The sequence below is a fragment of the Cryptomeria japonica genome, chromosome 8 (assembly GCF_030272615.1).
Source record: "Cryptomeria japonica chromosome 8, Sugi_1.0, whole genome shotgun sequence".
NCBI lineage: Eukaryota > Viridiplantae > Streptophyta > Pinopsida > Cupressales > Cupressaceae > Cryptomeria > Cryptomeria japonica.
Genome location: NC_081412.1, coordinates 291,711,375 through 291,783,463, shown reverse-complemented (window position 1 = coordinate 291,783,463; position 72,089 = coordinate 291,711,375). Strand labels below are relative to the sequence as shown.

Below are 72,089 nucleotides of genomic sequence, written 5' to 3'. Positions count from 1 at the left end.
TTACATATAATCAAAAGAAGTGTGAAGCAATGGTTAAAAATACAAAAGTACTCCTCGACCCTAAATTCATTGTTCTTTTATAATGGCACTTGTATTGTTTAAATATACCACTAATAAATATAGGATAAACACAACCAACAAGTTTTAAAACTAAGCGTATCATATGAATGGTAATGCAATACATATGTACAAGTTTTGTCGCCACTTATAATAGCATGTGATATTACACAAATATTAAAGAGGTGTTGAAAACATGCAAGGGAGAGGAATTATAAGAAGAATACTAAGGAAGCATAAATTGCATACATCTTTAAGCAACATATCATATGTTGTTGTAGAAAGACTCATAAACAATAAGGTACCAACATGATGATGCCAATGGAAAAGACATATTCATAATGATCACATCACCAAACTACTAGATGGGAAGAGAGAAGCATAAACTACACCTTCCCAAATGTTAACCAATATAATTGCACTAACCTAATCAAACATATACAAAAATAACTATTTCTTAAACTAGCATACTAAACATGATAAAAAAAATTAATGCTTAAATAGATTCAATGAGAAGGAAGTGTCTTCTTGATTTCATTTCTAAAATGCATATATGCTTCCTTTGCTTTTTAAATCAGAATATCTAAGAGGGAGGGATGTAGGGAAGGGGGAAGAGATTTTAACTTTTTTCAAAGACATGTTTTGTCACATATATGTAAACATCACAAAAATTTATACTATGCACAACGAAAAAATTTAGTTGTTCTTACTCCATCCACTTTCTTCGATAAATACACTTAGAAAGTGGGAGAGGCAAAAAAAGATTTCTTTCAATCATTTTGACAAATATGTTCATCAATTAAAGATATAAAATAATGTTACACACTAACAACATGAAGACAACCAATGACTACACAACACATCCATTTATTTCTACATTAATTTGATTCATTTGATAGCATAAGATACAAGAAACCGCACATAATCATATAAATATATATGTTCTATCATAAACCAAGATTTACAAACATTAACAACACTGCAAAATAGAAATTCAATATCAAGCCCTTAACTAGAGTATAAGAGTCTCTACCATAGTACAAAGGATTCTACTTTACAACTAGGAAAATTCTACAAGGGGTAACATATTTACTAGTATTCTCACTAGGACACTATCACAATAGTCAAGATGTCACTATAGTAGTATGATCACAACTACATTGTAAGGTTCTCTATTAAAGTTCAACCAAAAATCAATAAAAAAAAAGTTTGCATAAATCATTCATTTCCAACTTTTTACTACATATAAATACAAAGGAAAGTCCCAAATATTCCTTAAATTTGGACTTAAAAACAAGAATATAAAGGGGAATGACTTCTTTTTATTGCAATCCATAGTTTCCATCTAACTTTGAGGATAAAATGTAATGAGTCATGTCATGAATTGCACTCTCTTTCTTAATCATCCAACAACATATAAACAACATTTACATTTCATAAACAACCTTTCTGAAACACATTTGAACAAATTCCAATAATAAGTTTCCTAGATGTCGATTTCCATATTTTTATACACATTTATGAATTAAGAATCTTAATCCTTTTAACATTTTGAAATTTAATCTCATAGCAACTACTCCTAGTACATTTAAACTTGCAAAATAGATTCATTAAGCAATACAAAGGAATACTATTATAAGTCTACCAAATGGGAACTCTAATGCAAGAGCTTCAATGAACTTGAGAAAAATAAGATTTCCCTACTGGTGAGACCATAAACTGTCTCATATTTAACCCATTAAAATAGTCTATTTCTTCTTAGTGTATTGTTGTAAAAGTGGATTTGAGTAATAATTGGAAGTTCTTTAACTTGTTTAAGGTAGAATATAAAGTAGATATTTGGTTTATTTTAATTGAATTAATGTGATCCAAATTGCTTCTAATATGTCTCCATCAATGTGCAAGATATTACAATGCAGCTAAATGAGTTATTAAATAAATCATGACAATAAGAAGAGTCAAAAATAGTTGCAGCAAAGAGCTCCAGACATTAACTCCAAACAACTCCTGACAAGGCTTTGAAGACATTAAGAGAAGATAGAGAATACTCTGAAGACTGCTAGCACATTCCAACATTCATGCAAAATCATGGGGCATCAATTATTCCTAAATCAATGGGCAAAGTATTTGTTTCATTCAAGTTGCAGTTGCACACTACACTATGTTATCTTTCTCCAACAAAGATAACTCAAGTTATCAAATCACTCCAATGTAATTACATGATTGTAGAATATTTTTCATGATAATCAACAATGATTTGGTCAACCGAATTGATGATTAATTCCTTCATTCACATTGAGAACTTGAAGTCTTCCTAAAAAATTAGGCACCCAAAAATTGTGAAAAATGCATTCTTTAGTAAAACAACGATATCTCCCTCATTTTTCAACTAAATTCAAAACTTAAAAATGATTTGGAAAGTAGACTTCAAGGGATAAAACCCCTTTTGAGGGTTTGGCAAGATTCCCAATAGACAAAGAGAAGTTCGTATCATAAAATGACTAAGACAGATTGGCGGGATGAAGGACAATAAGTTCAGTTTTCTCAAAGTTTTGTAAATGGTCCCTCAAAAATAGGATCTTGGATCCAAATTTTTAGGGGATTTTTTGGGTAGATGTGGAATGATAATTCTATAGAAATCTAGTCATCAATCAAGAAAAGTTAAGGGGGCGGGGGGTGGGCTTGTTTCATCTTGAGGAAATAGGATAGACTAGTTTCATTTCCAGCAATGTATTTTCCAGAATTTCTTAGAATAAATTTGAATTCAATCAAGTATTTTATTTCCATCAAGTGTGAATTAGTTTAGCCTTTTCAATCCATTAAAGTGTGCCTTTGATTAGCCTTTCCTTTCATGCAAGTGTGTCTTAGATTAGCTTTCATTTCCTACAAGTTAAAAGAGGCTATCAAACTAGTTTTCTTCGTTCTCTTTTGTATATAGCCATGGACACCGCCTTGGATTGATAAATTAAATGATGAGGATCACAACGACCCCATCACTACGACATCACCATGGAGAAGCCCAACGTTCTATTCAACCCCATGCTTGGGAGAATTACCAAAGGACCAAGTGTTCAAATAAATACATCTCATGGTAGTTTGAACAACACAAGGCCACTACAAGACCATAGAAGAAAATCACTCTCAAAGAGAAAGGAATTCACATAAAAACTACATAGTCTTGGTTCTCATGAGGGAGAAGAAAATGAATGCAAACCACTCCACCTCACTCTTACACCCAACCATGAAAACACATGGAGGCCACAACACCCAAACACAAGAGTTTTCCCCAAGGCTTGCCATACCATTATATACAAGATCATTAGATAAGATGAGTTCCAATGCCCATTTTCTTCAAAAGAACTCTATAAAACCCTCAATAATTAAGTGTAAGGCAAGAAAATTTACATATGTTGAGAGCTCAATTTTGTTAATAAAGAACATGAATACAACTAATGACTAACTAGATTCATTTGATATCATAAGGTACAAGAAACATCACAAAAGTATATACATATTTATGTTCTATCATAAACCAAGATTTACAAACACCAAAAAATAGAAATATGAGGCAATTTCATCTAACAAACAAACTCTATGAACAAGGGTCGCGACTACACTATATTGTTATGTGCCAAAATACAAAGGACACTACTACAAAGACGACTTTTCTACACTAGGCAATATTTTAACTACTATTCTACAGTAAGTGGTTTTGACAACAGTCGAGTTGCCATTGCACTAGTGCAATCACAATGACGTTTTGAGGTTCTTTCCTATTGTTTGACCAAAATTTAATAAAAATACAACAAATTTATAAAACATTCACTTCCAAATTATTACAACATGCAAATAAATACAAAGAGGAAAATCTCAAATCTTCCTTAAAACTGGACAAAAATAAGATTTTTTAGGGGAAGGACTTGTTTTAGTAAAAAAAATAGTTTTCACTTTTTAACTTTTACAAAATACAATGTAATAAATTGTGTTATGGATGTCACTTCCTTCCTAAACCATCAAACAACATATAAAAGTCATTTAAATTTCATAAATAGCCTTTTTGGAACATATTTGAAAAAAATCAATAATAATAAGTGTCTCAAATGTCCATTTGCATATTTTTATAAAAACATATGTACAATTTGAGGATTTTAATCCTTTTTCCACTTAAAACCTAGTCTCATCACAACAACTATTAGTACATTTGAACTTACATGCAATACAAGAGGAATGCAAATACAAGTTTACCAAAGAAGATCCCCAAACAAGAACTCCAACGAACTTGAGCCCAACAAGAGTGGCTACTTCCTAACCATATGAAATCAAATGCCATGAAAAAGCCCAACATTATAATTAAACCCTAGCTTGGGAGCATTTATCAAAGGACCGAAGTTTTGGAAACATACATCTCACAACAATTAAATTCAAGACCAACACTAGACCATAGAAAAACACCACTCATAGAGGGAGTTCGCACAAATAATTATGTAGTGCCAATTCTCAAAAGGAGAGGAAGATGATTACAAACTATTCCAATTCACTCTTACATCCAACCATGAAACGCAAGGAAAGAGGTTGCAAAAACATCCAAACACAAGAATCTTTTCCAAGCCCTCACATACCACTACCCACAAGATCATCAAATAATACAAATTCCAACACTTGTTTTCTTCAAAAGAAATCTTGAACGCCCCAATTAACACTTTCAACAACCAAGCATGTGGTGAGAACACTTAATACATTAAGAGCTCAAAATTGTTAATAAAGAAAACTCATTTATTTTGAAACTAAACCATTTCAACACATAAGAACACAATTTACAAAGGAAAAAATCTCACCTATTTGAAACTAGATAATTCATCCAATGCATAAAAATGAACTACGTAGATATAATGGCTTACCTCCCTAATACAAGATTGAAAAGAACAAGTGCTTCCATCTCCTCCCAAGCTTCCACAAATTTCAAAAACAAATATTTCTACTATATTCTAATGCTCTCTCATGAAACCCTAAATTTTAAATACAAAAATGAATGAGAAACCCCTTCCAAAGCCAAATAAGAGGGTATAAAAAGGAGTGCAATGTCACTCCTCTCCATTCAATGGGATGGTGCCACATGCCATCACACTAAGTGATATAATCACCTACCAACAATAAATGAAGAGTGTACCACATATGCACCCACATGGGCTCACCATGTCCAAGCATAGTGAGGAGGAGTGTACCCCACATGTGTTGCTCCTTGAAAAATGAGAATGGTTTACTTGATGTAGCACTCAAGCTAGCAGTGCCCAAAATCCATTATACTCTTCTTGAAGTTACCAAATGGTACCCAAAGCCCTCCAAGAACACTCCAACACCTTTTTCCAAGTACTCTACCCATAAGAACTTGGATTGATATCCCAAAAACAATAAATATAATAAAAACCAACTTCTTCCAACCTCCATTAATGCCCCTAAAAGATAAACTTAATTAATATCATAAAAATTGCTCACACTAACAAATATAGCTAAATAATAAAATAAAATAAAGTGTAAATACTAGAAAATACTACATGATTGCAAAAGAATCATCTTGATCACTCTTAACCAAGACGTTTGGTTTTGTTAAGAAAAACATAATCAAACACTATTGCTTCATAATGTAGAGTGGAACAATAATTTTGAATCCCAACAACTTCCACACTCATTGGCACAACTAGTTATGCCCCATATACTCACTCCACATATTAAACCCAATATGAAAATAAAAATTCAAACAAATATGTAGTATGATACAATCTCTTTTTAACTATTCAAATGAATAATGCATATAATTTCTCTCTTAATTAATCAACAATTATATAAGCATACTAGAATAACAAATTAAATAAACAAACATTAGTTTATTAAATAACTCAACTCAAATTGAGATATCTATATGCCAAAATCTCATAAAATAATTAATGTTAGTCATTAAATCACATAATTACAATTCCCAAATTGCTTTCACTAGCATACCTATTTAATTACATTTATTATTCATCATGTTCATATTAAATCATATTTATTATTCACATTTTTACCAAACTCATGTAACTCAAATATTTTGATCTACCAAGTATTATGAATCTTCGAATACAATAATCAACATCTCAATCAATATTTAAAACGATATCTAATCATAACCATTGTAATAACCCACCAAAATTGATCCAACAAAAATTGAGTATATTTTTTTTTTCTCTTTATTACGTTTTATTCAATTGCATACTCTGGGCATCCATCCAAATAGGACTGGGCATTCATCCATTCGGGATGAGCTTCTAACCATACGGGTTAGGCAGTTGTCCATACGGGACGTAAATTTCATCTATCCAATACGGGATAGGCATCTACCCATACAGGGTAGGCATCCATCCAAACGGGATAGGAGATGCTCTGGCCAGAGACTTAGACTCATCGGGACCATTCGGGTCCTGAGCCACTCACTAAGTACTACATTCTTCTAACAAGAATGCACCGAGGTCGCCGTCCTTAGGAGTAATAAGAAAATAAGACAAGCTTGAATTCCGCCTCGGAATTTGGCTTAAAGCCTCGGGAAGTCAAGCGAATCCATACGGGATTCCTTCCGAGTATGCATTGAATTGAGTTTGATTATCTTATCTTTCGATTAGGATTCTTACTCAACCAAGCCTAGACCCCACCCACGAACGCCTGAGTACGAGGGGCAACTCCGTCCCAAGACTGCCTACATACCCGCTTCGGCGCGGGATCAAGGCGTAAAGTATGTAGTTCTGTTTTCTAAACTATGGTTTGATGTAAACTGATTTTTTTGTGGGTACGCAACCCTTTCTAGGGTCAGTGTCCCAGACAGTTTCTCTGCGGTTGCTACCCACGAAGGTAGCACTTAAGCGAAGGCTCAAGATGGCCTATTGCTTGTGGCCTAACAAAATAACTAGATCCTAATACTTAACATGAGCGTCACCCAATTACAAATCACCAATATCCCTTCGAGGTGAATAAATAGATAAATAAAGTCATTTTCACGAGAGCTCTTAACTAGACCATCCCTAAGAGGGGTTTACTATGGTTTATCTCAACGGATGTGAAATTCAATTAAAAGTTATCTTATTAATTATCGATCCAAGAGGGATTACCCGCCCCTTGGATTTTTAACTTCCAAATGACCCTTATTACTCCCCGACGATTTATAGGGACGATGCCACAGACGTCGTTAATGCAGCTTTATTAGGCGTTAAGTGCAGTAGTTCAACACGACGGCATTACCCGTAAGCGTGACCCAGAGGCACCATATATACCGAACGCTGCTAGTTTTGGTTTTCCAACTTCCTTTATTTAATTTTCTAACTACGAATGACAAAATGAAAGCGTAAATAATTGAAGTAACTACTTGAAGTGTAATTTGCATAGCAAATGAAACTTGCATAATAGTAATTGCATGGAAGATATAATTATCCTAAAAAAATTCGCATGCTATGAACCATTAACGAAAGCAATTAATCTATGATGAAAGATGACTTAACGAATCCAAAATAACGATTAAATCTAAGTACTTATAATAAGGTAAGTTAATCTCAATCGAGTGTCTTAACGATCTTTAATTTTTGAAGAATATAGTCTACAATTTTAAAGTTTATTTAGGATAGTTTAATTACAATCTTGCTACACATTAATCCCATTTTCAATTGAAAGTCGATATCCTTAAATTTATACTAAGGAAAAAAAAATCATCATTTCCTAATGTCAATATTATCAACTAAAGAAGAAAAAAAAGACTAAATAAAAATTAACTTTGTTTCCTTTTTTTTAAAAAAAATAACCAAATTACAATTTCAAATTTCGAAACTTAAATAATAAATAAAAAAAAAACTAAATTCTAACTTAATGGCAAAGAGGGCTTGCATCGTTTTATAATAATATAGAGGGTTGCGGGGTGGGGACCACGGGTCCCATCACCCCTGCGGCCCTGCATGCGCAGGTCCGCAGGGATGAGGGGACCCTGCGGGCCCCTCCGTACCCTGCAACGGTTACTATGTAACCGTCCCTGCATGCGGGCTACTATTAAAGCAAAACGCCATGCGTTACGGGCGAGGGTGAAGTTCGAACGTTTTATTTTCGTTTTTTTAATTTTTGTTTTTATTTTTTTGGGTTACTTATATATATATATGTATATATATATATATATATATATATATATATATATATATATATATATATATATATATATATATATATATATTTGTTATAGTATTGACATTATCATTTTTATACAGGAGTATTATAACTAAAAAAAAATAGGTAATTAATAATGTTGCAGGTTTGTCTCAGGGACAAAATGAAACAATAACCAGAGGGATTTTTTTTTTTTCCATTTCTTTGTTTTCTACAGGGAAATTCATTCACAGATAGAGGGAGTTTATTTCTTTTCTTCATTTCTTCTGTTTCCTACACAGGGAAAGCTTATTCACAGAGAAAGGAATTCATTCCTTTACACAGGAAGAAAAAAAAAATTTCATTCACAGAGAGAGTTATCCATTTTTATTTTTATTTTTACACAGGGAAAATTCATTCACAGAGGGAGGAGATTTATTTATACACACAGGGAGATCTAATTTTTATCAAAATAAACTGAAGATAATAATCTAATTTCCATTTACTTTGAAACTAATTTCTTATCAGAATTAGAACAATGAATCTTATTTTCAAGAAAAAAAATGAATTTCATTCTACAAATCTGAGACAAAATAATGAATTTTATTCTCTAAAATCTGAAACTAATGTATCTTATTTTCAAAAGAAATGAATTTCATTCTACAAAATCTAAGATAAAACAATGAATTTTATTCTCTAAAATCTGAAACTAATGTATCTTATTTTCAAAAGAAATGAATTTCATTCTACAAAATTTAAGACAAAAACAATGAATTTTATTCTCTAAAATCTGAAACTAAAAATTTAAACAATGAATCTTATTTTACAATAAATCTCATTCTTTACAAAAATCTAAAAACTAAATTCATATCAAGAATTTTAACAATGAACCTTATTAAAACCAGGATTCTCATTTTCTAAACTAACTCTTTAACAAAATACAATTAAAATTTCATACTCATAATTAATCTAATCAAATCTAATCTACCATAAAAATGAGATGCATGAACTAAGTTGGAGGAACCTGGATGCTTGAAGATGGTGTGGAGTCCTCCTTGATCCTCCAATTTGAAGAAAAATCCTCCAACAAAATCCTTGCTGCCAATGAAGTGGACTACCAAAGAGAATTCAACTTGCAGGAATTTCTTATCAAGATTAGCTAGCTTTTCCTTGAAACTTGTTCCCATTTTATAAAAGAAATTACAATTTCCCACTACCTATTTTTTTTTAATTTAAAAAAAGAGATTCTTCTCCCAATTTGGCCTCCATGCAAATTAATTAGGCTTAGTGGGAGGAGTTACATGCAAGGAGGTGGAGAAGCCTCTAGAAGCTTCTTATTCCTCCTACAACATGTGCCTTAATTTGGGTGAGGGAAATTAAATAACAATTTTAAAATATATATGCATTTTCCATGTGTGTGTGGTTTATTAATTTATTCCCTTACAATATTCATTCCATAATTCATCCAAAGAATATAAATAGAGTTTTGTATTTTAAATCAAAAAAGTGATAAAGGAGGGTTGTGACATCCTCCCCCCCTTAATCGGTGCATCGTCCCGATGCACTTATTAAATGTATTCAAAAGAGTTTATAATTCATGTTCAAAACAAAAAGGGAAATAGCTGCTGCATCTCCTTAGTATCCTCCCAGGTGGCATTCTTCTCGTCGTACTGGTCCCATTGCACTTTGCACTGATCAACCTCTCTGTTGCGCAACTGGCACTGGCGCCTCTCCAAGATTCTGAATGGCTCTATCATTATTCCCCCCATTTCTTGGACCTGCAAGGCATCCCAATTCAAAATGTGTTTCTCATCAGGTACATATTTCTTAAGAAGAGATACATGGAAGACATCATGGATTCGGCTCAATTGGGGAGGCAAGGCCAACCGATAGGCAACTGGATTAATTCTTCCCAATATTTCAAAAGGTCCGACATAACGAGGTGCAAGCTTAGTCTTTTTCCCAAATCTTATGGAACTCTTGTGTGGCCTAACCCTTAGGAAGACTTTCTCTCCTACTTCAAACTCCCTTGGTGTTCTGTTTTTATCTGCATAACTCTTCTGCCTATCCGAGGCTTCCTTCAACCTTTGCCTAATTTCCTTAGTTTTCCTTTCCATTTCTCTCAACATATCTGGCCCAATAATCACTCTATCTTCAAGACTATCCCAACTCAAAGGTGTTCGACATGGTCTACCATACAAAGCTTCAAAAGGTGCCATTCCCAAAGATGTTTGATATGTATTATTGTAGGCAAACTCTACCAAAGGTAGGTACTCTTCCCATTTTCTCTGTTGGTCCATGCAGTACATACGAAGCAGGTCTTCCATAATCTGATTTGTCCTTTCTGTCTGACCGTCGGTTTCCGGGTGGTATGCGGTGCTAAAATTTAGTTGAGTCCCTAGGGCTGATTGAAGTGTGGTCCAAAACCTGGAAGTGAATCTTGCATCTCTGTCTGATATGATTTTCTCTGGTACTCCGTGCAACCTAACTATCTCCTTAATGAAACGTCTAGCCAAGGTGGGTGCATCATCTGTCAGATTTCCTGGTATAAAGTGTGCCACCTTAGTGAGCTTGTCAATTACCACCATTATTGCATCATGCCTAGAAGGTGACATGGGTAGCCCTTGTACAAAATCCATACTAATAACTTGCCACTTATGTTGGGGTACATCGTGCGATTGTAACAATCCAGCTGGGTGCCTATGTTCTGCCTTGACTCTTTGACACTCCAAACATTTGGCTACATACTTGACAATATCGTTCTTCAACCCTTGCCAAAAGTATAACTTCTTTAGATCTGCATAAAGTTTGTTAACTCCTGGGTGGCCTGAATAAGGGGCATTGTGAGCCTCCGATAAAACTACTTCCCTTAAATTCCCTGAATTAGGAACATAGATTCTGTTATTGTATCTGAGTAGCCCATCTTCATCAAATGTGTACCCTTCAACCTTAGGGTCGGTCGGGTTGTGTCTTATAGTTAATTCGACTTGCTCATACCATGGGTCATGTCCTTGTTCATCCATTACTTGCTTTTTGAAAGAGGTTTTGAAGGTTGCTATAGTCATCAAGTGTCTTCTCCTACTTAAGGCATCTGCCACCCTATTTTCTTTCCCCTTAATATATTCGATCTCAAAGTCATATTCGCTTAAGAACTCTAGCCACCTTCTTTGTCTGGCATTTAAGTGAGGTTGGGTAAAGATGTATTTCAGCCCTTGGTTGTCCGACTTAAGCTCAAAGGGCTTCCCTAGTAAGAAATGTCTCCACTTTTGCAGGGCATGCACAATTGCTGCCAACTCTAAGTCATGGGGTGCATAATTGACTTCATGAGTCTTTAGCTTCCTAGATTCATAAGCCACTACCCCTTCATCTTGGACAAGTACCCCTCCTAACCCTTCAATAGAAGCATCTGTTACAACTGTGAAGTGTCCATTTGGGTCTGGTACCTTTAGAATGGGTGCTGAAGTTAGTTTTCCCTTCAAGATTTGAAATGCCTTATCACTTTGCTCGGTCCATACAAACCTTTTGCCCTTCCGTTGCAACGAGGTGATGGGATTTGCTATCTTAGAGAATCCTTCCACAAACCTCCTATAGTAACCTGCTAGCCCCATAAAGCTTCTTACCTCTGAAACATTCTTAGGGATTGGCCATTCTACTATCGCCTTTATTTTATCTGGGTCGACTGCTATTCCTTCCTTTGATATTATATGCCCAAGATAGTGAATCTTTTCCTCAAAGAAGGCGCATTTGGACAATTTTCCATATAACTTATGTCCTCTCAATCTTTGCAAAACAATCTGTAGGTGCGCTAAATGTTCCTCTTCATTTCTAGAATAAATCAAAATGTCATCCAAGAATACCAAAACAAACTTATCCAAGTAGTCATGGAATACACTATTCATCAGGTTCATGAATGCAGCTGGGGCATTAGTTACTCCAAAAGGAACTACTGTGAATTCATAGTGTCCATATCTCGTCCTGAAAGCTGTCTTTGGAATGTCTTCTTCCTTAATTCTGAGTTGATGGTACCCTGACCGAAGATCTATCTTGGAGAAAACTGCCGCTCCTTTCATTTGGTCAAAAAGGTCCTCTATGCGAGGTAAGGGATACCTATTCTTTATGGTAACTTTGTTCAACATCCTATAGTCGATGCATAGCCTTAAGGTTCCATCCTTCTTCTTAACAAATAAAACTGGCGCTCCCCATGGTGATACACTTGGCCTTATTAATCCCTTAGCTAAGAGTTCCTCTAATTGCATTTTGAGCTCTTGTAATTCGGTTGTGTTCATCCGGTAAGGTGCCTTTGATACTGGTTCAGCTCCTGGGAGTACTTCGATAGAAAAGTCAAACTTTCTCTTAGGGGGTAAACCGGGTAGTTCTTCTGGAAAAACATCCCTAAACTCCTTTAAGAAAGGGGTATTTTCAAATGTTGGTGTATTTTCCTCCTTCCCTTCATCAATTTCGACCATAAAGATTTGTCCTCCTCTTCTTCTTTCCTTCTTTAATTGCATTGCTGAGATAGTTTCTACATTAATGGGTTTAAACTTTCCTTGGATTTTGACCCTTTCCCCCCCATCATCCAAACATTCAACAATTTTGCTATAACAATCTACATTAGCTTGATGGTCTGCTAACCAACTCATTCCCATAATTACATCATATAATCCTAAGGGTGCCACATAGAGATCTACCCTTGTTTCGAACTCAGGGAATTGTACCTTTGCCCTTGGTAAACACTTAGTTACTTCTCTAGTTGCCTTATCCCCATATTGAACCGTCCATGATGACTCCATTTGATTAACTTTAAATGCATATTTGTTCACTAATTCAGGTGAGATGAAACATTCAGATGATCCAGTGTCAATTAGAATTGATATTGGTTGTTCAAATAGTGTACCTGTAGTTTCCACGGGAACATTCTGGTATCTTCTTCTTTGGTTCCTAACTGCTGCATGAATTCTCTGTTGGGGCCCTTGTTGGGGTTGATTGGCTCTAATTTGTCCTTGCATCCTGGGGCAGTCTCTAGCAAAATGATTTTCCCCGCACATAAAGCATCCGCCTGGAGGACCTCTCCTACCTTGATTTCTAGGGGGATCATTCCTTGTTTCATTTCCCCTGGGTGGATAAGTTATCCTGTTCTGCTGGTCATTCCTATTATAGTTGCCTCTGTTATCATTGCCCCTGTTATTATTGCCCCTGTTATCATTGCCCCTATTATTGTTGCCCCTGTTATTATCATTTCCATTCCTCTGATATTGATTAGGCGGTGGTCTCCTTTCGGAAGAGTTATTCCTTTGACCCTTGTTGAAATTAGTGTTTCCATTGAATTCTTGCTTCCTTTTGAATGAGTGATTCCCATTATAGTTTCGTCCTGCTAGTGTCTGAATCTTCCTCTCTTGCCTTAGGGACTTTTCAAGTACTTCATTCATATTTCTGGGTCCATGCATGTCAACCTCTGCCCCTATGTTGGTATTCAGCCCCAAAATGAACTTCCTTGCTTGGCCTTCTTCATCCCTTTGGTACATAGGCACATACTTAAGCAACTTGGCGAATTTATCCCAATATTGTTGAACGGATAGGGACCCTTGACGTAGGTTATGGAATTCTGTCACTTTCTCATCAAAGAACAATTGAGGAAGCCACCTATCTCGAAAATGGTGAACAAATTGATCCCATGTGATTGTATCCCTGTTATACCCATTTTGTTCCTTGGTGTTGGTCCACCAACTAGCCGCCTCCCCTGTGAGTTGATAGGAGCCCCATAAAGCCTTAGTTGTTTCGCTGAAATCTCTTAGCTCAAAATATTTCTCCATTTCATTTAGCCAATTCTCAGCCCCTTCACCAATCTGCCTCCCATCGAACTTAGGAGGGGTGATTTTCTTCAAATCCTTGGAGAGTTCTAATATGTTATTTTCCTTTCCATTACCCATCACATTTCCTTGATTGCTACCAGGGTTTCCATTCTCGGTACCACTTCTATTCTCATAGTCATTCTGCCTTTCCCTAAGGTCCTGCAGTGATTGTTCCAGGAAGTTGATTTTATCTCTTTGTTCGGTTAGGAGGTCGATTATAGCTTGGACCCCATCTCCGTTATTACCTAGGTTGTGTCGATCCTCTTCATGATCTTCCTCGTGGTTTCCTTCATGGTTTTCCTCATGGCTTTCCTCATGGTTTTCCTCCCTTTGACTCCTAGTACGTCTCCCATTACCCCTTCCTCTTCCTCTTCCTCTTCCTCTTCCTCTTCCTCTTCCTCTTCCTCTTGCCATTCTAGGTTTTACCTGGAAGTTAAATTATGTAGTTAGTTTCTTTTTGAAGAATAAATTTTAATTTCTATTATTGTAAAACATTCCCTTAGTTGAATAAATTGAAGTGAGCACAAGGCCTAGATTTGAACCTGGCTCTGATACCACATGTAATAACCCACCAAAATTGATCCAACAAAAATTGAGTATTTTTTTTTTTCTCTTTATTACGTTTTATTCAATTGCATACTCTGGGCATCCATCCAAATAGGACTGGGCATTCATCCATTCGGGATGAGCTTCTAACCATACGGGTTAGGCAGTTGTCCATACGGGACGTAAATTTCATCTATCCAATACGGGATAGGCATCTACCCATACAGGGTAGGCATCCATCCAAACGGGATAGGAGATGCTCTGGCCAGAGACTTAGACTCATCGGGACCATTCGGGTCCTGAGCCACTCACTAAGTACTACATTCTTCTAACAAGAATGCACCGAGGTCGCCGTCCTTAGGAGTAATAAGAAAATAAGACAAGCTTGAATTCCGCCTCGGAATTTGGCTTAAAGCCTCGGGAAGTCAAGCGAATCCATACGGGATTCCTTCCGAGTATGCATTGAATTGAGTTTGATTATCTTATCTTTCGATTAGGATTCTTACTCAACCAAGCCTAGACCCCACCCACGAACGCCTGAGTACGAGGGGCAACTCCGTCCCAAGACTGCCTACATACCCGCTTCGGCGCGGGATCAAGGCGTAAAGTATGTAGTTCTGTTTTCTAAACTATGGTTTGATGTAAACTGATTTTTTTGTGGGTACGCAACCCTTTCTAGGGTCAGTGTCCCAGACAGTTTCTCTGCGGTTGCTACCCACGAAGGTAGCACTTAAGCGAAGGCTCAAGATGGCCTATTGCTTGTGGCCTAACAAAATAACTAGATCCTAATACTTAACATGAGCGTCACCCAATTACAAATCACCAATATCCCTTCGAGGTGAATAAATAGATAAATAAAGTCATTTTCACGAGAGCTCTTAACTAGACCATCCCTAAGAGGGGTTTACTATGGTTTATCTCAACGGATGTGAAATTCAATTAAAAGTTATCTTATTAATTATCGATCCAAGAGGGATTACCCGCCCCTTGGATTTTTAACTTCCAAATGACCCTTATTACTCCCCGACGATTTATAGGGACGATGCCACAGACGTCGTTAATGCAGCTTTATTAGGCGTTAAGTGCAGTAGTTCAACACGACGGCATTACCCGTAAGCGTGACCCAGAGGCACCATATATACCGAACGCTGCTAGTTTTGGTTTTCCAACTTCCTTTATTTAATTTTCTAACTACGAATGACAAAATGAAAGCGTAAATAATTGAAGTAACTACTTGAAGTGTAATTTGCATAGCAAATGAAACTTGCATAATAGTAATTGCATGGAAGATATAATTATCCTAAAAAAATTCGCATGCTATGAACCATTAACGAAAGCAATTAATCTATGATGAAAGATGACTTAACGAATCCAAAATAACGATTAAATCTAAGTACTTATAATAAGGTAAGTTAATCTCAATCGAGTGTCTTAACGATCTTTAATTTTTGAAGAATATAGTCTACAATTTTAAAGTTTATTTAGGATAGTTTAATTACAATCTTGCTACACATTAATCCCATTTTCAATTGAAAGTCGATATCCTTAAATTTATACTAAGGAAAAAAAAATCATCATTTCCTAATGTCAATATTATCAACTAAAGAAGAAAAAAAAGACTAAATAAAAATTAACTTTGTTTCCTTTTTTTTAAAAAAAATAACCAAATTACAATTTCAAATTTCGAAACTTAAATAATAAATAAAAAAAAAACTAAATTCTAACTTAATGGCAAAGAGGGCTTGCATCGTTTTATAATAATATAGAGGGTTGCGGGGTGGGGACCACGGGTCCCATCACCCCTGCGGCCCTGCATGCGCAGGTCCGCAGGGATGAGGGGACCCTGCGGGCCCCTCCGTACCCTGCAACGGTTACTATGTAACCGTCCCTGCATGCGGGCTACTATTAAAGCAAAACGCCATGCGTTACGGGCGAGGGTGAAGTTCGAACGTTTTATTTTCGTTTTTTTAATTTTTGTTTTTATTTTTTTGGGTTACTTATATATATATATGTATATATATATGTATATATATATATATATATGTATATATATATATATATGTATATATATATATATATGTATATATGTATATATATATATATATGTATATATATATATATATATATATATATATATATATATTTGTTATAGTATTGACATTATCATTTTTATACAGGAGTATTATAACTAAAAAAAAATAGGTAATTAATAATGTTGCAGGTTTGTCTCAGGGACAAAATGAAACAATAACCAGAGGGATTTTTTTTTTTTCCATTTCTTTGTTTTCTACAGGGAAATTCATTCACAGATAGAGGGAGTTTATTTCTTTTCTTCATTTCTTCTGTTTCCTACACAGGGAAAGCTTATTCACAGAGAAAGGAATTCATTCCTTTACACAGGAAGAAAAAAAAAATTTCATTCACAGAGAGAGTTATCCATTTTTATTTTTATTTTTACACAGGGAAAATTCATTCACAGAGGGAGGAGATTTATTTATACACACAGGGAGATCTAATTTTTATCAAAATAAACTGAAGATAATAATCTAATTTCCATTTACTTTGAAACTAATTTCTTATCAGAATTAAAACAATGAATCTTATTTTCAAGAAAAAAAATGAATTTCATTCTACAAATCTGAGACAAAATAATGAATTTTATTCTCTAAAATCTGAAACTAATGTATCTTATTTTCAAAAGAAATGAATTTCATTCTACAAAATCTAAGATAAAACAATGAATTTTATTCTCTAAAATCTGAAACTAATGTATCTTATTTTCAAAAGAAATGAATTTCATTCTACAAAATTTAAGACAAAAACAATGAATTTTATTCTCTAAAATCTGAAACTAAAAATTTAAACAATGAATCTTATTTTACAATAAATCTCATTCTTTACAAAAATCTAAAAACTAAATTCATATCAAGAATTTTAACAATGAACCTTATTAAAACCAGGATTCTCATTTTCTAAACTAACTCTTTAACAAAATACAATTAAAATTTCATACTCATAATTAATCTAATCAAATCTAATCTACCATAAAAATGAGATGCATGAACTAAGTTGGAGGAACCTGGATGCTTGAAGATGGTGTGGAGTCCTCCTTGATCCTCCAATTTGAAGAAAAATCCTCCAACAAAATCCTTGCTGCCAATGAAGTGGACTACCAAAGAGAATTCAACTTGCAGAAATTTCTTATCAAGATTAGCTAGCTTTTCCTTGAAACTTGTTCCCATTTTATAAAAGAAATTACAATTTCCCACTACCTATTTTTTTTTAATTTAAAAAAAGAGATTCTTCTCCCAATTTGGCCTCCATGCAAATTAATTAGGCTTAGTGGGAGGAGTTACATGCAAGGAGGTGGAGAAGCCTCTAGAAGCTTCTTATTCCTCCTACAACATGTGCCTTAATTTGGGTGAGGGAAATTAAATAACAATTTTAAAATATATATGCATTTTCCATGTGTGTGTGGTTTATTAATTTATTCCCTTACAATATTCATTCCATAATTCATCCAAAGAATATAAATAGAGTTTTGTATTTTAAATCAAAAAAGTGATAAAGGAGGGTTGTGACAACCATGTTAGTTTACCACCTAAAATTTTAATCAATTTCCTAGCTGACACATAAAACCATAATACTAATACAAGTATTATGAATCTTCGAATACAATAATCAACATCTCAATCAATATTTTACCACCTAAAATATTAATCAATTTCCTAGCTGACGCATAAAACCATAATACATTTGCATTTCTAGCATTACATGGAAATAATCAACATCAATCTTCCACATTGCTTCTAGTCAACTAAACTAACATTGAGATATACATTCTAACATATTTGACAAGTGCCACGAGGGTTGCTAAGCAAGAGGGTTCACAATGTCAATCAAATAGAAGACAAGTAACACTAGGCAACAATCAATGATTATTCTAAGATACAATTCACATGGCACAAAAATGAAATAATTATTTGAAGTGTTCGGATTCATGCATACATATTAGCATACGCAACATTCCATGCTCATGTAGCTATAAGACAATCACCAATACAACTAAGAATAGGGTCAGCAACATCCAAATAATTTTGAGTGTGGGAGTTCTCCCCAAATAGTAGCCTTTACGTGCAGGGTCTCCATAGCTCTTGCATCTGACTTTCCTCCATTCCCTATTTGTTATGATTTGAGCAACAAGTCTATTTTGTCTGATTCTGGTGGTGGGTTGGCTCCCAAGGCCAGTAACGATACGAAGACACTACAATTTTTTAGCCTATGTTTATGGATTCTCCTTATCATCGTGTTGCAACTCGATAAAAGTTTACTGCTTTGGGATTAGATCGCCAACAGACCTTTGCGACCATCGTAGGCTCTAAGGTTCTTATTCGCTCTTTGCAACAAGATAAAATATTGTCCATCTCATATGCACAATCCTCCCTATGGTGGTTTGTGGAAAATGAAGATTTTAATCTTCAATGGGAAATAATTTGTAGATTCAACAATTTGTGGGTCTATCTTCCCAACTTACACAACTAGGCTTTGGATTCATGGAAGCCTCTCATTGATGGTAAGATCAAGCTAGTTCCTTGTGTCAGTGGCTTCTTCATTGTAACTTATGTCTCTTCAAATGATAGCTTGAGGGTAGGTTAGGGCTGTAGTGAGGGCACTATGCCTCGGTTAAGCCTTGGGCTATCCCCTTCAACCCCCTGCTATATCTGTTTGGGTTCTGCTCCTAAATCTTCCTCTGTAGTTCTCAAAAGATTCTTGCTATGAGGCCATTAGCAATGCAATTGGTAGTTTCTTGAAGGTTGACTCTACTTCTTCCTGTATGGGTCATTTTATGTTTGCTGATATTTTGGTGGACAATAATATCTCTAAGGCTCTTCACAAGGATATGTTTTGATGGTAGGGATAGACCTTGGACTCACCTACTTGACTATGAGGATCTCCCTTTAAAGGTAGATGATGTTTTGCTATCAGCCACCTGGCTTGTAATTGTTCACTCTCTCACATAAGGGCTCATCAACATGGTGGAGAAATACCCACACAGATCACTTGACTATTAATGTTTTCAACTACCTAGTTGATGATTCCTCTAAGGATGCGATGTCTTCTCAGGATGTTGACTCTTCTATTCTCATTTCCCCTATGGCAAGTCATGTTCTCAAGAATATTTCTCATGCAGTTGGCGAGTCTTTGGAGAGCCCCACTCTTTTAGTTCTATCAGCTCCTACTGTTGAGTCTCACCCACGTTCTGTTTCAATTTCTCAATGCCCGACTTCCTCTACTCCTGCTATACCATTGGTTTCAGCACTTCTTTCACCTTCTCTAGAGATGGTTATTCAACAATTGGCAACATTGCCTAGACGTTTGTTTGCTTCATCGGTACTTCATGCAAACTAAGTATGAAGTCACAATTTCTCAATCTGTTAAATAGGCAAAACAAAAGTAGTTTTCTTGTGCTATGAAACTACATTCATTAACATTATCGAGTTTCCTGAATTTTCAGTTTGCACGTTTTTAATACTTAAATCTTTAGTGAGCATAATAATAGTGCTTATACATCAGTTTCTTGCATTCAAGGTGCAAAAACTAGTTTGTACCAACTTTTTATTATCAAATTGCAATCTAAGAACTTGAACCATTCAATTTCATGTCTTAAGTAAACTTAGCAGTGTCATGTCCTCTTTGGGATGGTGATCTTTCCACCTGCATCATTAACAATTGCTTGCAGTTGGCTCAAAGCTGCAGCTTCTTTCTGTCTGGATGCTTGGAGCTTCTCTTGAAAGACTGCAGATCTTTCCATCACTTTTTTTTGCCTTCTTGCACGCTCTCTATCAAGTCTACACAAAGTTTAAACCCATCAGCAAAGGGTTCCCAAATCTACGGGCCATAGAAAAGCATAACTTCAATACAAACTAAATAGAAAGTTCTTTGAGAACTCATCCTATGGATTCATAGAAAACCAACATCCAACAATTTCTACTAACCTCGCGTGAAAGTCATCACCACCACCCAAAAGATCCTTCTCTTTAATCGGTTCTGGGCTATCTTCTCGTGCTCTTGCTTTTTCCCTATTCAAAGATTTTTTTTCAAGAAGCCTCTCACGTCCGGTAGCCTTTGGAAGCAATTCATCCAAGGCAACTTCTTGCATTTTCTGAAATTTCTTTCTCTCTGACTTCTCAATTTTTTTAGCTATTTCCCTTTCTTCAACGGGGTCAATACTATCTGTTGCAACCAATATAGGATTAAAACATACATCAAGGAGATTTGCAAAATTCTACGAGTGAACGCATTAAAAGAGGTAGCGCACCTTCAGTTAATGTTTTTTTTACTCCTTTCAGACCCCAATTATGATCAGTGCGAGGAGCAGTGCTCATACCTTCATAATAATCACTATGTAACTCTCCAGAATTCCAAGCAATTACAAATTCAAGAAATAACATGTGTGAACTCTCTGAAGAGAGACTGGAGAAAAATATTCCCCGTTCCTTTTTAAGCCATGTCGAAAATTCAATGTTCTTTAAAAAGTAATCCTCCGCTGACAATACCTTTACCTTCAGAGTCAGATGTATCAGAAAAACGAGTCTTGCAAAAAGAAAGTGCGAGCATTTAATTTGTTGGAAACAAGATTATGATACGTATAGAAGCCAAGAGACACTACCAAAATCTACAGCATTGTAAATTTGTGTAAATTGTAAAACATAATCAAAAATTGAAAAATGCAAGAAATGGGGCATTAAAGTTCTAAGATTTATTTGCACTAAAACAAGATCTTACGTGTAGGAACACAAAATTGAAGTTCACCACATAAATGCATCCTTATTTGCCAAGACATTAAATTGTATCACTAAAATAACATATTATATGCTTATTTAAAACATTAAAAAGTTATGTACCTAAACTTTTGATGACTATTATCTCATAAAAAAGAGTGCGATACCCACCTCCTCTATGCCCCGCTTCAAACCTTTCTTCTGATCATGACTGTGATCTGATTTTCTCCCTGAAAAAAGATAAAGGCCCATTTCAGGAATAAGTCACCTGCTTTGGAATGGTAACTCCAAAATTCTCAAGATTTAGTTATAATCTGAAATCCAAAGATCTAAAAATTTTCACAATCTCGGAAGAGGGTAACAATCAAATTCCAAGACTCAAGTGCGTAGAATGCAGATAAAATATGAAATAGATAAGATGCTCATATAACACATACTCTTGACATGGTAGTTTGAACAAGTATATCTTCCCATCTAATCAGATTCCATAATAAAAGAAAATAAGTAAAAATCAATATTTTACAATAGGGTTTATATAAAAATGGAGAAAAAAATATTTAGTTTTACCCACAAATCCCTTAAACATTAGCGGAAGCATTGATAATATTGATAAACGGATAGCTTTGTGGTGTGCTTATGCTTGGCTAACCTCTCACTTATCACAGTACTAGATATTAGTGTAATTCTCCAATAGCATTACATAGCAGCCAGATTAGAATATAAAACATGTGTTGCATAGTCTACTCAATTTAAGTTATGCTGCTTGCATATTGTTTGGCCCCAAGGTGTTTTTGAATGGGTCTATCAGCCTGTTTTGCCATGCAGTTCATGTGAGTTGGCTCTTAGTTTTACAATCAAAATTTACTTTTTGTGTTTGGTGGGATGCCCTAGTTTAGAGTTGATATTCTTATAATATGATTTTTTTTTGGCTTTGAGCTTGCCTTTGTTTCAAAGGCCATCAATGATTTCAGGTTGTTCACATCTATCAATGTTGTATCCGATCTTCATAGATGTCCCACAAGTCCATTTGAAACATGTGCTAATTGATAGGGCCATTAGTTAACCAGAATTTATCTCCTGAGAACTGGTAACATGAGATCTTGAAATGTCAAACTGCCAGCTTGCCCTTCTCCGCCGAAAACACGTGGCATCATTTCGTGATGCCGCGGTCTTTATCTTCCCTGCACTTTCGACCACGAGGAAGCGTGGACCATCGGATTTTAAACTACCTTTATCCACCGGCCAAAATACTCAGAATTTTTAGACGTGGAAAATGTAATGGGCCCGCTGAAAATGACTTAATGCTTAGGAAGTCTAATGGCCCCGCCAACGGTAACCGACCCTTGGCTTAAGTGGAAAAAGGTAATGACAAAATATAACACGGTTAGGGTTTTTTATTCACAAGACTTATTCGGATATTCACAAACCCTAAACCCTAGACCTTGAATTTTGACAAAGGACAAAATAAAACCAGAATGATCAATATTTAGGCTCAAAAATGAAAATTCTTGTGCAGTTATTTTTAGGACTATCATCTTCTAAGTAATGAAGTTCACCCTTGTAGAAAATCGCTCCAAATCCTCAACTCTTGAAGTTTGCTCCAAACTTTGAGTTCATGAAGTTTGCTCCAAACTTGCAACTCATGAAGTAGAAAATTTTGCTCCAAATTCTCAACTCTTGAAGTTTGCTTGAATGAAATTCACTTCATCTCTTCAAAACATGAAATTCGCTCTAGATCCTTCAAACATGAAGTTCACCTTCATAGAGAATTCACTCCATTTTCTCAAATCATGAAATTCGCCCTCAACCTTTAACTCATGAAGTGCATTTTGTGTAAAATTTGCTCCATTTTGTCAACTTATGAGGTTTTCTCTGGACTCTTAATGCATGAAGTGCACTCATGCTTCTCAATAAATTTCGTTCCAGGGTGTGAACTCATGAAGTATAAATTTCGCTCCAAGGTGTGAACTCGTGAAGTTGGAAAATTTCGCTCCAAGGTGTGAACTCATGAAGTATAAATTTCACTCCAAAAGCTCAACTCATGAAGTTCACTTGGAATTGAATCTATTCAAGGCGATTACTATCAAACATCCTTCATCTCTCTTTCAACTTTACTCATGTAGGCTCGCTCATGTATGCTAATTGATGAAATTCGCTCCAAGGTGGCAAGTCATGAAGTTCGCTCCAAGAAGGCAACTCGTGAAGTATAAAATTTTGCTCCAAAAGCTCAAGTCATGAAGTAAGAAATTTCGCTCCAATTGCTCAACTAATGAAGTAGGAATTTCACTCTAAGTTGTGTGTACTTGAAGCCTTATTTCAATTGCCTTGCTTGCTAGGTTCACTTGTCTTTTCCAAAGATGAAATTCGCTCCAAAACTCTCAAACCTGAAGTTTGCTCCAAAACTCTCAAACCTGAAGTTCGCTCCAATACTTCAACTCATGAAGTTGCTCCACATGTGAAATTCGCTCCAAACTATGAGATCATGAAGTAAGAATTTCGCTTGGGTTGCTCAACTCATGAAATATGTTTTTTTTTCGCTCCACTTGTTAAGTCCATGAAGTAGAGAATTCGCTCCAACCTAGCAACTCATGAAGTTCATGTTCTTTAATTCCTTTATTCCCAACTCCACTTACGAAGGCTTGAAGATGTAAACTGCTCCAACTTGTGAGATCATGAAGTTAAAACCTAAAGAAGACTTAGAGATGAGGCGGATTACAAATGAGCTTATCAATCATTACATTGCACAAAAATTCAATCCTTGGAATAATTCATTCAAACGCTCAAACTCATACTTACACCTATTCTCAAACAATGCACTCAAGGGAAAAATTCGCTCATCTATCACTCAACATGAAGTGTGATTTTGAAGCTTGGAGACTAAGGTGAGTTGACATCTAAAATTGCTCATTTACATATTGCCTTGGACGTCTTTTCTCCCTTACAAGATGAGACCTTTTGGAAACAACTTCGGCCAAGGGCAATTAAAGCAATTGGAGTTTACCTTCAACCTTGAACTCTTGGATTGTCGCTACTAGCAACCACTTAGACTCTTCAGCTGAGCTCCTGATTGGCTGTCATGACCTCTAAACCTTATAAACTTACTCACTTCATATTTCACACAAGGCTATTCACCTAACTCCTGGCCTCCTAACCTTATATTCCCCTTCAAATGCAAAGGCTAATAGCAAAAGACTCAAACACTACCTAGAAAGCAAAAAAAAAGTGGGGGCGGGGGGGGGGGTTCCCCATTTGCAATGGGGCGATGTGTGAATACCTCACAACAGGTTCCTTGCTCAAATTTGAACTTTGCTCATCCCTTTGTTGCCTTAGCCCTTCTGGCCCATCATTTGAGTCTAATTTAAGAGTTCCTTCAAGGGGCCCCCCTTGGTCAATTTGTACCTAGCATTGTACTTTGCCTCCCCTTATATTTTTGCCATGACCTTATATGTCAAATGTTCTAAGTGTGAGGGTTTTTACTCAATTTCTGAGCTTGGGCAGACTTTTGGACTTTCTCTTACACATACACTTACTTGCAAGAAGTTCCCCAAGTTCCCATTACAAACTTTCCAACTTTTCCTTGCACATGCACTTACTTGCAATAAGTTTATTCAGTTCCCATTTCCTCAAGTTCCCCACCCTTTGCTTCTTTGCCAATTCATTTCTCTAGTGTAACTTTTAAACCTTTTTTTGCAACTTCTACATCTTTCAAGCAGCTCCATCCACAAAATTCTGCCATTCAAACGTAAAGCCTCACCTACCTCCCTACATGACCCAAGAAGCCATTAGTGCTCCCAAATTGATGTGATAAGACAAGGGATGGCTTTTAAATGCCTCTCAATATGTGTGGGCCCCTCAAGGACGCGATTTCAATGCAAATGGACATAATTATTGATGCAAGGGACATGGTTTCAAGCTAAGTCACAGAATAGGGCGATTTTCATGGATGAGGTTCGAATTTAATCGAATTTCAAACTTTTATAAAAAAATCATTCAAATTCGGCCATAAAAAAATTCTGCTAAAAAGTGGCCAGACGGCAGAATAACTTTTACAAAAACTACAAATGTGAAATAAAGTAATCCAATACAATGACACTTTTGTATATAAAAGAAATGGCAAGTTCCTAGAATAAGAGGGTGGTTTCCTGCATGCTAAGATTCAATTCAACATGGTCCCCAGCTGTGGCTATATTAAGGCCAGACAGAAAATGATAACTTGCAAACCCACATTGAACTATCACCTAGTAAAATATTTCTTAGAGAAATGCAGGTGTCAAGTGCACTTTCTTCTGCAGGTTCAAAAGGGATTCCACTGTACATTGTATTAGGCATATCATACATGATCACTAGCATTACTGAAATTCCTATGTTTCTTATGGTTTATATTTTATAAATGTGCCCTCTTTATATAATGACTTCAAATCTATTTAGCAATGTTAAGCTATTTTGATAATTTATTAGAAGTATACATATATTTAAAAATAAACAAAATTATATAAGGTGAATTTTATCCGAAATTTTTTTTTCGAATTTTTCCCTTGTCAAATTCGAATTCGAATTTGAACCTTGTGACTTAGGTTTCAAGTACCATGTCATATGAAGATGATGCAATAGACATGTGCAACACGCAAACTTGTTGAACACTCTTGCTTTCTCACCCAAGCAATGTAAGGATTCAAATGAGGAAGGGTATCAAATGTCACTAAGACAATTTAATGTCACTAAGCCAATTTTTTTCTCCAAGTGTCTTGTGCAGGTTTAGGGTATCAAATGAGGAAGGTCCAGCCCTATAAATGATGAAACATGTTTGTAAATCAAAGGAAGGGGTAATCTAGTAAGGTTGACTACAAGATAATGTCTCCATGATAGGCTGTAGTATTTTAGAGGAGCTTTTGAACCTAGTTATTGTCTCTCACTTGCAACACTTGTTGGCCTGATTGTAACAAGATTAAATGAATGTGAAACAGTGTTCTGATACACTTGTCCCCTCCTTGATCGTTAGATATATCCTAAATGAAGTAATTATTATTATTAATTAATATAATAATGAGTTACTATTTGAATTTTATTTATTTATTGAATGTATTATTTAATTAATATCCATTAATATTTATTACTAATAATATTCCTGAAATATTCAAATAAAAATAAATTAATAATATAATCATAGAAACTAAATATAAATATATAAATATATACTTAAAGCAAGATATGGTATCACAATATCATGTTGAATACGATTCTTGGACTAAGGAATGAGGAAAAAAGGTGCGATTAAAGATTATGGAGGCAATCCGATCATTAGTAATTAGTTAAGGCTAAGATTGCTTGGTTAATTATTTGCAAAAGATGTGATGATAAAGGCATAACTCTTCGTATCACACCCCCATCGATGGGTATGTAAGGGAATGGGGATTAATATATTTGATACACAGCGGGGTGCTAAGACAGGGAACGAAGGTGGTGTATCGACCATTCTCCAAGGCCTTTTAAGAACGATTGAGCAAGCATGAATAACATCCACCCATATCGCATGGGCACAAAGATCAAGATCAGACACGTAAGCATATTGAGGCATATCTTCTCCTTCAATCTTCGTATGGTTATATGGCGATAAGACTGGGAGAATGATCAGACATTATAATCAAATACATGACTGCTCAAATGCATGGTCATAAGCACAGTATTCCAGAAAAGCGATTAGACACGAGTACTAGGAGCAGAACCGTGTGCAAATACATTTATATAGGAATTCAATCGATTTCATAAGTATCCACAGCATTTACAATGATATATTGGCTCAGTCCACCTGTATGCACAACAACACTCCAGTCATCACAGATGAGAGTGAAAAGTAATTCGGATTCTGAAATAGAACGCCCAGGTAAGTCGGATTCTGAAATAGAACGCCCAGGTAAGTTATGCTAAACTCTAACCAAATGAAATATTAATGGCACGGAAGGAGGGGAAACGGAAGGAAGAAAAAGCTGCGCCAACAGACTGCAGAAAGGTAAGCGGTCAGTTTGTAAGCTACAGTTGATATGTGTGTGGACGTGTGTGCCACACACACATATATGTTGATAACAGATCTGTCATATATGATTGACCACGAATATCTTTGATAGGGTTGTAGCCTTTTAATAATATTGTCTCATGTATAAGTACCAGTATATATATATGCATAAGGGTTGTAGCCTTTTAATAATATTGTCTCATGTATACGTACCAGTATATATATATGTATGTATGCAGGATATATGTGTGTATGTAGGATCAATAATAGTAATTAAAAAATATGTAGGGGCAGGCATAAATTATAGATTAAAAATGATAATGAAATATAAAATGTTATATGAATAATAATGATTTGGCTATGTGATGGAGGCTATTGGGAGAAAATCCCCTTAGCCTAATTCGGGATTTTGATAATCCCTGGTAGGCAGTATATACTGAGTACTCATATGCATATATGTTAAAGACTTGGGTGTCAGAAGCTCACCCAAGAAGAGACGGATCTTGCCGGTCCTCTCTAGTAGACTTGGATGATAAGATATATCATCCAAGGCAAGGAATTGATCATATATGATGATCTTCCTTGGTAGGCTTGGATGTAAGATGCTACATCCAAGACGGGAATCGAATTATCCATCGATTTCCCTGGTAAGGCTTGGAACCATGATGGGTTCCAAGAAGGCGGGCATTACAACCGCCTAAGGACATATCCCAATACTTCATTCGTATCCTTTTTATTACCTAAGAATTGAGATTAGTTTTAATTAAGTAATCGAAGTTTAATTGCAATTTAGATTAGTAATATATATTTTGTTGCATTCTAACAGTCTGTTTTGCAGGAAAGTGAACTCTAACTAGCAGGGACATTACAGGTTGCCTACAAGATAATGTCTCCATGATAGGTTGTAGTATTTTAGAGGAGCTTTTGAACCTAGTTATTGTCTCTCACTTGCCACACTTGTTGGCATGATTGTAACAAGATTAAATGAATGTGAAACAAGCTTTTGTAATGGTCTTCTTTTGTTGCATGTATTATCTTTCATTGTAATATCTAGACAGTTTTGGTAGTGAACCGTCTGGAATCTACAATAACTCTAATAAAATATTATCTTTATAGATCATAGATGGTTCACTGTTAGAACACCAATAAAAGGTATTGCAAGTAAACAAATGGATGGACTATAATGTAATATCTTTTAATGGTGTTGTAGTAGTGAACCATCTAGGACCTATAAAGATAATTAAGCATTTGAGTTACCAGCACTGTCCAACCATATGTTTACTTCCAAGTTATCTTATTCTTTGAGGTTGTGTATACATGATCTTTTGTTTCATTGCTGATTTGTGTAGATTTTCTTATCCTTCTAAGTTATGATTCTATTGCCCGATGGAGTAGGCATTGCTTTGAATGGTGAAAGTAAATTTTCATTTTGAATGTCTCTCTTGTTAGTTGTAGAAGTAGTTGAGGTTTCATCATGCTTGTATGATCCGGTATTGCAAACTATGCTACATCTTGTGCTATCCTAAACCTAATAGATAGTTAGCGGATCATGTTAGTGCATTGTCCCTCTTATCCATGTGCATGCAACGTTAAATGGATTCATTTGTTGGGGAACAATATTGTCATGCCAAGCCGGAGATTAGGACTTTATACCACAAATCACAGCCCCAAAAGGGGGGCAGACTCAAAATAAAGAAAAATAAAATCATTTAAGATAAATTGATCAAGGGCCCACTAGGGCAAAATACACAGAAATAGAATACACTTGATAAATTGCCAATCCTAGTTGGCCATCCTCACATGCTACTGGTAATTAATAAACCATGACCGGGCCAACTTGAGAACGACCTTATTATTGGTGGCCAAGATAATATATTCAGGAGCAGCGGATTGGTATAAGAAAAACAGCGCTTAGGTTAGAACAAGGATGATGTCCATTATGAATGAACAAAGGCATATAATATCTGATTTAATAATAAGCATTTATAAGGCAGTGATGATATACAGGAGTATGTTTTATTAAGGTATGCATTATGAATGAGGGTGCAATTACCCAAGCAGATGCAGATCAGAGAAAGGATTTCATTAAGTTAACAAGCAGCGGTTTAGTCAACCAAAGGCAATCGACACCATAAAGGAGACACCACTTTTTTAGGAGGGGATGTTGTTGGAACATCTGTCATTGATGTCATTGATGTCAAAGGCTTGATTGAGTTTGTTGAGTTGCTAATTATGAATTTTGGTTGAGCTGTCTACTTATCTATCTGGTTGAGCAGCTTGAGCTGCTTGGTTACCTGCTTGAGGTGCTTGTATGCCTGCTTGAGCTGCTTAGTTGCTTGGTTGAGCAGTGTGTGTGTCTGCATCAGCTGTTTGTGTGCCTATTTGTCTGACTCAGTTGCTTACTTGCCTTCTAATTGTAACAAACCAGACTTTACCCCATGTCATGAGTTGAATATTCTTTGGGGTCCACTTTATATTTTGGTCAGACCGTGTATTCTAGTTTGGGTCAGAGGAGTCGTATTTGAACTCAAACGAACGCTTGTCAAATTAAATATTTCTCCTTCTTCACCAACAGTTTGTGGACTGTGTAGTGTCTTAATTGGCATGACTGGAGGAAGACGTGCTTTAGTGGTTCGATATTTTTTTAGAGAATACTCATTTTCTGGTCTAGAAATTAATCATATTTGATCCCTTGGTGATATTGTGCTTATTGAAGTGCATCGGGGTCAGATTCTTAACGTATGAAGCCTTTAATAAAAAAATTGGTTGTGTGAAATCGTTTTCTTCCAAGTCAACGATATTGTGGTGTTGCAGTAGCGATTCCTAAGAGTTTAAAAACGGAAAATCATCATTGACAATTAAGGTGTGCCGTTGTGAATTTTGGAATGGAGTTGAAGTCGTTTTTTTCAAAAACACGAACTTGGAAGAGTTTTGAGTATGTTTCGGCATGTTGGGGTGAAAAATGCACAAAGGCGGGTGCGCGTTGAACTTTCTTTGGACTGGGCGTTTTTTTCTTTGATCATGCTGATATTCTGTGCGGGAAGTTTATTGCAGACGTATGGGAGTGTTATTACGCAATGCAGGTGTTGATTATTTTCTGAAGCATTCATCTGAGCATGGTTTATTTTTTGCTTATTACCAATCGCAAGAAAAGAGACTATTGTGAGCTGAGAGGCGGGAGTATTAGAGCAGAGTTGGGAGCAGTGAATCCTTGTGGAGGCGTAATAGTTTTCTACAGGCAAGTGCGATCATTGTCTAGAATCTGCGGGAGTATTTTGTCGAGCTGATTTTCTAAAGCGTCTCCAATGCTGAATCAAATACACATATCGTAAGTCCCAAAGAATCATACAGAAGGGGAAGTTGTGTATCGGATGTGTAAGTGATATAGCGTCAGTTGGTCTCCTTCTAGCTGACTCTGCAAAATCAAAATGTGTGAATGGCCTACCGGCCTTGCACATTTTGTATTTTGATTATTTAATTTAATCATAACTATACCCTAACCGATTGATCATTAGTGTTATTTATTATATAACAAACTAATGATTATAAACTCGTCACTCTATTGGAAGTGTGCGATCCTCTAACTACAGTCACATCTCCCTGAGGAGAGTCGACTCCTATCGGGTAATACATAAGATCAGTGCTCTCCTTCATTGTGGTAGAGTGAGATACGAATGGTGTATGACAGACTATCTATCGATATCAGCAAACCTTATATATTACATCAGATCGACATTACATATAGTCTGAGTTCATTCCATAGTGTTGGTGTCTGTTTAATCATCTCCCAAACATTAGAATAAGATACCCAAAGGTACTCTATCCTCTCCTGAAAAATCACTGCTGATTCCAAGGTCTATATGTGCAAACAAGCGACTTTAGTGGGATAGCTACTTGGGTAGTGTATGCTGGAAATCTCAAGGGGGACTTACATTACAAATGTCTTTTAAACTTCTGGACTTAGATAAATTTATCAATTTTAGGCTCTTTCTCTTTCTTTGGATTTTCCGGGATTTAGACTTTCAAAAAGGGAAAAAGGGATAGGGTTTAAGAAAGCTGATCTAACCCTACGAGTTCTGGAGACGGGATTAACTAGGTGTTCTCGGGAAACCGCACTTTGCTTCACCACACTGAGGACAACTACACAAAGCGGGTGCAATCTTCAACGGGTTGTGCTTATGATCGAAATGTTGGCATACACAGGGGATAGGCTCAGACTAACTTTGCACAGTGAAATGGAAATCATCCATTCACCAAAAGTATGAGCAGAGATACACCGTTAATTAATACTTATCAAATCCTTCATTCAATTTTAGCAACATGAAAGCAATTCTAAATTAACTTTGACTAATGTGTTGAGGAAATTGAAACCATGCTAATCACTCAAACAACAAAGATTACAAAGCCTTAAGAGAAAGCGCACATGCAATATATTATTTGAAAAAATGACCTTCACACAACAATATATCAAAAACCTCACACTCTCCACATGAGAGGAGGTAGCCTTATATAGTTTTCAGAAAACAATGAACAGCCGAGATCAAACAATGATCAAGGCCCCAGATTGAAGTTATAAACCCTAATTAGAGTTTCTCAAAACTCTATCAATCAAAACAGACAAAAGGGTGACATGTGGCATAGCTGCTATTGTCACTAAGGTGAGTGTCTAGTTTCCCTTTTTGCAGATTCAATGTATCTGGACACGATGAGTTGAACCTCTTCCATAGTGACACTTGGCAGGTTACTAATCTGGAAGTCGACAATGTCCACATCATCAATACACGTGGTGAGGATGCCTTCCCACTTAACTGCCTGGACAAGAAAGTTCTCGTCAATGAGGAGAAAATTTGCAATCCTTGAGAGATCACCCTTATCAATCATCCCCGAGTCTTTGAAAAAGCTCAATTGAATTCTGGCTCTCAAGTTCTCTTTCTGCCAAATTTTTGATGCCACACAAAACACCTTACTTAAAATCTCTCTGACACTTTCCTCCATCTCAAAACACTTAGTTTCAGATTTCTTCAGGACTTCAATCTTGGTGACCAAAGCATAATACTAAGTGTTAAAATCATACCTATCCCCAGCCTGGATGACACCTGCATCTATCAAGCTTCGCTTTGACAGACCTCAGATAACCCTCAATTGTGGAAGTATTTCATCTTGGATTTCTTCAACATCTTCCCAATTTGCAGCTAAGTCTTGAATTCTGCTGACCAATGAAGAAGCCGACTCATGTATTGATACCAAATTTTCCACAAGTATGTCAACACGTGTCGAAGCATCTGAGATCCATTCCTTAGCTTGCATGAGTGTGCCCTTCATGTCCTCGTAATCTTTCATCGACTATTGTTGAAGAGGCTGCGGAGGGGGGACTAGTATCTCATGGTTAAGTGGCTTGGTTAGAAGGAGAACATATTTCCTCCACTGCTGATTCTCTTCCTCAACTTTCTTTATTTTTTCCTTCTCCTTGGCTAGCCTTGCCTTGAGGGCGTTGCAAGAGTCGTCAAAGTATTGGACTTCTTGGTCCTGAGTAGGCTTAACCAACTCTACAGTAGTAATCTTATAATCTTCCGAAGCAATATTGTCTGGAGTTTTACCTTCTTTCGGCACAGCTATCTAAACCGTTCTAAACCCTGCACTATCCCTTTGAATCAAAGAGAATTTTCTAGCTAGCTTAGGTGGTTTAATCACGACTGGTTCGTTCACCTTTGCCAAAAATGTTGTTGTATTCTCTTCAGAATGGGTTTCATTAGGAACCTTAGCCCTTATCCTTTCTTTCAACCAATCAGGAATGGTTGACTGCTCCACAGTATTTTGATCAAATCCACCATCTGTCCCTCCTGGTCCAGTAACTATACCATCAAGGAAAACTACTGGGGGCTCAGGCTCTTCTGTGGCTTTATTAAAAACTTGTTCCTTGTCCGAGTTTTGGACAATCTCTCTCATTATTTCTTCAATCGAAGGAGAAGGCACTCTTACTTCATTAATCCCCATATTTGTGTCCATCTCCTGTTCTTCAACTGCATTCTGGTCAGACACAGCAGATGCGGCACTCAGAATGGAATGACCTTCGTTGGATTCACGTCTCTCCCCAACAACTTTCTTTTTCCTTGGTCTTTCCAGAGCTTCCAACCAGTTCCTTTCTTTTCCGAGACCCAACACTTTCTGGATTCCAAGCATTCCCTGTAGAGATACAAGGGTTGGAAGACATAGAGTCATCCATTCCCATTAAATCATAAGTCAGGGCAACACCTTTGGACTTCAATTGCTTTGTCTTCTCAGATGTCCACCACTTGGAGTATTCGACCACTGATCTCATAAGGTCTGCCAAATCTGACTTTTCTCCTTTTGACCAATCAACCAAGGCTAGTGGCTCATTTCTCATCTTCTCAAAGCCCGGCTGCTGAAGCTCGGGACTATCTTCTATTTAACCAGCAACTCTGAATACTTTTGTTGCTCTCACCATACTCAGGGGAATCCTTGACCAAAATCTTCTTCTGATTTCGAAACTATCGGCTGCATTAGCCCAATAATCTTTCTAATCAGTTTTGTGCTCGAATACCATTCCTTCTACTTTTTTCATCTTATGGAATGCATCAAAGTTCCATCTTGCCTTGTATTGGTAGATAGGGTACCAAGCCAGCTCTTTCTCTGCAGTGGCAGCGACTTGTGATGATGGGCATGTCTCTAGTCCATTTCCAATCATGAGAGAGGATGTTCCTGCCTTCTTTTGCTTATCTCTCTGAACTATCATATAGCCCTCTAGTTGCCTCACAACTTCCAGTAGCACAACTCGGTTGGTAGGGTAGACTGGGAGCTTATAGGGAGATCCAAAAAATCCCTGAATTTTGATATAGGTGAATTTCGGGTATTGAATATACCAATACCCGAATTTGCTTATGAAGTCCATGGACTCTTGAGAGAGTCTCTGATGCAATCCACCTTGCAGTGTTCGTGTGATATGCATAAAAAATGTATCATTTATTCATTTACCCTCTTGAAATGTAACTTTTCTTCCATGTGCAACTGAAGGTAACAATCGTAGACAGGAAATTGATTCTCTTTATTTCCCACTTCCCCTCTACAGGTGAGGCCTTTGTATCTATAGGTTCTAGCAAGGGAATAGAACAAGTATGAGCTCATGTAAAAGGTCCTTTTTGCCTCCAGATTTCTCAGCTGGCTGTCCAAGTTATTGCTCATCATCTGAGCCCAGTCAATCATCTTGACTACACTCATTATCTCGTTTATGAAATAATACATCCAAGGCTCAAATGGAGCGCCTTGGGGATTACCCATTATTATGTTCAACAGGACAATCATATCTCCAATATGTTCTTTAAAATACGCCCTCACCAAGCTCTTCCTTGACAGCTTGGAGGCACCCTTTCTTGGTTTGTCTAGCCATGAATGATTGATGGTGGCGTTGTACTCCTCCATATGGTCTTGATACATTTGATCAGCCTCATCCTTGGTCACATATATAGCATTATGATATTCCAGAATCCCAAAAGCTTCCCTTATGGCCTCATCACTGATATTGGCCAACACTCTTCCATCTGGTGCCACAATATCTCTACTGACAGGGTTATAGTGCCTAGCACACTCAACTACCAACTTTGTGCACTGCATGGTAGGGCGAAAGCTAGCAGCATGCATGATACCACTCTTCATCATTTTTCGTGCGGTCACGGTAGGCACTGTTGGTATTATGGATGACTTTGTCATGTGTTGCATTGGTTTTGTCATTGATATAAACACTTATCTTCTTGGAGGTTTACATTATATTCACCAGTATGGTTAGTGGCTTATGCACAGTCACCGGTATGTGTTCACCAGCAGGTTATATTGTTCACCGGCAGCGATGATGATTTGTTATCATCTGGAGATCATTTGGTTGTGTCGAATTCTTAGATTGGAAGTTTGGATTTGGTGTTTTGCTTATTGGTCTAATCGGGTTGACAGATTTGCCTTTACCAGCAGATAGGTCTAGGTTATGGACCGGTACTCTAGATCAGCACGGAACGTTATGGAGATTGTTTATTGATTGGATATTGAGGTAAATGTATTGAGCTGACATGTTGTATCGCATCAAGACTTATTTGTAATTGATTTAATTGTAATATCTTTAGTGAGCCAACCTATACATTTGGTCTTAGGTTTTGTATAAATGATTGTAAGATCTTATTGAAGAGCGAAAATAAGTAGATCCTTGTGCGAATCATGTAGACATTATTTGAAGGTTGAAGGAAGGTTATGAAGGTGTTTTGACACTCATGTTCAGAGCTTAACCGGTACTAAATCCAACATTGGAGATGCTATTTTGAGCAATACATTATCATTGGATTTAACCATCCAATTGTGTAGTTAGTGTGACTCCTATTTTGTGATTGAGCAGTGAGCTCTAGGTAGTTGGCCTTTCTGCATGTGCAGACCCCATTTGTATACACATACTATCTGCAGTAGTATCATCTGATTGTGGGTAAAGTTTTCCACCATGGTTTTTCCCTTACCAGGTTTCCCACCATGGTTTTTCCCTTGCCGGGTTTTCATGTCAAAATCTGTGTGTTATGTATTGTGGATGTTGTTTCTCTTTATGTTTTATGCATTAAGTTAAACCGGTACTACTATATCTGTTAATCTGTTTTACCAGCACTTAAGTTTGGTTTACCGGCATTTAAGTTTAAGTTGGAATAATTTGCATTTGGATTACAATTTATTGACAATTGGTTCACAACTGATTCACCCCCCCCCCCTCTCAGTTGTCCTTCCTGGGACCTAACAATTGGTATCAAAGCAAAGTCCTCTTTTTGCAGAAGCCTAACAGCTTGAGGAGATCCTATGGCAACAAATATTTTCAAGAAGGACAGTCTGAAGCTTGATGGAACTAACTATGGTATATGAAAGATCAGAATGGAAACACATCTCAACTGCATTGGAAGAGATATATGGGATGTTACTAAGAATGGCTATGTTGCTCCTATTCCGAATCAACCTCATCCACCAACATTGGCTAAGGACATGGACAATGATTGCAAAGCAAGAGAAGCACTTCTGAGCGCATTATCATATCAGCAAATCATGGGATTATCAGACTGATCTACTGCTAAAGCTATTTGGGATAAACTGGAAACACTGAATGAAGTAGATACCACTATCAAGATTGCAAAATTAGAATGTTGCCAGGTCAGGTATGAAAATTTAAAAATAGAAGAAGATGAAAGAATTTCTGCATTTATGGAAAGAGTTAATGAAATTGTTTTAGGAATACAATGTTGTGGAGGATCCATAAGTGAAGATGAAATTGTGTCTAAATTTTTAAGAGCATTGCCACCATCTTACAAAATGAAAGTGACTACTATTAATGAAATGAGAACAATGCCTAATACTTCAGTTTCTAGAGATACCTTGGTTGGAAAACTTTCAGCATTTAAACTTGAGGAATTTGGTCTTGTTGCTACTATAAAGACTGATTTAGCTTTTAAAGCATCATCATCAACAGAAGCATCATCATCATCTGACAAAACTAATTGGAAAGCACTTTATGCAAAAGAACTTCAAGATATGAGGAGAGAATGAAGAACTTGAAAAACTTGAAGCACTATTTACAAAGAAAATGCCTAAAGGTCCAGCAGGAAGTAAGTATGAAGGTAAAGTACCTTTCAAATGTTTTAATTGCAATAAAGTTGGTCATATGGCTTCTAGATGTCCTGATAGACATGCAAGACTAAGGGAGGAAGCAAAAAGATCATATAAACCTAACCCTGAATATCAGAGATATAGATTTAAGAAAAATAGAAATAAGTCATGTTACTATGCAAAAGAAGGTGTTACAGATGATTCAGATGAAGATCCAACAGATAACGGATGGGCTTTTGTTGCAATAAAAGAAGATCAACCGGCACCTATTGTCAAACCGGTAGAGCAGGCACTGGCAGCAAAAATTGAAGAAAACGATGAATGGATTATAGATTCTGGATGCTCACATCATATGACTGGTGATAAAAGCAAATTCTTATCTTTTCAAGAAATTCATGGAGGTCTAGTAAGGTTTGGAGATGATAAAGTTTGTTTAATCAAAGGAAAAGGCACTATATCTTTGGATGGTAAGCACAATACTGACAATGTTTATTGGGCTTTTGTTGCAATAAAAGAAGATCAACCGGCACCTATTGTCAAACCGGTAGAGCAGGCACTGGCAGCAAAAATTGAAGAAAACGATGAATGGATTATAGATTCTGGATGCTCACATCATATGACTGGTGATAAAAGCAAATTCTTATCTTTTCAAGAAATTCATGGAGGTCTAGTAAGGTTTGGAGATGATAAAGTTTGTTTAATCAAAGGAAAAGGCACTATATCTTTGGATGGTAAGCACAATACTGACAATGTTTATTATGTAGAAGGTTTAAAGCATAATCTTTTGAGTGTTGGTCAATTAGTGGAAAAAGGATTTCAATTACAATTCAAGAATGGAAAATGCAAAATCATAAACAGAACTGGATTAGAGATTGCAACCGGTAATCAGACTAAAGGTAATATCTTTCACTTGAATACCAGTGATAAGACATGCTTGATTGCACACATTGATGAAAGTTGGTTATGGCATAAAAGACTCTGTCATGTGAATTTTGATTGCATTGTAAAGATCAGTTCAACTAAGGCAGTAAGGGATTTACCTAAGATTGTGAAACCTCATAATCCGGTATGTAAGGAATGTCAAATGGGAAAGCAAGTTAGAACATCATTTAAGAGCATTACTGAGAAATCCAATAATATTCTTGATTTAATTCGTATTGATTTATGTGATCCAGCAAAAACAAGAAGTCTACAAGGAGATAGATACTTTATGCTAATAATTGATGATTATTCTAGAATGTATTGGGTTACTTTTATCAAGGAGTAATCAGAAGCTTTTGGAAGATTCAAGATATTCAAGGCAATGGTAGAGAATGAAACCGGCAAGAAAATCAAATGTTTAAGATCAAATCAAAGAGGAGAATTTACATCTAGAGAATTTAATGCATTCTGTGAAGTGAATGGAATCAAAAGACAACTATCAGCACCCCGAACACCCTAGCAGAATGGAGTTGTAGAAAGGAAAAACAGAACTATTCTGGATGCAGCAAGAACCATGTTAATGGAAGCAAATCTACCTAATGTGTACTGGAGAGAAGCAGTGAATACAGCGGTTTATACTTTCAACAAAGTTCACATCAAAAGTGAAACCGGTAAGACCCCTTATGAACTATGGTTTGGTCATATTCCTACTCTTAAATATTTCAGAATATTTGGAAGCAAATGTTATATTAGAAGAGATGAGTATATTGGCAAGTTTGATCCTATAAGTGAAGGAATATTTCTTGGTTATTCATCTAAAAGCAAGGCATATAGATGTTATAATAAAAGGTTACAGAAAATCATTGAAAGTACTAATGTGAAGATAGATGAACATTTTAGAGGAGAATCAAGATCTGTAGAACCGGCAGTAGAAATGATTATAAATGAACCGGCACAGATTGCACCGGTACAGGATGAAGACCCAGTCACAACGGCATCATCAGAAAACCCAACTGTGACTAAAGAACAGCAGCATGTGAATGTTAATCAAAATAAACCCAAGTATGTAAGATTGAATCATTCAGAGAATCGGATAATTGGAAACAAGAATCAAGGTGTTATGACTAGAGGAAGACTGGCAAATGAAGAGGTATGTTTAATTTCTCAAGTTGAACCAGCATCTGTTATTGAAGCATGTCAGGATGAACATTGGATAAAAGCAATGGAAGATGAATTAGAACAAATTGTGGGTAAGGTTTCCCACCGTGGTTTTTCCTTTACCAGGTTTCCACGTCAAAATCTTTGTGTTATGTATTGTGGATGTTGTTTCTCTTTATGTTTTATGCATTAAGTTAAACCGGTACTGCTATATATGTTAATCTATTTTACCGGCACTTAAGTTTGGTTTACCGGCATTTAAGTTTAAGTTGGAATAATTTGCATTTGGATTACAATTTATTGACAACTGGTTCACAACTGATTCACCCCCCCCCCCCCTGTTGTCCTTCCCGGGACCTAACAGGCACAAGGTTATCTAAGCCGAACATCCACTTCTTAAACTCCCTCAGATTGATATGCCCGAGGTTGGTATCACTAATACTCTTCCATTTTGAGTTCATTCTTGATTCAGGAGGAGCATCCTTGTCTACTTGGAACTTCATCGTGCCTGAAATCTGCGAATAAAGATGAAACTTAAGTTAGAAACCAGAAATTTAACTTAAAATTTAGGATCTTAATGACTAAGTGGTTGGTATTTCACTCCATTCTTGACACTTAGTCACAAAAAGATGGAATTTTCACATGTAAACTCCACACTTTTACGATTTCAATCCAAAAACCAGGTCCTATAATCTTGAAAGCCCTCATCCCATTCAGTCCAACATGATCTTTCTTACTGAAAATTTGGATAGATCCACAAAAATCACCTCCAACGAATTTGGAAAAATCAGAAAATGTAATAAATTTGCATTTAACCAACTTCACCTTCGATGGGAAGAGAAGAAAAGACAAGAAGACAAAAAGATCTTTAGAAAAACTCAGAAAATTTGAATGATCTATCTCCTATTAGCTGGTTATACTCCAAAAATCTGTCAGCGTTTATGAAGACAAAGCTGGAAATGATGATTAGTGCCTTCAAAACCTCCAAAAATACGTTCAACCTGTGAAAATCTTCTTTGAATGTCATGTCCCCTCTTTAGTATGACATGACACTTTACGTGGATTTGCCTATTCTAGACTCTCGTAGGCAGATGGTTGTGATGAGAGAGTCATTTTGGCGTTTATTTGGTGATTGGATGGCTCATTATGCTCTTGGAGACATTATATTTATTATTACTTTTTATTTGGGGCCAAAATGTTATTGAGGTGCACTTTTTATTTTATGAAGTAACTTTTTATCTAAAAAGTGCAATGAGGCTTCTAGAAGATTCTATTATGGATACTTCTAGAAAGTCATGGATACTTCTAGAAAGACTAAGAGGCTTCTAGAAGATTCTATTATGGATACTTCTAGAAAGTTATGGATACTTCTAGAAAGACTAAGAGGCTTCTAGAAGATTCTATTATGTGTATAAATAGACCCCATGGGTCTCTCATTTGGCATCGAAGTCTATTTTCTCTAGTGCATCTACTTGAGCATTTGTGGAGCTTGAAGGTCTGCAAATATCATTGATCTTTGGGAACGATAACTCCCTTAGATTAGCATAACTGAGGAAGTGAAATATCTTCTGAAGGGTTGCGTTATTGGAGATGGTACTCAGCCATTTCATGTTGGATTTCAATTGAAGGTTGATTTGAGGGCTTGTATTTGGTGAATAAGGGTCTTGAATTCATCCCAGCTCAAAATTTGGTACTGCAGCCGCACAGTACGACCCAGGTACGGCCTGCAGCAGAGACAGTACGGTAGCAGGGCATTCTTGGGACAGTCCAGTCCTCCTTTCATCAGCATTTCATAATCGGAGTTCAAGGAGCGATTTCCAGGTTCCATTGCATGGTTTTTGTTGTCAATTTTTATGATAGAAGTGCACAGTTGTAACAGTCATATATGTATTCAGAAAACAGTCCATTGTAATCAGACATTGCTATCTTGTAGTTGGATTGATGTAGTAGAGAAGGTGCATTGCAAGGTCATTGTTCATGTGTGATAGTTTATACATTCTCTTGTCATAAATTCAGTGCTCATGTGTAACAGTCATACATTTTTAGAAAATTAGTCTACTGAACAATGCAATCAGAATTTGGGAAATTCATGATATATTAGCATTGAAGTCCTTGCATGAATATTTAGAGTTTCATTATTGTTTATTGTGTTACATTTCAATATTGGTATTGTTATCTCAATTGTACTTGATGCTCAAAACAACTATCATATTGAAACACTACATCACAAACAAAACAATTCAGTGCATGCCAAGTGTTTGACAAATTGTCTCAGTTCAGATTTGGGGTTTATTAGTGGCCTTTATAGTAAGGGTCATTACAGTGGTATCAGAGCGGTGTTCTTGCCATCCTGTTGGGTAAGAAACATTTATGCATCCATCAACATTGGGGCATCACAGGTACTACACACGCAGAAGAGCAGCACTAGAGGGTGAACAGAGTACAGAAACATTCTTACCATGGGTGAGAGACAGTCACAGAGTCCACCTAGAGTTCCCAGGAATGAGGATGATGAGGCTAGGGACTTTTTCAGAACCATGGCTACTGGACAGCAGGAGATAGTCCAGTCATTGCGTGCTTTAACCACTATGATGGAGAGAGTGGTTCAGCCCAGAGTTCAGGAGCAGGATAGAGTTACACCTGATCATGACAATAGGAGTGTAGCAGGTTCACAGGGTGCTCCTAGGCACAGGTCTTGGACAGCGGATAGACCTACTCGTCCTACTTTCCTTAGAGAGGAGGCTCAGGAGGCAGGAGAGGGCGATGTACAAGATGAGTTTCAGGATGATCTTAGAGCTGCTACTGCAGAGTGGCAGGCATTACCACCACATGTACGTGAGTTACTTAATTTTGATTGTTACCTGAATCAGAGGAGAGAGCACATGAGGAGCACTCAGCAGAACAGGAGACCTAGAGGCCATGACAGTGAGTTGCAGCGAGCTGCTAGCAAGCTCACTTTACCTTCCTTTGATGGTAGTGGACGGATGACAGCACAGGCATGGATACATAAGTTGGATACCTTCTTAGCATTGAGGCCCATGTCGGAGATAGATGCCATCAGATACGCCACTTTGCATTTGGAGGGCGCAGCTCATGACTGGTGGTCACATGGTATGGTTACTTTACAGCACAACCAAGTGACTTCATACCAGGATTTTGTAGACAGATTGGTGGAGCGTTTTGATAGGAAGGATCCTGAGATATTCTTTCGTGATCTTGCACAGTTGAGACAGATAGGCAGCTTGGAGATGTATATCAGTGAGTTTCAACGGTTGTCAATTAAGGTACAGGATGTATCAGAAAGACGGTTGGTCATACTATTCACTGAGGGATTGTCTGAACCCCTCAAGGGTTGGATCAAGGCATTTGAACCATCGACATTACAGGAGGCCATGAGGAAAGCTCGCAGTATGGAGCTTATAGCACCTTCTAGCAAATTCACCCCTAGGAGTTCTACTTCTTTCAGAGATAATAAGAAGTTTGATAAGGAGAAAGGGAGGAAGGTTGATACCAAGGGGAAATCCACCACACCCTTGGATACTGAGGCACCTAATGACCTACGCAGGAAGAAGCTATGCTTCTATTGCAAAGGTCCTTATGACAGGGATCATGACTGTCCGTTAAAGCCTAAGGGGAAGGCCAATAGAGTTATGTGGGCATCATACTATGAGGACTCAGATTCAAATAGCGCAGTACATGAGGATGAGCACAGTGACACAGAGCTGGAGGTAGAGGCAGAGGCTACAGAGCCTAAGGATGAGCTGGAGTTACATTTGCAGCAGGCACGCTTGTCCAGTATTCAGCAGGAGGGGTCCTTTAGATTGCGTGGAGTTCTAGCAGGACAGAAGGTGATTACCCTAGTTGACACAGGTGCTACGCACAATTTCATTGATGCACGATTGGTTGAGCGCCGTGGCATTAAGACAGAGGAGTTTGAGGGTCTCCGAGTACAAGTTGCTGATGGTTACACTCTTAAGTGTAACAGGATGATTAGAAACATGCCTCTACGCTTGAACAATTATGAGTTCAAAGCGGATTACCATGTAGTTAACATGGGTGACCTAGACATTGTATTGGGGATGACTTGGTTACATTCATTGGGTGAGGTCACTCTCAGACTCAGAGACATGGAGATTAAGTTTGAGGTTGATGGGAGACAGCATGTATTGAGGGCTATCAGAAATAGTGATGTTAGAACTATTTCTTTCAGGCGCATGGAGAGGTTGGTTAGACACAATGGGATTGGATGGGCAGCCATGTGTACTCTCATGCCTAAACAGGAGGAGCATCAGAAGGCAGAGTATCACCCTGACATTCAGAGATTGAGAGAACGGTATGATAGGGTGTTCAGTGACATTCCACCTGGTGCACCACCTGACAGGGGAATAGAGCACATCATTGAGTTAGAGGAGGGTGCTAAACCCGTGATGATCACACCATACAGGCATCCTAAGAGACTCAAGAATGAGATTGAGAAAACCATCAAAGAGCTGCTTGAGATGGGGCATATTAGACCGAGCAAGTCTCCTTTTGCTTCTTCAGTAGTGTTGGTGAAGAAGAAGGATGGCTCGTTACGTATGTGCATTGACTATCAGGTGTTGAACAAGAGGACTATTAAGAATAGATACCCTATCCCACGGATTGATGAGCTGATAGATGAGCTTCATGGGGCATGCTACTTCAGCAAGATAGATTTGAGATCAAGATATCATCAGATCAAAGTTAGAGAGCAGGATGTGGAGAAGACGGCATTTAGATGTCATTGTGGACACTTTGAGTTTGTGGTCATGCCATTTGGGTTGACCAATGCACCAGCTACTTTTCAGTCTACGATGAATAAGGTCTTCCATCATCAGTTGAGGAGATTTGTATTGGTTTTCTTCGATGACATTTTGGTATACAGCAGATCATGGCAGGAACATCTTGAGCATCTGGAGACAGTATTAAGCATATTGCAGAAGGAGTCCTTGTATGCCAAGGAGTCCAAGTGTGATTTGGGTATGACTGAACTCTTGTATTTAGGACATATTATCAGTGCAGAGGGAGTAAGGATGGATCCTGATAAGATCCGTGCTATAGTAGAGTGGCCTATTCCTGAGAACTTGACACAGTTGAGAGGGTTCCTGGGCCTATGTGGCTTCTACCGCGGATTCGTTAGTGGATACTCACGACATGCAGCCCCTATGACAGATTTGCTGAAGAAGGGGGCCTTTGTTTGGACACCGGAGGCACAGACTTGCTTTGACAGGTTCAAGGAGATCATGACCTCATGCTCGGTGTTAGCCTTGCCTGATTTCTCGAAGCCATTTGAGCTTCAATGTGATGCATCCGGCGATGGTATAGGTCCTGTGTTGATGCAGGACAAGCACCCTATTGCATATGAGAGCAGGAAACTCCGTGGTCCAGAGAGATCTTTCAACATCTATGACAAGGAGATGTTAGCCATCATGCATGCATTGGCTAAGTTTAGATAGTATCTAGTGGGTGGTAAGTTTTGTATTAAAACTAACCACAACAGTTTGAGGCATTTCCATCTCAACGATAGACAACAGAAGTGGGTGAGTAAGCTACAAGCTTACGATTTTGACATATCATACATGAGAGGGACTCAGAATGTGGTAGCCGATGCATTGTCACGTAGACCACATCTCAGTGCATTGATTGAAATATCAGAGGATTGGAGACATATGATAGTGGCAGAGTATGCTAGAGACCCATGGGCGTCAGGGATAGTTGATGGGTCAGTTATTGATACCCGGTATACACTTGTAGATGATTTGATTATCTACAAGAGCAGGATATTTCTAGTCCCAGGATCGAAGGTGAAGCAATCTATATTGAGGGCTCTTCATGATTCACCTACAGTTGGTCACCCCGGGTACTTCAAGACATATAGACAGGTTCGGGAGCGGTTCACTTGGAAAGGGCTTAAGTCAGATGTTTTGCAGTATGTTCGTGAGTGCCCTGTTTGTCAGCAGAACAAACAAGAGCACACCTTTCCAGCTGGGCTCCTACAGCCACTTCCCATTCCAGATCAGAAGTGGGAATGCATATCTATGGACTTCATTACGGGCTTGCCCAAGGCTCAAGGGCATGATTGCATCTACGTAGTAGTGGATAGACTGACGAAGTATGCACACTTCTTTCCCATCACTACTACTTACACAGCAGTACAGGTAGCTGAGGTCTTCTTCAGAGGAGTCTTCAGATTGCATGGGATACCCCGCAGCATAGTGAGTGACAGGGACAGTAGATTTTTGAGTCACTTTTGGCAGGAGGTATTCAGACTTTGTGGCACTGAACTTACACCTAGCACTAGTTATCACCCACAGACGGATGGACAGACGGAGATAGTGAACAAGTGGGTGGAAGGTTATTTGAGGAATTACGTGGTTGGTCAGTAGAGGGCATGGGTGAGATGGATTCATTTGTGTGAGTATTGTTACAATACCACATTCCACATGTCGATTCAGATGACACCTTTCAGAGCTCTATATGGGTATGATGCGCCTAACTTCATTGATTTGCTGATGTCTGATGTTAGAGTTCCACGTGCCGGGGATTTGCTTCAGGAGAGCAAGGACATTGTTGATGCTCTCAAGGATAATATGGCCAGGGCACAGAATCAGTACAAGCAGTACGCAGATCGGAAGCGGATTGAGAGGAGTTTTGAGGTTGGTGATATGGTTTACCTCATGCTTCAGCCCTATAGACAGTCTACTCTTAAGAAGAGTGGGTCAGAAAAGCTTAAGCCGCGCTATTATGGGCCTTTCAGGATTATCAGGCGGGTAGGAGAGTTGGCTTATGAGCTTGAGCTTCCAGCAGATAGCAGGGTGCACAATGTGTTCCATGTGTCGCGCCTCAAGAAGGCATTAGGACAGCATGTTGTGCCTTCCACAGTGCTACCACCCTTGGATGATGAGGGGAAGTTGATATTGGTGCCAGAGTCTATTTTGGATAGTAGGGAGAAACAACTCCGCAGGAGAGTTATCAGGGAGTATTTGGTGAAGTGGAGAGATCTTCCTGTTGAGGATGCCACTTGGGAAATTGAAGCCATTCTGCAGCATCCTGCATTGAGATTGCTTAAGGCCAAGCAATTTCAGGAAGGGCGGACTGTCATGTCCCCTCTTTAGTATGACATGACACTTTACGTGGATTTGCCTATTCCAGACTCTCGTAGGCAGATGGTTGTGATGAGAGAGTCATTTTGGCGTTTATTTGGTGATTGGATGGCTCATTATGCTCTTGGAGACATTATATTTATTATTACTTTTTATTTGGGGCCAAAATGTTATTGAGGTGCACTTTTTATTTTATGAAGTAACTTTTTATCTAAAAAGTGCAATGAGGCTTCTAGAAGATTCTATTATGGATACTTCTAGAAAGTCATGGATACTTCTAGAAAGACTAAGAGGCTTCTAGAAGATTCTATTATGGATACTTCTAGAAAGTTATGGATACTTCTAAAAAGACTAAGAGGCTTCTAGAAGATTCTATTATGTGTATAAATAGACCCCATGGGTCTCTCATTTGGCATCGAAGTCTATTTTCTCTAGTGCATCTACTTGAGCATTTGTGGAGCTTGAAGGTCTGCAAATATCATTGATCTTTGGGAACGATAACTCCCTTAGATTAGCATAACTGAGGAAGTGAAATATCTTCTGAAGGGTTGCGTTATTGGAGATGGTACTCAGCCATTTCATGTTGGATTTCAATTGAAGGTTGATTTGAGGGCTTGTATTTGGTGAATAAGGGTCTTGAATTCATCCCAGCTCCAAATTTGGTACTGCAGCCGCACAGTACGACCCAAGTACGGCCTGCAACAGGGACAGTACGGTAGTGACAGCAGGGCATTCTTGGGACAGTCCAGTCCTCCTTTCATCAGCATTTCATAATCGGAGTTCAAGGAGCGATTTCCAGGTTCCATTGCATGGTTTTTGTTGTCAATTTTTATGATAGAAGTGCACAGTTGTAACAGTCATATATGTATTCAGAAAACAGTCCATTGTAATCAGACATTGCTATCTTGTAGTTGGATTGATATAGTAGAGAAGGTGCATTGCAAGGTCATTGTTCATGTGTGATAGTTTATACATTCTCTTGTCATAAATTCAGTGCTCATGTGTAACAGTCATACATTTTTAGAAAATTAGTCTACTGAACAATGCAATCAGAATTTGGGAAATTCATGATATATTAGCATTGAAGTCCTTGCATGAATATTTAGAGTTTCATTATTGTTTATTGTGTTACATTTCAATATTGGTATTGTTATCTCAATTGTACTTGATGCTCAAAACAACTATCATATTGAAACACTACATCACAAACAAAACAATTCAGTGCATGCCAAGTGTTTGACAAATTGTCTCAGTTCAGATTTGGGGTTTATTAGTGGCCTTTATAGTAAGGGTCATTACATTGAACCTCCTTCAACCTGCAAGATAACTCTGAAATTTGCTCTCAACTTGCTCAGAAAGTTCGAACTTTTGTTGTGTAATAATGAAAGGAGAAATGTCTTATTTGTATTAGAGTTGATTTTCACAATTAGAAACACAAATATTCTTCCAATTCATGTTTCTAAATCAGCTTCAGTCCTGAATATTCATGGAGATAGTTTCTAATTTTTATTTGAGTTGCACAATCATCTTCATCTAGTTCGAACTTTCACAAGTGCAAGTTTCTAATTTGAGACTCGGTCCTAAACTCGAACTTGATCTCCAATTATCTTCATTCCAAAACTTTCTAATTAAGTTGCAAGTTCGAATCTCTCCTCAATCTCAAGTTTCTATTTTGATTTTCCAGCTCATATTCGAACTTGATCTTCAAATATCCCTTTCTAATTTGGAACTTAGTTCGAATTTCATGAAGGTTTGGATGACATCACTAAGGAATATTCCCTTCTCGTTAATCCTTTGACTTCATTTTGACTTAGGCGAACTTTTATGAGGTTTTGCTTCTCATCTTACTGCAAGGCAAGTCAGACCTTTTTCAGAGTGGGAACTTTCCTTATGTTTATGTGCACTTCATGTTTTAACTTTACCACATCTCTCTCAAGGCGGACTTTGTTGGTCATATTTCTAACTTGTTGCAAGGTTGGGCGAACTTTCTTGACATAGGCATCATCTTTCAACCTCCAAGTAGAGCGGACTTTCTTTACTTTGAAATCATCTTTCATGCCTTCCAAGGCGGACTTTAGCTTGCCTTAGACTTACCTCTTGCTACCCTTAACACCTTCAAGGCAAAGTTTGATAGATATGCTTTGATGTCATCATCGTCTTCATCTTAAGGGTGGAGTTCTTCTTACACTTGAAATTTGTCTTGACACCACAAGGCAGACTTCATGAAACATGTGCACCTTGCATTTTAATTAGATCTCCCTCAAGGCGGACTTTGGAAGGGTTGGATTTTGTGCACTCAAAACCTTGCAATCAATACAAGGGCGGACTTTTAGGCATAGGTGGATCAAAACTTGGAACAATCCTCAAGAAGGCGGACTTCAAACCACTCCTCAAATTGCATATGTTCATCTTAAGGCGGACTTTGAGCTTCATGACACAAGGCAAGGAACTATTCTATTCATCCTAAGGCGGACTTTGGAGAGCTCAAGGCAAAACACTCATCATCTTGGGCGGACTTTAACCTCTACATATGACAGACTTTTCTGATCTTGAGCACCTTTCACTTCATCCATAGGGCGGACTTTTGAAGACCACAACTTGGGCGGACTTTTCATCTCTCTCCATAGGGCAGACTTTCTCATGTTCACTTCATATGCCTTCCTCCTAGGGCAGACTTTTTAGGCATCTCCATCATCATGCTTGGGCGGACTTTTTTTTTTTAAGACTTGGAACTCAACCATGAAGAGGGCGGACTTTTGGCTTCCTAGGCAGCTTGGAGGGCGGACTTCTTTCCCTTTCCACATGGCGGACTTTTAGAGGTAGGCATCTTCCTTTATCCACTTGGGCGGACTTTTCACCTCTTAGGCAGCTTGGAGGGCGGAGTTTGAGCTGGTTCAAGAAGGCGGGCTTTTGCTTGCCTTAGACTTGCTTTGATGTCACCATGGATAGGGCGGAGTTTTGAGTTGGCCATAACTATTCACCATCATCCCATATGGCGGACTTTTTAGAACTTCTTTGACATAGGCATCACCTCAATTCTTCATGGCAGACTTTTAAACTCTCTCCATAGGGCGGACTTTTCAGCTTCCTGCCATAACACTCACCATCAATCCATGATTAGCCAAACTTAGAAAATATTTGGAAAGCTTCAAAATTTCACAATTTCTGCAATTTTAACCAGATTGACTTGAAATTTGAAATCCATACTCAGGCAAACCATCTGAAGTGTCATGACCCCCTAAAATGTAGGAACTTGGCTTTTTAGGTCGAAACTTGAAAATTTTCGATCACGATCGAAGCAGGTCAATGGTACCAGTGCAAACCCTAGGTCCCCACTCCGAAAAAGCAAAAAGTAGGCATCCCTAAAAAATAGGGAAAACTTTCTAAAAATAGTCATACCGAGGATTGGGCTAAAAATGCCAAAAACAAAACTTCCTAAAAAATAGGAAAAAGCAAAAAAAAAAACTTTCTAAAAATAGAAAGTTGTTCAAATTCGTTCAAATCAATTGCATTCTTCGTCCTTTGGCCTTTCTAGGCACTTTGACGGTGTCTGGACTTTGTTATTACTTGGCTTGCACAAACTGACTTTCAATCTCTGGGACTCAAACCGTTCAAAACTTGACAGAACCGAGCAGAACTGAAGCGAAAGGCCACGGGCACTAACAAAAACCCTAGAAAGCAGGAAAGGAGAGGGTCCCCATCTTCAATGGGGCGATGTGTGAAAAAGGTCACAACACATAGAAAATTGTAGACATCTGCAAGCAGACCAATCGATACCTGGGTGCGTTCAACATGGTATCAAAGCTGCGGTGGGCGAAAGTTCGAAGATCTTGTTGGTGTGACTATACAACGTAGTCACACAAAACAAAGCGTCGGAAAGCGAGGTCAGGAGTGGTGATATCGCCGAGGTCATCCATGGTTAAGTCACTAGAGGCAACAGGAAAAAGGCACTGTTGCACTCAATCTCCAACCGATCTTCTTCCTTGTTCAATTTGAGCCTTCCGGCCATGAAGTCGTAGGTAACCAGCATTTGGCTGAGCGCCTTCACATAGCTGTCAACGACCTCCTGGAAAGTCATGGCGGAAGGTGGCTACTACTCTTGGACCGGCAGTGGCAGCGGCCAATAGGCATGGGCATGCATTCAATGAAACAGATGTAATCCAGATTTGAATGCGCGGCCGTATTTTAGTTGAATGAAGGTGAGGCGGAGGAGCATGGGTGCAGAAATAATTATGATTCCCACGGAGAGCAAAGTTAAGACAAAAAGACAGGATGTGATTACATAATCGGTAAGTTATAGACGGCAATCATCTACACACAAACAGAACTGTAATCCTATTGAAAAGTGGCAGAGGTGAAAAACAATAAAAGATGGTGATTGGTTTAACATAAAAGACATCACCTAACATAGACAAGGAAATTAATATGAAGGCACAAATGACTTGAAGTCATAACAGCCGATTCTATTATTGTGAAGTGCTCCGTCAAAGGTTGCGGATAATGTTAATAAACATACAGAGAAACTCATGAGCAAATCAACTTCTTCAGCAATGACTACAGAAAGTTTTGACTGCATATTAAAAGGAATGGATGACGTTAGTGAATCATGAACATGTGTATGGAATAAACAAATGAGGTGGACATATCACTATGTTGTGGTAATATTAAGAACAATTATCAGTAACAAGAATCATCAAAAGGCAACCCGGATAAAGAATGAAATGTTGAAAATAAAGTATTAACTATTATGAACAATGATTGACTCCCGTAAAAGTGATTGAAGTTAGTGCATCTGTTTGTCGGTAAACACAAACAGCAGTTAATATTTAGCACAATATTAAGGATCTGCAACTAAGGTGAAACGAAGATTCAGAACAGCGATGATAAGTATCAGCAATGAATCCGTCAGTATTTCTGAGGGTTGCCCTTTATATGATTATTGCTGGAAATAATCGCAAGTCTTGGAAACTAAATAATACTATATCTGGAGTGATTTATTTATCATAGAAAGTGATTATGGTTGATGTGCAGCGATTAAGTTTTTCATAAAGAAAACAATATTATTAAAGAGAATCAATTTGCATATTCATATACATGAAATCCATGAAATGGATTATGGAGAGCAATGATTTTATGAAAGGCAATGAAGCACAGATCAATTACACAGGCAGTGATTGAAATAGAAATTTCAGTATAAGATATTTAATTATATTCAAATGCATACATTGAAACATGTCTGAATATATATACACTTCCGGCGTATATTGGAAATAAATGAGAAGCAAACATTCACTAGTCCTCTCGAGAATGTCCGTGATGATGTTATGGCTGCAACCCGAGCATCGAGCAAGGGCAATTGAAAAAAAAAAAAAAAAAAAAAAGCATACAAAGTTATTGAAAGTCTTGATGCTTGGAAGCTTCTTCGAGAAAGGGATAATGTGCTAGATATGCTGAAGTTTAAAATTCGTAAAGAAGCTCTAAGAACCTATTTATTCACCTATTCCTCATGTTGTGGTTCTCTAAGCTTAGATCAGCTTACAACCATGTAGCACAAGTGCATAGCATGGTGAATAAGATGATGATTGCAGAAGAACTTCATGCAAGTTGGGACCAGCCTACAAGGTGTGTTGTTACTCATAATGTGGAACCTACCAGATTACAAGCCTTGGCGGTACAGTTTGTTGAGAAATTGTCAGTTCTCATTGATAGTAATGAGAGAGCTTTTGATGCTCGAACAAGAGGTGGATTAGAGAGACCTCTAGCTGTTGTGGAATATATATACTGGTCATATACTCCCAGCAAACTTAAACTCAGTCAGGGACTTGGGTCATACTGTATCAAGCATTTCAATTCATCTATGGTGAAGGTTCGTTGGGTCTGGTGCAGGCTTGAAAAGCGCTTAAATGCAGCACTTGGAGAGATTCTGATTTAAAATGAGATAAGTATTTCTAATGTTCATGAATTTTCTGTGTGGCTATTAATTCATGCAATCATATTGGAATAGTGATTCACGCATGCTTCTAACATTGGTATTTCTCTTCGAGATAGTTTAGTTCTATAAACTATTATTAATCTCTTTGAGATGCTTTCAGGACGAACCAAGAAGCATAAGAGATTGCATTCAAGGAAGGAAGAACTTATGCTTGCTGCCATGAGACTGAGTTGGTGGCTAAAGACGTTTCTTCGAAGAGGAGGAAATAACATTCAGAGGGAGCAGACTGCGAAGGGATTTTGTTCTAAATCTCAGAATGGTCATATTCCTGCCTAGGGCTCGATCTTATGACAATAGATCCATGGCGCTTTTGGATCTGGCACTTCCAGCCGTATGAGGATCATACCAAATGATGAGAGTCTCATGAAGCAAGATATCTTCCATGATTGGGACCATATGAGCAGAGGATGCTTCCATGACAGAGGGAGCAGCTAAGAGGATGTGCTTCGATTGATATCCAAGAATCTTGGTCATATTGGTTCAAAGGGAGTGGACAATGTCAAGATGGTTTCTCTAGTGATCAGTCAAAGGACTATGATTCATGGGATGGAGTCCCATGGCCTTTATGTTGACTCCTAGGTCATGATATTCTTGGATAGATGAATACTTGGTGAGCTTGAAATACACCAAGAGTGATGCAAACTCCAATGTTGTATTTCATGAAAGGTCAAAGCATGTGGAGATCAAGTATCACTATGTTAGAGACATGGTGGAAAGGAATGCTATTCAGTTGAGATACATTAGTACTAATAAGTAGACGACAAACATTCTCACCAAGCCTCTCTCCAGGATAAAGTTCGTATACTTTCGAGATAAGCTTGGTATGGTGGAGAATGAAGCCCTAGCTGAGATTGAGTCTCAGCATCATTGATTTATTTATATTCTATACTAATGTATTCTTCTCTTTGAGAAAAATGTTTAAAGTGTAAGCTCTTGTTAATGCATTTCTTTTTGAGAGAGACTTGAGGTGAAAGCCCTTAACTCCACCCTCTGATATGGTTCATGGTGGATGTCATGTGTGACGCCATGACAACATCACATGAGAGAGTCCGTGATGATTTTCTTGTACTTGTGTGTTTACCCTCTGGATGAGCCATGGTGAATATCATTGTGAGGTGACGATCTCACAATAATGGTTGATATCACGTGAGGTGATATCTATGGAGCAACCATAATGGTTGATATCACGCGAGGTGATATCTATGGATAAACCATAATGGTGGATATCACATGAGGTGATATCTATGGATATGTGTAATGTCCCCTTCTCCGCAGTGATTAGTTTTGTTGGCCGTTAGCCTAGTTTGGAGGCTCATAGGCTAGTCGGGGGCAAAAATTAGGGTTTCCTATTTTCTAGGAGGATTCTTTGGTGTTTTCAAGGGGTATATGTGGTAGTTTGATAGTTTGGATTCTGGATTCCTTCTGGGTTTTCAAAGAGCTTCAGGATGGTTTGACATGCATTTGCATCGAGTGACTTTTTCCAAACTTACTATTTTTAGTAAGTGTGACGGCTGCTTAGAATGTGGTTAAAATCACTTTGGAAACATTTACTATTTCTAGCAGTATGCTATTTTTAGTAAGTACTATTTTTAGCAGTTCTACATTTAGCAAGATGTCAGTAGGCCTATTCAAATGGCTATTTTTGGCAAGTCAATTTGAGCAGTTGGTCTTCCAATTGGTGCTATTCTTGGCAAGGATTCTACAGCTCAACTCAATGGCTATTTATGGCAGTATTATTTTGGCAGGATCTTGTATTCACTCAGATGACTATTTTTAGCAGTTCAGTTCAGAGCCCCAACTCAGTTCAGTTTTGGTGATTTCCAGCACTTCAGTCTCCAGCTCAATTTGACAATAATCAATATTTGAGAAGGTATTTTTAATATATTAATACCTTCAGCATGAGGTATTAAAATTTGATTATTTTATGGATGGACAACTTAGGAAGGGAGAAAATATTAATTTTCTCCCAAGTCTTTTTGGGCGAATTATTTCACCTTCTTTTTGGATGCCAAAGTGCAATTTCATGAATATTATTTTTTAAGCATTATATTTATCAAAAGTGGCGATATGGATGAAAATGTGCTTAAGTTATAATGTTTTTATGTTGCAAAGTGTGGACCAAGGGAAAAGTTCGAACTTGAAGACTAGGTGGTGGATTTTCATCTTGGGCGCCATATACTTGAAGGAAATGAAATGAAATAAATCGCCAAATGTGAGTGGAATGAAATGACATGTGATTTGGCCGAATTTGGAGGCATTTGCATTTGAATTTGAACCTTCAAAATCTATAAATGAGAGGGTTGGGCTTCTCATTCATCATCTATGAAGAAAATTATAACGAAGTGCTGCCAAAATTTGGAGTGAAGCTTCGGGGAATAGATACCTCCTAGCTACTGCTTGGTTTCTTGCTTGCAATACAGCAACTAATTGAGCTTGTGACTGCTCTTCATCTAGAGGAGTAGATTTGAGGAACAATGTTGCAGATTTGCATGTCAGTTTCAGATATTTTGGAGTTTTTTCTGTGTTCATGTTGCTGGTCATGGTGTGTGCTGAAGCGTGTTTTCATTCGTAGCTCCTTGTGTGTGTGTCAGGTCATTCTGGGTATTCGCTCATTCATCTCCTATGTCATGGACAATTCATCTTGTAATTTTTTGTTGGTTTTCTTAGAGTATTGAATTTTATTATGCAAGTCGAAGTTTTCTGCTGTAACGCCTTATGCTAGGAGTGCTTTGGGTTGCGTGTTGAGTGTTCGGGGTCATATTGCTGCTGTTTTCCAGTTTGTACTTGGTCGCTCAATGCTTCTTGTTGGTTTGGGTGTGTTCTTGGGTGATTTGAGTCGGTTTTGAGTGAGTTAGGAGATTTTTGGTGTGGATTAGTGTTGCTGGTTATGCATTTCCAGCCTGCTATCATATATATCAAATTTTCGAAAGTTGGATTTTGGGTGTGTTTTTGAGAGTGTGAGTAGATTGGGTGGTTAGGTGATGACCGAAGGTGTTGTTGCAGTTGTCAGCTCATAATAAGCACTTGATTATCAAATTTCATATTTATTGTAATGCTGGTTAGTAGTACTAACAGCAACATTTTGGCTTTCTACTGTCCCACTGCATAAATGGAAGAGGTTGGCTTAGCCGCCTATCTTAGATTAGTAATATTTCTTATATTCAGAAATCATTGTAATGAATTTGTAAACTGGTTGGTAGTACTAACAGCTATCTTTCAGATTTCTTATTGGGTTCCCACTGCATAAGTGAAAGAGGCTGGCTTGGCCGCCTATCTTGAGTTTGTAATATTGTCCTCCCGCTGAATAAGCGGTGGAGTTGATATTAATTTCCATTTCTTGTCCTCCCGCTGCACAAGTGGTTGAGTGATTGCATTCTTCAGTTGATTGCATTGTTTTAATATCCCGCTGTATAAGCGAAAGGGGCTGGCTTGCCGCCCGAAGATTGTAATCATTTTCAAATATTGGCAGCTAATAATCCCCTCGACACTGTATGCTCTCACCCTCCCAGATTGGGCTCTCGGTGATCAGAAAGTTAAGGGTTACTTTCAGCAGCATTTGGTTTTCATTTCCTAACATTAACAAGTGTTGTGTTGAATGTAACTTTGTGAAAAAAAATTAACGGGGATATTACAATATGGCATAATGGTTGATATCACATGAGGTGATATCTATAGATGAGTCATGATGGTTGATATCACTGTGAGGTGGTATCTTTCCTTTCCACATATGAGAGTAGACACTGTGGTCAAACATCATGATGAGGTGATAAGCTTCCTTCTTGCTCATGAGTATAGTCATTGTGTTAGTCATCACAATGAGGTGATGTGACTTGTAGAGATCAAGAAGGATTACTCTCTAGCTAAGAGGGAGTGTTAGTGATGTAGCGTCAGTCGGTCTCCTTCTAGCCGACTCTGCAAAATCAAAATGGGTGAATGGCCTATCGGCCTTACACATTTTGTATTTTGATTATTTATATTTAATCATAACTATACCCTAGCCGATTGATCATTAGTGTTATTTATTTTACAACAAACTAATGATTATAAACTCGTCACTCTATTGGAAGGGTGTGATCCTCTAACTATAGTCACATCTCCCTGAGGAGAGTCGACTCCTATCGAGGAATACATAAGATTAGTGCTCTCCTTCATTGTGGTAGAGTGAGATACGAATGGTGTATGACAGACTGTCTATCGATATCAAAAAACCTTATATATTACATCAGATCGCAGATACATACAAGCAAATCGACATTACATATAGTCTGAGTTCATTCCATAGCAAACTGTAGACATCTGCAAGCACACTAATCGATACCTGGGTGCGTTCAACAGGATGTTAGCCTGTACCAGAAGAGTGTTTGGTATCACATCTAACTAGGATGTCGTGGGCTGCGTGGAGTCATTACCTTGATGAAATAGGGAGAGCTAATTTTTGTTCTGTGTGTGGAACGAGTTTAATGCTGTGATTTTATGTGAAGAGTTGCAAGAAGTTTTTTTTTTTTTTTTAAACATCTGATTCAGCTTTGGTTTTTGAAGTGATATCAAGCTTTAATAAAGCTGTAACAATGGAAATTGTTGGAAGTATGTGGAGCTGAAGATAAGTGTTCAGGTGTTGTGTTTAAAATAGTGATCTTTCTAAAAACTATGTGTAGTCAGGAGTGTGATGGTATGTCAAATGAAGATATATGTAAAAGGGAGAATCTCACGTAATCCATTAGTGCTCAGATTTGTGAAGCTGAGAGAAGGAAAGAAAAACCTCTTCAACAGTGATCTTGAGGTTGGTGCCTCAGTTTGTGAAGTGGGAACTTCATTTTGAAGAGTGTGATATTCAGAGGGTTGGTGCTCTCAGTTTATTGTTAGCTATTTGGTAATCTGGGTTGGTGCCCAATTAAGTTAATAAAAGTTTTTTGATGCCGTGGTTTTTTACCCGAAAGGGTTTTCCACGAGAAATATTGTGTTTACGATTTGCTAGTTGTTTCTCTTTATGTTTCAGTTGGTTTAATTTTGCAAATTGTTGAAACGGTTTGAAATACTGATTCACCCCCCCTCTCAGTATTTCTTGTGTGCTTCTCAGATGTAAGTATAGGAAGAACGTGACGCTTCCATTCCAAGGGAGAGATATATATTGAAGATTGGCATTCAAGAAGGGCAGGAAGCAATCTCATCAAATAACAAGGATTTCTAATAGAGATATACATTTGATTATGAGCAACCGATCAGGTTGCTATAAGGCAAAATAGCAGTCTTGCACATTAATACTTGTTGGTATGTGTTGATGTGTTTTTCATGCACATGCGAACACAGAATAAAATACCTAAAGGTACCTTATCCTCTCTTGAATAAAGCTCCTGAATGCTAAAGATATCGCAGAAGGATCAATCGGAGAAGCTTCAAGGTTCCTGTTATGTAGGACCTCTACTCGTGGATAAGCTCTTTGTGGTATGATGTGATTTTGTTGGAATCACAAGGGGACTTACACTTGATGACTAAACGTCTGATTTGCTTTGAACATTGCTAGAACACAGGATTTCACTAGCCTAGATTTTTTGAAAAAAAGGAAAAGGATGAGGGCGAGGAAAGGATCTAATTCTGACACTAAGAATGTAGGAGCAATGAATGATCTTTGATGAAATTCTAACTAAGTCTTGTTTTGACATCCCGGGACCATCTCCACAAGGTTAGTGCGATCTTCAGAGGAAAACTTTTATGATGTTCAAATCATCGCTACAGGCATAGACACCATTAGGCTGATGCATATCAATGAAGAAGCGACAATTGAAGTTAAGCTTAAGCTAAATGATTCCAATTGACTACACAAGACAAGTCTGCAATCAACAAACTGCTAGTAGTATGGATATACAAATTTCACCATCAATCAAACACATTTCTTCCACTCATCTAATAACATGAAATCAAATCTGAGAAGTATAGAGACCATGCAAATTGTTGAATCGACCCATAGATTTCACCATTTCTTCAATTAAGTTTTACAAGCCTTTTACAACAACATCTTGGCAACAATCTTTGCCTTCTCTTTCTATTCTACTCTAATTGCTATACTATTAATTGACTATTCACTATTTCTAACTATTCACCCTCTAACTACCGACTAACTATTCTTTATTAGCTATTAATGACTAACTATTAGCCTTTACAAATGAGGAGCCAGGGCTTATATAGCGCCCTTAATACAATTCAATGGCTTAAGATCAATTTGAGATCAATGGCCAAGATTTTACAATGAAACCCTAATTAGGGTTTGTTACAACAAACTCAATTCTGGCCAATGAAATAATTGCATTATTTGGACACATGTCTTCTCTGGAATATTCGACCAATGGAGAACCGGGGTAGGTACATCGAAGTTTGTGCCATCTTCCATGAGTTAGGTACATTGAATCTGGACACGCTGAGGTGGACCAACCTGATTGGAGGAGTGATGACGGGGATGCCACCTTGTTCGACACTTGGTTGATGTTTAATTTGGTGAGGTTTAGAAGCTAACTTTAATTAACTCTTCTGAAACTATTGGCTTCTTCAACGGACCCTTGCTTTAACCTCATTTGTCTTTGATGTGCAGGATGGATGGTGTACCTTTCCTTCAAACGTTGGACTGGAAGAGGTCGTCCTTGATGATGCTGGGCTGGAGAAGGTCGTCTTTTAACTGCAAGACAAACAAAAAGATGATTAAGGACACATGATAAATTCATTTCAACGTAGCATTTTCAACTTAAATCATCAACGAAAAGATATCAACATGAAACTTGCCCAAGATTTTCTCCAGGAACAGACCCTATAAGAATTTCTCCTTGGACCCTTTGGAAGGGTCAGGAGCGAAATTCCAACTTTAGCTCCAAATTCACATTTTTGAAGGTCAAACATCTTTCCAAGGCATTCCAAATAGCTTTTCTCACCCTAGTCCAGGCCTGACTTAGCACAAAATTTGGAGAAAAGGATGGTTTTAGTGTTTTTCACTCTGGACCCTTTGGAAGGGTCAGGAGCGAATTTCTTTGTTTGTAGCTCATTTTTCATCATTCCAACTTCAATCCACCTCACAAGGCTAGGAAATAGTTCTCTTCTTTCACCCAATCCAAGTTTGATTTGATTTTGTAAAGCAAAATAGGAGTTTTTTAGGATTTTCGCCCTGGACCCTTTGGAAAGGTCAGGAGTGAAAATCTTGTTTTAGGGCTATTTTGCCATCCTTTCAACTTCAAATCTCCTCCAAGGCATAGAACATCTTGTCTCACTCCTCTCCAGGGTATAAAAACCAAAATCTTGTCTTGATTTGCAAGGAAAAAGGGGAATCTTAGAAATTTCGCTCTGGACCCTTTGGAAGGGTCAGGAGCGAAAATTTTCATTAGGCTTCAAAATTTGCATTCTTGGCAACCAAAATCCACTCTAAGGCAATCCAAATGCCTTCTGACACCCTTGTCCAAGCTTGGCTTTTCTCAAACTTTGGAAAAAAGATGGTTTTAAGGATTTTCGCTCTAGACCCTTTGGAAGGGTCAGGAGCGAAAATCACTTCTAGGCTCAATTCCTTCATCTTTCATGGTTTCTAGCAACTTAAAGTCACTCTCGGGGGCAACTTCTCCTTGAATTTACCTTAGCCCACACTTGATCTAGCAAAAAATTGATAGCAAAGAGAGGTTTTGAGAAAATTCGCTCTGGACCCTTTGGAAGGGTCGGGAGCGAAAAATCTCATTCTTGACCCAAAATCATCATTCTTTCAACTTGAAACTTCTTTGCAAGGTAGAATCTCATCCTTCATTGCCCTAGGAACAAGGTTTCATGTCCAAGAAAGGTTAAAAAGTAGGCTTATAAGGAATTTTGCTCTGGACCCTTTGGAAGGGTCAGGAGCGAAATTTCCTTTCCTGGCTAAAATCCTTCATTTTCACAACTTCCAAACACTCTCAAAGGCAAGATCATGTCCATTTCCCCTTTCAACATGCTTTGGACATCACAATTTGGTCAAATAGGGAAGGAAATGAGGTCTAGGAGGATTTTCGCTCTGGACCCTTTGGAAGGGTCAGGAGCGAAAATCAAGATTTGAGCTTGATTCTTCCTTTTTCCAACTCAAAATCACCTCAAGAGGTAACTAAACATCATCCTTCACCCAAGGGATAAGGTCTTAAGCCAAAACAAGGTCAAAAGAATAGGCTTGCAAGGAATTTTGCTCTGGACCCTTTGGAAGGGTCAGGAGCGAAATTCACCTTCTTGGCTAGAATCCTTCATTTTTTCAAACCTTTCAAACATTTCCAACGTCCAAACATGTCTACTCTTCCCTTCAAAATGCCTTGCAAATCAAAATTTGGTCAAATAAGGCTAGAAATGAGTCTTAGGTTGATTTTCGCTCTGGACCCTTTGGAAGGGTCAGGAGCGAAAATCTTGATTTAGGCTTTAATTGCTCATTTTTCAAACTTCAATCTTCTCCTGGAGGCAAATATAGATTGTTTTCCACTTGAAGAACCAGGTTTTAAGCCCATTCAAGGTAGCAAATGAGGATTATAGTGAATTTCGCTCTGGACCCTTTGGAAGGGTCAGGAGCGAAATTCCTAATCTTGGCCAAAATCCTTCACATTTCTACGTTCCATCACCTCAAAAGGCAGAGACATGTTATTTCCTTCCCAAATTCGCCCATGGAACAAGGTTGGTATCCAAAACAAGGGAGCAAATGAGGCTTATGAAGAATTTCGCTCTGGACCCTTTGGAAGGGTCAGGAGCGAAATTCCTATTTTTGGACAAGATCCTCACTTTTCAAAACACTTCTCAAGGCAAGAACACATCAAGACTCACACACAAAGCCTAATAAACCAGTGCCCATCCAAAACAAGGAAGGAAAATGAGAGTTATAAGGATTTTCACTCTAGACCCTTTGGAAGGGTCAGAAACGAAATTCCTCTCCCAGGCTAGAATCCATCATCCCAAGGTCTAAAATCTCCTCTCCAAGGCAAAGTTGCATCAAACCTTCTCAATTATGCCTCAAAAGTCTACAAACTTGGTCAAGCTAAGGAGAAAAATAGAGGAAATAAGAATTTCGCTCTGGACCCTTTGGAAGGGTCAGGAGCGAAATTCACCTTAGGCCATGATCCTGACTTCATTTTTTTGCATTTCTTCATTCAAACAAGTTCTTTTGCCTTCTTTCAAGCCTGGGAATGCGTTAGTTGTAGGTTTTGATAAAAGTAGAATGTCTTATGGAGAATTTCGCTCTGGACCTTTTGGAAGGGTCAGGAGCGAAATTCGCTTTGGACCCTTTGGAAGGGTCAGGAGCGAAATTTGACATTTTGGACTCTCCGTCAAGATCATTTTATGGAATATAACATTTAAGTATAAGTGACATTTATATTCCATATATACTTCCAGGATGTTTGAGAGTGGTTTCGGACCTCCAGGAGTTATATTGCAAAATCTAGCTTTTGGAGGATTCTTCAGTTTTCCAAACAGTCAAATTTCAGGATCAAGACATTCCAGACTTAGCCAAATTTCAGGATCAGGGCATTCTAGACAGCCAAATTTTAGGGCATTTGAAGATCAAGATGACATTCCAGACTTCATCACTCACCAACTTGACCTAGCTCGGACCTTCAAGAATGATACCCACTCACAAAGCAAGACACAATTAGCAACGAGAGCAAAACCAGGCCCTAAGGAAGACTCTCAAAGAAACCCTAATTCTGGGGCCCTGTGGACTCACCCTGGCTCAAGCAAAGCCTGTAATCCAACAATCCCCTTGACAGCACTCATCCTGCAAATGCTAACAAACAAAACCCAAAAAGACCTAGAAAACAAACCCTAGAAAGCAAAAAGCAGGGGTCCCCATTTGCAATGGGGCGATGTGTGAATACGTCACAACAGTATGCAACATAAATAGTGGTGTTCTTATATTATTTAATATATCTTTATCAAGATATTAATAATGTAGAACACAAGATGCCATTGAGAGGGGGGGTGAATCAGTGGTTTTCAATATTTTACCCTTTTAATTCTAAATGTGAATACTGGTTAACATATCAAAGACCAACAAGACATACCGGTGAGATAAGGGAAGAGAACATTATGCAGGCACACACAAGGATACATCACACAACACCGGATATACGAGGAAAACCCAATATGGGAAAAACCTCGGTAAGAAATGTTGTTGGAGTCTACTGCTCCAATCCAGCCTCACAAATAAAACTATTACAACGTTTAGGGCACCAACCCAAGGAGCACCAACCCCTGCACCGAGCACCAACTCAGTGATTACAATGAATACAAACAATACAATAGTTATAACCCAGTTACAAATGAATTTTGTAACCTCTCACAATCAAATCACTCTACCGGTTCTACTCTTCTCAACCGGTCTTCCTCTGCTCTGTTCTCTGTCAATTCTCTGCTCACACTGATCCTGCTCTCCTTCACTCTCTGCTACAACCTTACCGGTTGAGTCCTCTTTCTGTTACTCTGCCTCTTCTCTGTCGGTTCACTTTTCTCTAATCTCTACTAGTTCTCTGATTACCAATCAAGCCCTGGTTTGTTTCTACCTTGTCGAATCTTCACTGACACTCCCACTGCACTGCAACACCCTTTGTTGCCTTCCTATCAGATCTAGCACTACCAGTTCACTTGACTGCTACACTCTTTGCAGCTTACCAGTCACTCTAACGGTCTAGCCTTACCAGTTAAACCCCTCTTAAGCCACCTTGTCGATTGCACCTCCACACACTCTCAGTCGTTTATGATCTTCCACAGATGACACTTGGACTGAACCATTGATACGCTCTTCTTCTCCTCTATCCGGCCTGCAGCATCAATCTATCAATTGCCTTAACCTTGCCAATTATATCCTCTTGCCGATTACACTACCATACACTCAGTCACTTCTAAGTTCATCAATTAACTCACTGTCTAATTGGCTTTCTGATGCACACTCACTCTCTCTTCTTTTGTATCTGGCATCACAGCCTCTGGCAGCATCATCGAGGCCTTTCAATCTTTGATCTTTATATTTATAACCAAGCTTTCCCGCCAAAAGAAAACTCAAACTTGGCGTGCTAGGTTTTACTCCACCAAGCACGAGGCATATCGAATCCAATTAAACCTCATCTTCGAGATTGACAACCTGCAGCAAATCAAGCTTCACTGCCATATATGTTCCTTCCAGCACACGTCTTCTATCTTTGGTAACCTACATCCTGATTTGTCAACCTTGTGTTTTGTCAATCATCATGCATGATGCAGTTTCCTTCACCTACTTCGATCTGCACTTGGATATCCTGCATCAATCGTTGACGTCAAGGAATCAGATCTTTGTCCTTCGTTTTTCCTTGAGCCGCAACCCTCTGCATCTAACCCGTGATTTTCGGGGTCTTCATTTAATGTTGACCGACTCTGCAACTACTTCGCTGAAGCACTCTTCACCGACCTCTGCATGCTTGCCACCTGGTATCCACATGTCATCTTTGTCTGCGTCCAGCTCAACAGAGTCCACTGTGTCGGTTTAGGCTCTGTCACCGACCATGTGCACTACCAGTATACACCTACCGGTTCATCTTACCTTACCAGTTATACTAACCGGTTAACCTTCAAACCATGCAGTCTCCTATTCTGTCGGTTGGATCACATTTGCCCGGTCACTAAACATGTCAATCCTCAACATACATTCAGAGTGAGCCACTAATGCACAATTCTATCTGATGAGAGCCTTTCACCTTTGCCGCTTTGGTCTCTTGTCGGTTGACATCCTTACCGATTGACACTAGCATGTCAAAAGTCTTCAATGCACACATTCTATCATACCGGTGACATGACAACACAGACATCAATCATTAACAAGGATCTCTGTTGATATCAGCATTCTGGTAACTCCATGTTAGCAACTGCTAAACCTTACCTTCATCTTCATAAGACCGGTTCTCCTCTCAACTGGTTTGTCAAAGTGACAAACTTATCCTTCCTTTTCTATACCGGTAACTCATCATGCCTTCTCTTGCTAATCCGGTGCACACCTTTGGTTTCACATGCTGGAGGCTTCTAATGTTTCACTTTGGTCATTTGGTGTGTGTCTTCAACCACCTGCCTTTAACTTCTCTGATTGTCTTATCCCGAAGGGTTATAATGCATTCTATGCATGTTGTGAGATAAGCTGAGTATTACCACTAACCGGTGGGAGTAGATAGACAGTAGCACTCAATCTACCAAACATCTGATGGGAGTGGATCTTTGTTGCTCATTCTGCTTCTGGCATTGCACTAGCATGACTTTACTGAGATTGAGCAAACATATCTTCAAACAAACATATGACCTAGTAACCTTCCCATATGTCTTCCTTGCTATCTTGAGGCAGCACACTTTCTGTCAGAGTTCTCTTCATTCTATGACAACATCTTCATCCGGTGGGAGTCCTGTTGTATGACATCAAACAAACAGCATACTAATTGCATGCCCTTCTTCATTAGCTCAACCTTGCTTTCTTACCGATCACAATGCTTACCAGTTGGCAACAACACACTGCCAACACATCACTTACTGATTGTCATTCCATACTGGTCTCCAATACTTACTCACCGGTTAACATCCCATACCGGTTGACATCAATGACAACACAATGCCAACAATCTCCCCCTTTGGCGTTGATGTCAACACATGTAGTATCCGGTATACTACAGGTCATTTCTCTCCCCCTTTGACAACAATGGCAAAGGGAACTGACTAAACTTTCTACCGATTGCTTCTCCCCCTTTGACCATTATACTCTGCATCCTCTCATCCAGCAACACTTGAGATAGAGGGTTCAAACACCAACCGACAGCAATTGTATATACCAATCTGATACCAATTGTAGAAAAGTGTGTCAGTGAATTTCACTTACCTGCCGGTCAGACTGCATCTTCTCCCCCTTTTGTCATGTAGGAGGTTATTCTGACACCAATTGTTGATGCTGACATTGATACCAATTTGATATCACTTGTATATTTCTCTGATACCAAATGTATGTTCTCCCCCTGTGCAAGTAACTCTCCCTCATTGGCCATCATATGGTTCAAAAATCAAGGGATGTAAAGCTATGAACTCGCCCTGAACCATAGACCTCAGGTCTTCTTTGCCTGTCAAGTCCTAAACCGGGGCTCCAATCTGCACCTTATACCGGTAGAGATGAGTATATGTGATCTACTGAAGATCTTCCAGCTCTATGACATCCATCACAACTTGTTATGACTTTACATGACCACAATGCCAAACCACATCACCATCATGTCAACAATCAAACCAATTAAGTCAAAATGATGTATGCACATGAGGTTGACTACCGGACCAACACATTGTCAATCGAGACTTCTCCAATATCACTTGAGACATAATTTCCTCAATCCAAGCAGCCGAAGTCACTGCAATGATCATAATCTGCAATTCCGGTCAATATCCATACCGGTAACATACTATACACACCGGTTTACTATACCGGACCAATATCTCTACCAAGACATCTTATCCACTCAACTGCATCTTCCAGAATCAAACGCCTTTGCTACCAATTTTGCAGTTTAACCATTCATGACACTTGCAGCAGAAAACCATCTCACATATGTAGATGTGTAGCCAAGGCACTAACTACACACACTGCCATCTCATCTTCTCCCATGTACTGGTACCGACCTAACCTTACATTTGTCCTTTCCAAATTTTGGGGGTGAATAATATGATCAATATGTAGCTCCCCCTAAGGTTCTGCATCTCCTTTAAGCCTTAGGAGATATCACCTATGCATTGAATGCACAGTGCCTGCCCATGGTTGTATTTTCTTCCTTCTTCCTCCAAACCTGCTTGAACTCCCTTCTTTTCTCATTTGTTGTCTCTAGAGCAGTATTGACTTCCTTTGCTAATTGGTTCTTGCTCCAACAACATTGTTGTAGTAGCAGACTGTGTTCATGCCAGACAAAAGATTGGAGGACCTTCTATTAAAACGATTTGATGATCTTCTCCAAACCATGTTGTTGTACCCAGCTACCGGAACCAATGGAATTCTTGATCTTGCAAGGACACTTCTCCTTTCATTCCATGCAGGTCTTTGATTCTCATATGCTCTATAACCACTTCCATGTTGAGCATGATTGTTACACCGACTACCATAAGACAAAATATTCTTATTGTTATTCCTAGGAAAAACATTTTGTCTATTCCTAGACCTCATTTTACATTCATCTACTCTATGGCCATATCCTTTACATGAAAAACGGTAACCGGAGAAAAAGGGCTTATAACTTACAAACTTGTTTTGCAAAACATGATGTGATCTTGCAGGCTCGTTTCCTCCATTCCTTCTTCCTTTGTTGTTGATCCCGAGATGCTCATTTACAACAGACATATGTCTTAGCCTTCTCCTATTCTCAATTTTGTGTGCAGCAGCATCTCTTTGTCTTCTACCGGCAAGAGGTCTTCCAAGATGTCTTCTTATGTTCTTATTTCTGATGAAGCCACCTTCATTCAGCTTCCTTTTTCCTTTTGGATCTGCATTATTTCTCCTTGCAGCACTGGTCTTCATCCTCATGTCTTCACCGGTTGTAGTTAGATCAACCTTCTTCCTTGGAGCTTTCTTGATTGTGAAGGTCTGACCATTTGTATTTTCACTTGTGGAGACAAACTGAATGTCCTTGTGGGAGACATCCTTGCTTGTGGAGCATTCACGGGCAGCATATCCTAATCCTCTGGTATCCTTGGAGTGTTTTTGTTTGTTCAGCATTTTGTCCAAAGCATCAGTGCTGCCATCAAACCGGATCCTCACCTTAAGCTCATCTTGGCACCTCTCAAGGTCTTTTCGAAAATTCTCCATTTCTCCTTTTAGCCTCTGACATTCTTTATTCTTTGCCTCCACTTCTAGCTCCAAATCCTCACATCTACTCTCCTTGGCATCAAAGACTGATTTCAATTCACCAATCATTCCTTTGGCCTCTTCAAGTTGAGTTGTCAATATGCAGATATTTCTATTTGACTCTTCAAGGCATGTTCTCAATTGATTGCATTCTTCGTGAACTGATATTTTGTAATTCTTAAATTCATTCCTAACATTTTTCAGCTCATCTAGGGCACTTACCAGCTCCCCTTCAAGATCAACTTGAGCCTCAACTTCTTCTTCATCTTCACAATCACTACCAAACACATCTTGCTGGTTGGATTGATCTGCATTATCCCTTTTCGATGTGTGCATCTCACTTTCTGTCTGTTGAGCCATGAAGAGGTGGGTTTCTTCTTCATCATTGTTGTTGCTGCTAACTGATCTAGACTTATCAACTACACATTCATCTTCTATATAAATCTTCTTGCTTCCACAATCTGATCCAGCGGTGCAAGGTTCTTCACCATAAAGTTTCTTGAGTCTATCCCACAAGCTCTTTGCAGATTTGCATCTGTCCACTTTTGAAGAAACATCACTGGAAAGTCCACTAAGAATCAGTGCCTTCATTGCTTCAGCATTGCACCTGTATCTTCTTTCTGATTCGGGATCGGTGGAAGGACTGACAGAATTAGAAAGACCATTAACAACCGACATCCAAACATCATAGCCTGATGAGGACAGGTAGACTTCCATTCTACAACTCCAAATGAAATAGTTTGACCCATCAAACACCGGAGTAGAAATTGACTCAAAACTGACCATTGTGTTCTCAAACTAGAATCTACCCAAGCTGGAGAAAGCTTATCTAACCGGGAACCTAAGGCTCTGACACAAATTGTAGAACACAAGATGCCACTGAGAGGGGGGGTGAATCAGTGGTTTTCAATATTTTACCCTTTAAATCCTAAATGTGAATACTAGTTAACATATCATAGACCAAGAAGACATACTGGTGAGATAAGGGAAGAGAACATTATGCAGGCACACACAAGGATACATCACACAACACCAGATATACGAGGAAAACCCAATATGCGAAAAACCTAGGTGAGAAATGCTGTTGGAGTCTACTGCTCCAATCCTACACAAGAAGAAGCAATGTTGAGATCAGATAAGAGATGTTTCAGGAAGATTCCTTTTTATCTTGGTGTCAAACCCAATGATGAAGTGGAAATAATGGCACTTTTGGAAGGCTTCAAGTTGGTGAAATCTATTAAGTTCAAAAATCTAGAGATTGAGGGAGATTCTCTTATTATCATCAATGATAGCAAGAAGGGTGAGATCAAGGATCGGAACCTTAAGAATATAATAGATGAAGCAAAAAAAATTGTCAGCATCTTTGAAGATGTTGCCTACACTCATTATTACAGTGAAAAGAATGGCTAGCAGATATATAATATCCCAAAACAGGTGAATTTTCAATTGATTGGACTTTGGCTCATTTTCCATATTTCCGATGAGCTAAGGTGAAGTAGTTAGGAAATAATTTACTTTATATTTGTTTGGCCCTATTTTAATTTATATTTTATGGGAACTTGGACCATTAAATATTAAACAATATTCAAATTATGCGAAAGTGGGTATTAGATTTCCCATGGGGGCCGTCAGAGGCTCTTTCTTGAAGATTCTTGACGATTATGTTGAGTTGTGCTTGAAACAAGCACTATTTGGCAACAGGTGATGGTGGAGGCTTCAATGCATTTTTCAGATTTGCTTTTCCCACCAGATGAGATGTGGGACTTATTGGGTGCCCATTCTAGTGCACTTGTCTATATATTTTGTGTTGGTGTCTTCTAGGGAATCTTTTGACAGTTCATTCTATCATTTCACATTGTATGAAAAATTTGTTCTACAATTATCTTTTGTGGATAAAAACCCATGGAGGATTACAGCTTGTGGACAAAACCCCATGAGTTGTAAGGGTCATAGCACAAAATCCCTGTGATTCTTGTTAGCATTCTCACTCTGGAAGTGCATTGGAGCTTCAACAGATAGTGCAGTTCAGCTTGAGTTAAAGAAGTGTTTGTTTGCAGGTGTAATGTTTGTTGTTTACTTTCTAGAATTGTTGTAGGTGTGTTTGCTGCTGTCTGCTGTGTGAGCAGTATTTTGATATTTTACAGCCATGAATATCAGTTCTTTTGATGTGGTGTTTCTATATAATGTTTGTGTAAAAAATTAAAAATCGAGCAATGTATTGTGAGATTTCATTGAGTAAAACTCACCAGATTTAAGAAAAATAACATCAGTTCCAGATATCTTTTTACTGTAGCTGTGGGTGTTTTGCATGTGTATTGACTGGTGAATCAGAGCCCAAGATATCATCCTTTGACTATAGCTTTCGCAGGAGTATTTTGGGATATATTGATATACAGATATACAGATATGTATGCGTGGACACACACATACACACATATTTATATGTATGTACATACAGATATATAGTTATACATCAGTATATAAATATAGATGCATATATGTATATACAGATATGCATGCATGAACTTATGCATAGAAACGAATATTTTAATGAGGCCACTGCAGGTTTCTTAATATTATTGTGTCGATAACATATGGGGATTTATGTTGGAATAAAGAGAGGATTGCAGGGCAGTTTCAATGAAGAAAGAAATTTATTGCTCTTAAACCAAGTTGACTATATCACATCAAGTTCCTAGGCAATAATGATGAGTACTTTCTTTTGGAAACGGGTAATAAGGCTTTGTTCCTAGGCAATAAGGGTTTTTTCCTCGATTCTGGCCTGAGGTAAAGTGATAACTTGTTGATACTGAGCAAGAAGCGTCTCCAGTTTGAAACCCGCACCCAGATTGGGGAAAAATATGATAGAAGCACTCGATTACAGCATGAACTAGCCAGAGGTAAAAGATGGTAACTCTCTAATGTAAAATAGTGGGTTTTGTATTCCTCCCTGTGTAGAAAAAGGGGACAGATATTAAAAATTGCACGTTTATAACTCCTCGATAAAAAAGCATTTGTCATGTCAAAAATACTGTAATAAGGCTTTGTTTTATGGACCATTATGATGTCATGCATTGCTTCTTAATTAAGCCTTGACTCTCTTGGGGCTATAAGAAGAGAGAAGACTGTAAAAGTGAAGACCGCTGATGATATTGAAAAAAGGATATAAATTCACAATTTTAACACGGGCAAGCAACCAGTAGAAAATTAATACCAAATGTGACATACAATGCAAGGATATGACATGAAAAGATTTTAAGAGATTTACAAAAGCCAGTGTTGGAACTCGATAGCATATGTAGAAATTGTCAATCCAAAGGTAGGAAGAAGGGCTAAAGTCTCAGACTCTTGCCACAACCATAAGAATAAAAGCTAAGGGAACACCTGTTTGTCAGTTCACTGATAAGGGTTTTTTCTGTCAGGTTTCTGATATTTCTCTAATCTTAACTGCCAGATTTTTAGTAAACTCCTACCACTGATGATTTCCGATATCTCTCTTATGACAAGAGGAGGTAACCCTTCTATACATTACAACTAAGACCCATTCACATGCAAATTTGCCTAACAAGAAGGCATTTTTACTAGTTGAACAGTCTATCAATTTTAGTTAAATTCTCAATTTCTTATCCAAGGAGTTGCGTTGTAATAGTAATGAAAACAATTGTAAGAGCGTCCCAGAGGTTTAAACCACCAGTAGAAATGTGGCGAAGATAATTTCCAAAGTGATACATTCCAATGTAAGCCAGAGCCTTCAAATCTAAAAACCGTAGCTAATATCTTCAATAGAGTTGTATATGGGCTCGGTGTAAGGGCAAGTTGCCGAAGTTTGGGTACAATAGGTGCTGTGTTCAATTTTTATAACGGACGGACCAGTGATGGACTGGCTGGCCTTGATCAATAAATATATCTTACCCAACAAGATAAGAAATTTAAAAGGAAAAAATAATAATAAGCTGCTAATATATTGGATGCTTACTATGGTGTCTGTGTTTATGTTTGTGGCCCCCCTTTTTAACTCTGGAATGCTGCTCATCAGAATCAGTGTCGTCGTGATCATCTCGGTGCCTTGTTTTCACCTTGTCCTTTTTGCTTCGTTTGTGCTTCTTTTCCTTGCGCTCCCTCCTTTCTTTCCTTTTTCTGTTGTCGTCTTAGACACAGAGAAGAAACCATATGCATTCGCAGAGCAATGAATAACACAAGCTAAAGATTGAAAAAATAAGGAGTGAAAATAGGAGTGGCAGGGCACCTGCAGAGGAATCGGAATCCACGGGGGATTTCTTTTGCCGTCTCTTTTTGCTAGACTTGCGCTCATCATTATCGTTATCACTGTCCCTGCCATCATCCCTTCGTTTTCCTTCTTCGCTTCTCGCCATGTCCAAATAGTTAAATAGAGTGTCTGCTTTCTGAGATTTTTACAGCAGCATAAGATGCAATGCGTCTTGTTCTCGCTCAGGCTCCTTATTCAGAGCATAATTCTCTTAAATTTGATGGCCGTACGCCAGTATTTATAGATTTTTTGTAAGTAAATGTGTATATATTTTAACAACTACCTTAAAAGGGAAAAATTATTTTTGACATGAGAAAATTGTATTATTTTCAAGGCAATGTTAGAGAGGATAATTAAGAGATATTTCAAGGTCTCAATAGTCATGAGTTAGCAAATATAATTCAAAGAGCATTTAGGAAGAGTGGAAGAGTAAAAGAGTAAAAAATAAGAAATCAGAAATAAATTGTTTTTTGGTTAATTTTTGGTTTGATGAGGAAGTAAAATTGTAAGGTGAACTTTAAAAGAGTCAAGTAAGAAAAAATAAGTATAAAATTGTATATGTAGATTTTAGGAAAAAAAATGTTGAATTCATGGACACAATGTGAGAAGAGCTAATCTACTTAAGAAGGAATAACCCAAAGCTATTTTGGAAGGAACTTCAACCCAAAAAAAACTAAGATGACATTGTAGCTAATCAATGGTTTGAATATGCAAAACAACTTTATGAACAAGAATCAAAGGTTGA

General features: G+C 38.0%; 1 protein-coding gene across 2 annotated transcripts; it reads right to left on the bottom strand.

Moving 5' to 3' along the window:
* Positions 1-20,015: 20,015 nt before the first annotated feature.
* On the bottom strand, positions 20,016-71,558 carry LOC131035897 (uncharacterized). 2 transcript variants are annotated; one of them, XM_057967662.2, is made up of 6 exons: positions 71,324-71,558; positions 71,054-71,224; positions 21,557-21,615; positions 20,923-21,160; positions 20,600-20,837; positions 20,016-20,452 (listed from the first exon to the last, which is right to left on the bottom strand). In XM_057967662.2, the coding sequence occupies exons 1-6, from the start codon at positions 71,448-71,450 to the stop codon at positions 20,287-20,289; spliced, it is 999 nt and encodes a 332-aa protein (XP_057823645.1). In that variant the 5' UTR covers positions 71,451-71,558; the 3' UTR covers positions 20,016-20,286. The 2 variants fall into 2 exon arrangements, with proteins under 2 accessions (XP_057823645.1, XP_057823644.1); XM_057967661.2 differs by having other exon boundaries at positions 20,923-21,166; positions 71,324-71,557.
* Between the last annotated feature and the right edge of the window lie 531 nt (positions 71,559-72,089).

What these genes read in the sequence shown, in the direction of transcription:
- LOC131035897 (XM_057967661.2), bottom strand. Translation starts at nt 71,450, where the DNA reads ATGGCGAGAAGCGAAGAAGGAAAACGAAGGGATGATGGCAGGGACAGT. An exon ending in ACATAAACACAGACACCATA is followed by an intron (nt 21,616 to 71,053) that starts GTAAGCATCCAA and finishes ATCTTTTTTCAG; the next exon opens with GGAGAAAATCAGATCACAGT. An exon ending in GGTGATGACTTTCACGCGAG is followed by an intron (nt 20,453 to 20,599) that starts GTTAGTAGAAAT and finishes AACTTTGTGTAG; the next exon opens with ACTTGATAGAGAGCGTGCAA.